The sequence below is a fragment of the Oryza sativa genome, chromosome 2 (assembly GCF_034140825.1).
Source record: "Oryza sativa Japonica Group chromosome 2, ASM3414082v1".
Lineage (NCBI taxonomy): Eukaryota > Viridiplantae > Streptophyta > Magnoliopsida > Poales > Poaceae > Oryza > Oryza sativa.
In genome coordinates, this window is record NC_089036.1 from 28,685,956 (window position 1) to 28,755,820 (window position 69,865).

The 69,865-nt window shown below is 45.9% G+C and overlaps 7 protein-coding genes, 1 non-coding gene and 1 pseudogene across 10 annotated transcripts in view; 6 read left to right on the forward strand and 3 right to left on the reverse strand.

Annotated features, from left to right (window-relative positions):
• The first annotated feature begins 14,790 nt into the window (after nucleotides 1–14,790).
• Nucleotides 14,791–19,819, forward strand: LOC4330362 (serine carboxypeptidase-like 17). 2 transcript variants are annotated; one of them, XM_015767889.3, is made up of 14 exons: nucleotides 14,791–15,109; nucleotides 15,225–15,370; nucleotides 15,491–15,570; nucleotides 15,833–15,955; nucleotides 16,032–16,134; nucleotides 17,414–17,451; nucleotides 17,544–17,645; nucleotides 17,745–17,825; nucleotides 18,037–18,183; nucleotides 18,306–18,377; nucleotides 18,682–18,800; nucleotides 18,921–19,034; nucleotides 19,289–19,334; nucleotides 19,464–19,819. In XM_015767889.3, the coding sequence occupies exons 1-14, from the start codon at nucleotides 14,922–14,924 to the stop codon at nucleotides 19,545–19,547; spliced, it is 1,443 nt and encodes a 480-aa protein (XP_015623375.1). In that variant the 5' UTR covers nucleotides 14,791–14,921; the 3' UTR covers nucleotides 19,548–19,819. The 2 variants fall into 2 exon arrangements, 1 of the variants encoding a protein (XP_015623375.1); XR_010739056.1 differs by lacking the exon at nucleotides 18,682–18,800.
• Nucleotides 19,820–27,700: 7,881 nt separating this feature from the next.
• On the forward strand, nucleotides 27,701–28,424 carry LOC9267347 (pectinesterase inhibitor 12). Its single transcript, XM_015769523.3, has one exon. The coding sequence runs from the start codon at nucleotides 27,768–27,770 to the stop codon at nucleotides 28,263–28,265; it is 498 nt and encodes a 165-aa protein (XP_015625009.1). The 5' UTR covers nucleotides 27,701–27,767; the 3' UTR covers nucleotides 28,266–28,424.
• A 7,966-nt stretch (nucleotides 28,425–36,390) lies between these two features.
• On the forward strand, nucleotides 36,391–40,030 carry LOC4330363 (dolichyl pyrophosphate Glc1Man9GlcNAc2 alpha-1,3-glucosyltransferase). The gene is made up of 4 exons (XM_015767469.3): nucleotides 36,391–37,192; nucleotides 37,466–37,672; nucleotides 37,768–38,005; nucleotides 39,148–40,030. The coding sequence occupies exons 1-4, from the start codon at nucleotides 36,449–36,451 to the stop codon at nucleotides 39,513–39,515; spliced, it is 1,557 nt and encodes a 518-aa protein (XP_015622955.1). The 5' UTR covers nucleotides 36,391–36,448; the 3' UTR covers nucleotides 39,516–40,030.
• A 739-nt stretch (nucleotides 40,031–40,769) lies between these two features.
• Nucleotides 40,770–40,841, reverse strand: TRNAM-CAU (transfer RNA methionine (anticodon CAU)). The gene has a single exon. It is a non-coding gene; the product is annotated as a tRNA-Met (tRNA).
• An 8,350-nt stretch (nucleotides 40,842–49,191) lies between these two features.
• LOC4330365 (E3 ubiquitin-protein ligase ATL4) lies at nucleotides 49,192–50,485 on the forward strand. Its single transcript, XM_015768290.3, has one exon. It carries the CDS (start codon nucleotides 49,223–49,225, stop codon nucleotides 50,342–50,344), a length of 1,122 nt encoding a protein of 373 aa, XP_015623776.2. The 5' UTR covers nucleotides 49,192–49,222; the 3' UTR covers nucleotides 50,345–50,485.
• A 4,792-nt stretch (nucleotides 50,486–55,277) lies between these two features.
• On the reverse strand, nucleotides 55,278–59,675 carry LOC4330366 (uncharacterized). The gene is made up of 14 exons (XM_015767517.3): nucleotides 59,470–59,675; nucleotides 59,320–59,367; nucleotides 58,880–58,940; nucleotides 58,701–58,733; nucleotides 58,318–58,442; nucleotides 57,713–57,847; nucleotides 57,427–57,503; nucleotides 57,078–57,325; nucleotides 56,693–56,749; nucleotides 56,455–56,623; nucleotides 56,261–56,318; nucleotides 56,068–56,153; nucleotides 55,939–55,995; nucleotides 55,278–55,738 (listed from the first exon to the last, which is right to left on the reverse strand). The coding sequence occupies exons 1-14, from the start codon at nucleotides 59,600–59,602 to the stop codon at nucleotides 55,664–55,666; spliced, it is 1,362 nt and encodes a 453-aa protein (XP_015623003.1). The 5' UTR covers nucleotides 59,603–59,675; the 3' UTR covers nucleotides 55,278–55,663.
• A 1,373-nt stretch (nucleotides 59,676–61,048) lies between these two features.
• Nucleotides 61,049–62,157, forward strand: LOC4330367 (putative invertase inhibitor). Its single transcript, XM_015771085.3, has one exon. It carries the CDS (start codon nucleotides 61,183–61,185, stop codon nucleotides 61,744–61,746), a length of 564 nt encoding a protein of 187 aa, XP_015626571.1. The 5' UTR covers nucleotides 61,049–61,182; the 3' UTR covers nucleotides 61,747–62,157.
• A 1,757-nt stretch (nucleotides 62,158–63,914) lies between these two features.
• LOC112937845 (protein ETHYLENE-INSENSITIVE 3-like 2) lies at nucleotides 63,915–65,351 on the reverse strand (annotated as a pseudogene).
• A 4,001-nt stretch (nucleotides 65,352–69,352) lies between these two features.
• LOC4330368 (probable purine permease 11) overlaps nucleotides 69,353–69,865 on the forward strand; it is a 3,033-nt gene continuing 2,520 nt past the window's right edge. The window contains exon 1 of one of the 2 annotated variants that reach the window (XM_066307916.1): nucleotides 69,353–69,679. Coding sequence is in view for 1 of the 2 variants with exons in the window: in XM_015771084.3 (XP_015626570.1) it covers nucleotides 69,615–69,675 (61 nt within the window). In the remaining variant the exon portion in view is untranslated. The remainder of the gene's footprint in view (nucleotides 69,680–69,865) is intronic. The other variant, XM_015771084.3, reaches the window with a different exon arrangement.

The following is a 69,865-nucleotide window of genomic DNA, read 5'->3' on the forward strand; positions in this document are numbered from 1 at the left end:
TCTGCCTCTGTCCTTTGGCAGCTTGCGCGCGGAGTGGCGGGGCCGAGACGATGACGACGGCGATGACGGCGGGGCGGTGTGGAGCGGAGCGGCGACACGGGCGACAGGCGCGGGCAGGCGCGGCAGAGGCTGACGGCGGCGGCGACCAGGCGGTCGGCCACCACGGCACGCGCGCGCGGAAAGCAACGGGCGGCGCTGCGGTTTGAGCGGCGCGGCTCGGGCACGCGCGCTGGCTTGCGGGGCCGAGCAGCTGCGCGGCTGCAGGTGCGGCAGGGCAGCGGGGCCGGGTGACGCGGACGGCGCAGGCGCGGCACGGGCGGCAACCACGCGGGCGCGCGCGCGAACAACGGCGCGCGGGGGCCGACTTCGCGGGCGGGGAGCTCGCCAGGGATGGAGACGGGGAGAGGGAGAGCGAGGGGGAGGCGCTCGGCGCGGCGCAGCTCACGCGCACGCGCGCGCGGCGCGCGGGCGGAGCGGAAGAGGGAGGGAGAGAGAGAGAGAGATAGCCGGGGAGGGAGGGGGAGATGGGCCGAGAGAGATTCGGCCCATCGAACCCGGGGGAGGCAAAATAGACTTTTGCGGAGGAATTGATTTGGGAAGGGTTTGGATTCGGGATTGAACTCGACGATAGATCGGGGATTTGAGATCTGAGATGGCACGGACACTAGACAACAAGCAAAGAAACAAATTTCGCAATTAGGGTTTTTAAGAGATAATTTTCCTGCTAGGCGCCACGACGGAACGGGCGCTACAGACCAACCCCCCTAACAAGAATCTCGACCCCGAGATTCAGCACCTAAGGGAGCAGCTCCGGGAACTCGGCGCGGAGAAGATCTTCTTGCTCCTAGGTTGCCTCATCTTCAGAATGGTTGCTCCATTGGACTTTGTAGAACTTGATGGTCTTCCTTCGAGTCTGACGTTCTGCCTCTTCAAGAACCTTGATCGGTCTTTCCTTGTAGGTCAGATTCTTTTCCAGCACGATATTACCCAGGGGAACTTGTTCTTCTGGAACACGGAGACATTTCTTTAACTGGGATACGTGGAACACGTTGTGCACATCTACGAGACCTTCAGGTAACTCAAGCTGATAAGCCACTTCGCCACGTCTGGCGGTTATGAGGTAGGGGCCGATGTAGCGGGGTGCTAACTTGCCGGACATTCCAAACCTCCTCATACCACGGAGGGGCGATACCCGCAGGTACACATGATCTCCTTTTTCGAACTCAAGGTCACGCCTCCGATTGTCAGCGTAATTCTTCTGACGGTTCTGCGCTGTCTTCAAACGTTCTCGGATCAGCTTAACTTGTTCTTCTGCTGCCTTGAGTATGTCAGGACCGAATACCAGTGCTTCGCCCACCTCATTCCAGCACAAGGGAGTGCGGCACTTTCTTCCGAACATTGCCTCATTCGGCGACATCTGAATGCTGGCCTGATAGCTGTTGTTGTATGAGAACTCCGCATACGGCAAACAACAATCCCAAGTGCCTTCGAAATCCAGGGCGCACGCACGCAACATGTCTTCTAGGATTTGGTTTACCCTTTCGGTCTGACCATCGGTCTGCGGATGGTAGGCCGTACTAAAATTTAGATCGGTTCCGAGGGCTTCATGCAACTGCTTCCAGAACCTTGAGGTGAACTGAGTGCCTCGGTCTGACACAATTTTCTTGGGACAGCCAAATCTACATACGACATGGGTCATGTAGAGTTCTGCTAGTTTCTTTCCATCAAAGGTGGTTTTCACTGGCACGAAATGAGCTGATTTCGTGAGTCGGTCCACGATTACCCAGATGGAGTCGTACCCGCTAGGTGTTCTTGGCAAACCGGTGATGAAATCCATTCCGATCTCTTCCCATTTCCACTCGGGAATCGGTAGGGGTTGCAGCAGACCAGCTGGCCTCTGATGCTCTGCCTTGACTCTTTGGCAAATGTCACACAGGGCTACGTATTCTACGACATCTCGCTTCATTCCGGCCCACTAGAAGTATGCCTTGATATCTTGGTACATCTTCGTACTTCCTGGATGAATGGAGTAGGCGGACTCATGAGCTTCCTTTAGGATGAGATCTCTTAACTCCTTCTTGGCCGGTACACAGATGCGTGGACCGCACCAAACTGTGCCTTGATCGTCTATGGAGAAATCGGTGTCTTTCTTCTCTTGTATTCTTTTTATTAATTCTTTTATCCCTTCGTCATCTTTCTGAGCCTCCCGGATTTGCGATTCTAGGGTTGGCTGCACCGTCAAGCTGGCAGGGACACCTGACTGTACCACGGTCAGCCTCAACTTCTCCAATTCTCTGCACAGGCGGTCTTGGTCAGGCCGTATTTGAGCTACATTACTGTAGGCCTTGCGACTTAGCGCATCACCGACCACATTAGCTTTACCGGGGTGGTCATGAATTCCAAGATCGTAATCCTTGATTAGTTCCAACCATCTTCTTTGCCTCATATTTAACTCGGTCTGAGTGAAGATGTACTTAAGACTTTTGTGATCGGTGTATACTTCACATCTGTTCCCGATTAAATAGTGCCTCTAGATCTTAAGAGCATGAACCACGGCTGCCAACTCGAGATCATGGGTGGGATAATTGACTTCATGAGGCCTGAGCTGCCTGGATGCATAGGCCACAACCTTTCGTTCTTGCATTAGGACACATCCTAAGCCTTGTCTTGATGCATCACAGAAGATCTCGAAATCTTTTCGGATATCTAGCAAGGTGAGAACTGGGGCAGTAGTCAACCTTTTCTTCATTTTTTGAAAGCTGTCTTCACAGGCTGCAGACCATTGAAATTTATTTTCCTTCTTTAACAGCTCGGTCATAGGTCTGGCTAGCTTAGAGAATCCTTCAATGAATCTTCGATAATATCCAGCTAAGTCAAGGAAGCTGCGAATCTCTGACACATTCTTGGGTGGGTTCCAAGCAAGTACAGCTTCAACCTTGCTGGGATCTACTTCGACACCGTTGGAGGAGATCACGTGTCCAAGAAATGCTACTCGGTCTAACCAGAATTCGCATTTCGAGAATTTAGCGAATAGTTGATGATCCCTGAGCTTTTCCATTATCAGCCTCAGGTGTTCAGCATGTTCTTCCTTATTCTTGGAGTATATCAGGATATCGTCGATGAACACCACGACAAACTGGTCCAGGTATTCCATGAAGATTTTGTTCATTAAGTTCATGAAGAATGCTGGAGCATTGGTGAGTCCGAAGGACATCACTGTGAACTCATATAGACCATAACGCGTTGAGAAAGCGGTCTTCGGGATATCTTCAGATCTGATTTTCAGTTGGTGGTAACCTGATCTCAAGTCAATTTTTGAGAAAACTCTTGCTCCTTTAAGTTGATCGAACAAATCGTCAATCTGTGGCAACGGGTACTTGTTCTTTATAGTTACTTCATTCAGGGCTCTATAGTCGATTACCATTCTCTCAGAGCCATCCTTTTTCTTAACCAGAAGCACTAGGGCTCCCCAAGGGGATGAGCTAGGTCGCACATAACTCTTACTCTCCAATTCTTCGATTTGTCTTTTAACTTCTGCTAACTCATTAGCTGCCATTCGGTAGGGTCTTTTTGCAATTGGTGCGGTGCCTGGTGCCAGTTCTATGGTGAACTCAATCTCTCGGTCTGGTGGCATACTCGTTAATTCTTCTGGAAATACGTCGGGATATTCATAGACTATGGGCACCGACTCCAAGGAGGTGACTTGTAAACAGGTTAGGATAGACCGACTTGCGGTAGGGGTGTTAGAGGTAAAGCGGACTTGCTTTCCTCCAGGTCCTTGCAAGGTGATGGACTTTTCGGCACAATCTATCTGTCCTTTGTGCTTAGCCAACCAATCCATCCCTAGGATGATGTCCAAGCTTTGCGAGTCTAGGACTATCGGTTTGGCTAGAAAGTCAACTTCCTCAATTCTAAGGTTAACTTCCGGGCATATTTGAGTGGCCCTTATATTCCTCCCAGGGGAATGTACTATCATTGGTACACGCAAATTTTGGGTTTTCCAACCATTTCTTTTCACAAAAGCTTGTGATATGAAAGAATGGAAAGCTCCTGAATCAAATAGAACTATTGCGGGTACGGAGTTGACAGAGAACATACCCATCACGACGTCTGGAGCATCCTGAGCGGTCTCAGCTTGAATGTGGTTCACCCGGCCTCGACCAAAGTTGTTGGAAGCACGTGAACCTTGTCCACTTGCCTGAGAGCTAGGACGAGGCTGAGCTGCCGCTGGAGTAGGAGTTCTGGCAGTGCTGCCATTAGCATGCCCTGAGTTGGTGTTGGTAGGATTCTGAGGGCACTGTCTGGCATAGTGACCCATCTGGTTGCACCGGAAACACTGAACTGCTGACGGTCCCTGCGGTGACTTGAAAGAGGTAACACTGTTTGGCGCAGTATTGCCACTAGGGGCACGCTGCTGTGGCTGAGGTGCCGGACGGTTCATCTGAGGACGAGGGGCGTAGCCTGGCTGGCGGTTAGCCTGAGTGACCGACTGGTGATATTGCATGGGTTGACCGTAGCGAGGGCGAGGTGCGCCTCGGGAAGAATTTCCCTGATGGTTAGACTTGCGTTTCTTGTATTCTTCGGTAGCCTCTTTTCTGGCATCTTCAAGTAGAAGTGCCATGTTGATCATATGTTGAAAAGTGGGGAAGTCATGAGCAAGCAACTGGAGTCTCATTCCAACAGCGATCCCTTTCAAGAATTTCCTGATCTTCTTCTTGTCTGTGTCCACTTCCTCAGGGGCGTACCGAGCCAACTTGTTGAACATACTTAGGTACTCATTGACACTGCTGTTGCCTTGCTTAAGTCTGTTGAATTCCTCTTTCTTCATGTCAATAGTGCTTTCAGGCACATGAGCTACACGGAAAGCCGTAGCAAACTCATCCCAAGCAATGTTAGTGGGTTCAGGGTGTGCATTGCAGTAATTCTCCCACCAATCTGCAGCAGGTCCTCTTAGCTGGTGAGAGGCGTAGAGCGTCTTCTCAACAGGAGTACACTGCACTAAGTTGAGTTTTCTATCAACATCTTTCAGCCAATCGTCAGCCTCGACGGGCTCGACGGTCTGAGAGAACTCTGGCGGACGAGACCTCAGAAAATCTGTCAGCTTGGATCTATTGTTGCTCATGTGAGGGTGGCCATTTCCATGCGCATTATGCTGAAAACCGGCTACGGCTGCGGCTAACCCTTGCAAGATTTGTGTCTAAACTGCCATTAAGTGCTGCATGTTGTTTTCCACATGAGGTGGGGAAGGGAGGCGTTCTTCTCCAGAATTGTGACTAGCAGTGCGGTGAGAGCGGTGAGACTGTTCCATTTCTGCATTACGGGAAGCTGTGTGATGCGAGCGGTTACTGCGACGGGGTTGCTCAACTTCTGCGTTGCGGGAAGCAGTACGGTGCGAACGGTTGCTGTGGTGAGACTGCTCATTAGCTGACTCATGATTTGCTTCTGGCTCAACTCTACCATCCTCAAAACCAAAGCGGGCTGGTGCACGAGCAGCACGGCGGGGGCGGCTAACCATCTAAACTCCCAGAAGAGGGCGGGGTAAGAGTCAGATAAGCACTTAGGAGGGCAAGGAGCAAAGTAAATAGCAACTCAGATAGCACACACTAGGCATAAACTGGATTTTTCATATCATAAAAACACCTAGTACAACGGGTGTAGACAAGTCACAGAGCTACGCCGAGCTTGACTGTGCGCACACCACCTAGGAGAACCAGACTACCAAACAATACCCACAACAAACACACGCACGCACTACCTCGCCACGACTCCAAAAGAGTTGGCGGCGGAACAAAAGGGCCTAACACACGGACGGCTGCTGAAGACTGCCTCCTCTACTCCTCGTCTGCCTGGCTGCTTCCTGTAGTCGGCTCCTCAGTCGAAGAAACGTCGATCGGCTGACGCGAAGGGACCGGCGGAACCTGTCGAGGGCCGGCAGCAGCACGGGCCGCTGGCGGTGGGGGAGCTGGGTAGTCGAAACGGAACACGGTGGAAGAACCAACAACACGCTTCCGCGCAGTGCGGATAAAGCGTGGGCCTCGGCGGGAGGAAGCAACTGGGGTGTGTCCGGGGGTGTAGGAAGGGCTAACTGGGTGTGGGTAGGGAGAGTACACTGGTGAGTATGGCGCACGCGAGCTGGGGGAGCGCGGGCCACTGGGAGTGCGGGCAGAGCCGCGGGAGCTGTGGGAGGACAGGTGGCTGGCGTGGCAGAGGCGGCCTGAGTCCTAGGAGACAGTGTCAACTGAGGTGACACCCTCCTCGGCCAGACGGGCCTCCAAAGCAGCGTAGCGGCGGGCAAGGGAGCGGTAAGCCTCAAGGAGTAGGTCGTGCTGAGTGGCCTGAGCCTCCGAAAGCTCAACCATGCGAGTCAGCACTGGCTGAGACTCGCTGTAAGGACAAGGGTACCTGGCGTCTGCGTGGCCAGAAGGAAGGCGTGGAAGCTGCCGGAAGGCAGAGCCCCCGAGACGGTGGCTGTAGTCGTGGGCCAAGCGACGAAGCGCAGTCCAGGAGAGGTCCTGGTACGCGATCTGGAGAGTGGGCCTGGCCACGGTGAAGTGGTGTGGGCGAAGGCCAGCTCCGTGTATACCTCCACGAGGGTAAAGGTACACAGAGAGCTCACAACGAGGGGGAACACGGTCCACGGAGTACCCCGTGTACTCCGGACACGAGAAGCCAACAAAGCGGGCGAGGTCACGAAGCTGAGCAACGTGGTGACCCTCACCAAAACCGTGGGAACTGAAGCTGGCGTTCACTGCCATCTACAATTTTGAAAGAGGGAGAAAGATCAGTAACCATTTTAGAAACAAACTATTGAAAATAAGGAAACCAAAAGAAGCCTTAGCTTTTCGCAAGTAGTTTTGAACTTAGTATCCTTAGGGTCGTCCTAAACGTCGGGTTTCGCCCTAGGGCCAAGCCTGTGCTCTGATACCATCTCTTGTCACGCCCCGAACTAGTACCGACCGGAACTAGCCCGCGACGCTCCAAATTAACCTGTTAGTTGATACCAGTCCCAAGAAACAGTGCTGGTATCACAGGAAGACAGATTATCACAGCAACAGAGGTCTCTTTATTATAGAGTAGAGGTACAGTCATGTTGGGCTGCGGACAGATCCCGAGCTCACAACTGCATTACAAAAGGGAAGCGGAAGCCAGGACTTGGACCAAACAACACAGGCGCGACTTGGGAACTAGGCCGAAACCCTAAAACTCATCGTAGCCGGCTTGCTCCTGGAAGAACTCCTCATCAGCAGGATCCACTTCATCTTCTTCAGCAACTGGGGGGGATTATTTATATAGAGCAAGGGTGAGTACAGGAGTACTCAGCAAGCCATGGGAAATAAGTGTTTAATGCAGGCTACAAAGAAAGGGCTGCTGTTTTTGCAATTGATTTTATTTGAACTCTTTTCTGAAAACAACTTAGTGAGTGCTTCTCAAACGACACGGATGAGACAGTGCGTCTCGTCCGGTCGGAGTATGTGCAATGTATCAGTCTTTAGAATTGGCCAAGATTGGCACCCGGCCAACATCTTTCAAACGGCCAACCGGGCCAACAACTTTCAAACGGCCACCCGGGCCTAGCTGATCCCATCAGCTGCAGATTTCTCAAACATCGATCCCCTTTTTCACAACGGCAATTTCACAAGGCAGTAGTCAAACAAAACTATGCTAGGAATCACCTCACATCCGCCCATGACCGTGGGCACGACTGTTCGAACAGTTTGTTAACCTCTGCAGAGGGGGTACACTTTACCCACACGACATTACTAACCCGGATCACCCAGCCCGTGGGGATCAGCCACGTCTGGAGACCTCCAAGCTTTCATGACAAGGCATTTCGAAAGCCGACACAGGTTTACCATATGCCGACGAGAGGGGTCCCAGACCAACAACAGGTTAGGTCCCAGACCATACTGTGCCAGGAAGCCCAGGGGTCCTCCCCGACACCACCCCGGCGAATCCACATGTCTCTCGGCATCAAGGCTCCCCTGATAAGCTAGTTACTCAGCCAGGGGTGTCCCATTCCACCCATGTGGTCGTACTTGTCTTATGTTCGGATGAAAATCCAAGGAAACGGTCCTTAAGTGCAAGAGCGGAAAACCGTACACCCGGTACGTTCCCCGGTCCGCGGTTTTGGAAATTCATTTAGTTCGCAAGCACCGACCCAGGTGTCGGGTTTTCCAAGTCTTTTGTAAAACCCAAGTTTTACCCAAGTTGTTTTTCAAATTTTAAGTTTGAAGGCGACCGTCGATACTCGCACAGAGTGCACGAATATCGAGGCGCAACTAGATGGTTACAAGGGAACATGGTATAACAATTAACAAAGGAAGGATCAAATGCAACAAACTAGGTAGGTCTGCCAATCTGCCTTGCAGACGGGACAAACAGATTAAGTGCGATCCTATCAATGCATAATATTTTTCAAGCAACATAATTAAGTTCAAAGGTGGCTTGCCTTGCTCGAGATCTTGGGCTTGATCCTCGAAATCCTCGCACTGCGGGTCTTCGGGCTCCGAAACTACACTCGAAACGGGACAACTCAACAAACGGCGAAAATAAAGCCCTATTAATGACCTCTAAGCGTGCCATTAGATAGATCTCGAGATTTGAGGAATTTTGGAAGTTGAACGGAGTCAAACGGATTTACGGTTGGGAAGATATTGAATTTCTAAGATTATTGGATTTTTGGTCTAAAGGAAAAGGATTTAATTAAATCCTTTTTGAAAAAGAAAAGAAGAGGGGGAGGGAAATTAGACTTTTCCTCGGGCGGCTAGGGCGTGGCCCGAGAGAAAAGGGGCGGCTCAGCCGAGCTAAATGGGCCGGCCGGCCCAAGGCGGCCCAAGCACGCGCGCGCGGGAGGGGAGGAGAGAGAGAGCCGGTGGACCGGGCTCACCTCGCGTGGTCCCGGGTGGGACCCGCTTGTCGGTGACACGGTTCACCGTGCGGAGCGAGCACGCGGCGCACGCGCGCGGGCGGGGGAGGGACGCGGTGCACGCGCGCGGTTCGCGGTGGAACGGATGCGGCGGGCCCACGCGCAGCCTCACGGCTTGCGGTGGAACGCGCGCACGGGGAGGGGCTGACCGGGGTCGACTTGACCCGGCCTTGGCCGAGCTGGCGCCGACGTGGCGCCTACGTGGCTGCCACGCGGGCCGGCAGGAGGTAGACGACGACGCCGGCCGGAACGGACGGCGGACGACAGCGGCGAGCGGCGGAGCGAACCACGACGATACAGGCGAAAGCGAGCACACCGGGTGGTTGCACGAGACGAGGGGAGACGAGCCAACGGCTCGGATTCACCGGAGGGAGCTTGACGGCGGCGAATCGCGGCGGCGGCAAACGGCGGCGGGAGAAGGGGAAAACGGCGACGAGGTCACGAGGGGCCGATTCCCGGCGGCGAGAGCACCTATGCGGCTACGGGAATCCGATGCTAGCGTTGGATTAGGAGGAAACGCATCGGGGGAGGCCGGCGACGAGAGGCGCTTCCGAGCTCGGGCGGCGACGGTGGCGAGCACATGGCGAGCGGCGACAACGGTCGGGGCGGCGCCGGCTAGCTACGGGGAGGCTACTCGTGCTACTACCCGAGTCTAAGGGGAGGAGATGGAGCGAGGAGGGAGAACGGGGAGATGCACTACCGTGCGGGCGAGGCGCAGTGACGAGAGGCCGACGGCGCGGGAGTAATCTCTCCGGCCTCGGGCCGAGGAAGAGGAAGGAGAGGGCGTGCCCGGAGTCCCCTTCCGCGTCCTTGCTCGTGCCGGCTCCTCCGACACGCGCAACGACGAACGGCGACGGCGAACAGAGCACGGGAGGCGGCGGCAATGGCGTGGAGGCGAATGGGAGAGGAAAGGAAAGGGGGAGGCTTGGGTTTATAGGATGGCAATGTCGGTTTGGGAACCAACTTAGGGCGGTCAAAGGAGAGGGCTAGCGCTCGGCGGTCGCGGCCAAAACGGCGATAGGGAGGAGGGAGGAGGATGACGCCGGCGGGAGGAAAAAGGGGAAAAGAGGGAGAGGAAAGAGGGCTTGTCCCTTGCCTCTTCGAGAAAAGGAGGAGGGAGCGGGGGCGACGCGGCAGAGGGAGGAGGAGCTCTGCCTCCGTCCTTTGGCAGCTTGCGCGCGGAGTGGCGGGGCCGAGGCGATGACGACGGCGATGACGGCGGGACGGTGTGGAGCGGAGCGGCGACACGGGCGACAGGCGCGGGCAGGCGCGGCAGAGGCTGACGGCGGCGGCGACCAGGCGGTCGGCCACCACGGCACGCGCGCGCGGGAAGCAACGGGCGGCGCGGCGGTTTGAGCGGCGTGGCTCGGGCACGCGCGCTGGCTTGCGGGGCCGAGCGGCTGCGCGGCTGCAGACGCGGCAGGGCAGCGGGGCCGGGTGACGCGGACGGCGCAGGCGCGGCACGGGCGGCAACCACGCGGGCGCGCGCGCGAACAACGGCGCGCGGGGGCCGACTTCGCGGGCGGGGAGCTCGCCAGGGATGGAGGCGGGGAGAGGGAGAGCGAGGGGGAGGCGCCCGGCGCGGCGCGGCTCACGCGCACGCGCGCGCGGCGCGCGGGCGGAGCGGAGGAGGGAGGGAGAGAGAGAGAGAGAGATAGCCGGGGAGGGAGGGGGAGATGGGCCGAGAGATATTCGGCCCATCGAACCCGGGGAGGCAAAATAGACTTTTGCGGAGGAATTGATTTGGGAAGGGTTTGGATTCGGGATTGAACTCGACGATAGATCGGGGATTTGAGATCTGAGATGGCACGGACACTAGACAACAAGCAAAGAAACAAATTTCGCAATTATGGTTTTTAAGAGATAATTTTCCCGCTAGGCGCCACGACGGAACGGGCGCTACACATACCCTCTACAATACTATCTATCCACCATACTCTTAGCCACCTACTTTCTGTCTACCAGAACCTACACATAAAATATAGAGTCTAGCCGATATGCTACCCAAAAATACTAAACCCTAGGTATGATCCTACCAAAACCTACCATCAGCCGATACTTGCTATATATCTGTTCAACTAGTTCAATCATCCAGTATACTTCCCATCCTCCTACTAATCAAACCCACACATGAAATATAAGCAAGAGTAGTTGCTTAATCCCCTCTAGCCTCCAACCCTCTAGAACCTCCGCATAAAATATCAACACAGTAATCCATATACCCTATAAAAGAGATAGACTATACCCTAAACCTTAGCCCACATAACCGTTTATCTCTTTCTTACTATTTTATGGATTTTATTGAAATTGGTTCTTCATCTTTCTTAGTAGAGTCTATTTTATTTTGGATGGTAACCTGTGGTATTTCGAGGATCGGATAATCAGGTTGCCTATCTCGGATTTATTTGCGTTGGAGCAAGGCAAGTTATTATTCCTTCCCTTTGAGCATAAATACCCTACATTCTATATTATATTCTATACACTAGCCATACATGATTTTGAATGCATAATCTGAACATATAGCGAACCAGTTATATGCTAGCTTTTGCTTAGCCATGCTTAGTTAGAATATGCATAAAATTTAATGAACTTAGATTGGGACAATACGTAAGATTTGGTTGATTTCTGGGTGGCTAGTACTGTCCCGGTCGATATAATTGCCACCAAATACTTATGTCAAACGAACGAGTACGACCGTAGCTTCTAGAATGGGGACAGACCTAGATATTATGTTAATTAACAATGTGGTACCTCTGTACAGTGGTTCCTTTTGTAAGTCCTCGCGCAGGAGGCAATCTTATGCCGAGCAGGGCATCTTATGATATTTACCGAGGCGCAGGTAAATATATTGATTTTCGCTCATGATCTGTGTGTGTGATTTTATGGAAACCTGGTTGAGATGACGTGGGGTCTCTCATCCAGTTCTCTCTAAAAACCCCGGGAACGCCAGAACTCCTCTCGCTGCTGATAACGTTACGTTCAGAGCGCATGGGGACTAGAGTTCATGGAACAGGTGCCACTATTGTTAATAACCTAATATTGTGCCATGACTAAGCTAATGAATATTGGCAAGTCGTGGACTATGGGTAAAGCGTACATCTACTGCAGTAGAATATTCATGAAACTATTCGAATAGCCGTGCTCATGGAATTGAGTACCGAGACTCATATGGTATTTGGTTAGAAACTTAATTCCAGATTTTATTAAATACTGTTGCATCAAACGCATTGCAGGATTTCTCCTCCTATATTCTCTGCTTTCTGCAAGTAATCATAGCCCTACTCAAATACTACTAATTCATACATTCATATTGAATATAATAGCTTGCTGAGTACGTTGTACTCACCCTTGCTTCAAGCCCCACCTTTTTCAGAGTCCATTTGGAGTTCTTATCGAAGCCGGGAGTTCAATCACAGAAGTTAGTTCCCTTTAAACCTAGTCTTGAAGTCTAGTATTGTTAGATGGTTTAATTCTATAGCAAAACGACAGAGTTGAGTCATCATATAGCTTCTGCTGTATTAGTTAGCCACAAGTTTGTAAATACTCATATATTTTGTAATAACATCTCCTCTGGAGTCTTGATCAAACGTATGCAATGAAGATCCAGATTGTTGAACCTGTATCAATCTACTGATTCAGGGCTTGATATAGTCTAAATATGTCGGTTACCGAATCATTAGTTTTGGGACCCGTCACACGTCGACAGCTATTAGTACCAACTAATAGTCGCTGCTCCAATAGTTTAACCACGTGATACGCGCGCGATGAACTTGCACATTGGAATACTTCAAACTAGCTAGGATTAACGCTTCCTCTGTGTTTGGCGCTGGCGTGGCCACCAGCGCGTGTCGACGCGTCAGTGAGGCGCTAGATGGCGGGTAGTTTTCGTGAGCTCTCCTGCGTCCGTGTACTCACTTGGCGATTTTGCAAAAACGTCCTTGATTTACCTGATAATTTGTTATAGGTCCTTAGTTCTAACTTTTGCGTGCTTACTTACAGGTCCTCTGTAGAAAACAATATTATATACGAAGAAGCGAAAAATTGGAAAATCGAACCGTGCTCTGAAAACTAGAAGATTAAGAGTGTTTTTGCAAAACAAAAACAACCCTAACCCCCTTCCTCGAACCCTAGCCGCCACCATTCATTTGCCTCCTCTCCTTCTCTCGCTCCGCTCTATCTCCTGCCCAAGCAATGGCCGCCACCGCGTGCCGCCTCCCTCATTCTCTTCTTCCCGCAAGTGATGACCTCCCCCGCGCACTCTCTGCTGCCGTGCCTGCCGCCGCCCAGCACGCGGGCCATTGCCGTCACCATCCTCTCGCTTCCGCCGCCGCATCCGCCAACGAGGAGGCCGGGACCGCCGGATCCGGTGACTTCGGCCTCTTCGCTGGCAGATCTGGCCACTCTAAGGCGAGGGGAAGCCGACAGCCGCCCTCTACGCCCGGTACCGCCCCTCTCTCCCTCTCCTCTCCATCCTCTTCATTTCCGGATCGGTGGACGCCGGCGATTAGGCGGCCTAGGGTTCATGGTCAACAACAGTGGTTGATCCAGTGGCTACTTTCCCGATCGCTCCCCTCTCTCCTGTGGCAGCGGCAGTCACGATTCGCGAGATTCCTCATCCCGCACCGTGCGCTGATGATCCCTCTTCGCCTCCTTTCACCAATCCGCGGCAATGGCACAATCGTTGTCATCTTCACGTGCTCTTCCTCCGTTGCAATTTGAGACAGAGAGGAATTGCAATCCCTGACCTGGAGCTTTTTTGGCCATAGATGTGAGGATGAAAGAAAGAGATGAAGGGGGATGAACAGAGCAATTGCAATCTTCTACCCTCTTGCTTTTCCCATGCCTCTTGCTGTTTGTGGCTGCAATGGTGAGTACTGAATCTGGTGTTGACAGTCCTTAAATCATAATATCTAACCGCCAATATCTGCATATAATGAAATAAAATATGGTATCTGTCGACGGGGGATATCTGTAGACCGGATAAATAGGGTATTGGAGTACGTTGGTACAAGGTTCTACACGATACGACATCATAACGTATAAAAGATAAGGATTATACTGGTTTAGCCCCCTCGTGAAGTAATAGCCCTAATCCAGTTTATATGGGATTGATATGGAAAACCATAGAATACAAAGAGAACAGATGGATCCGACAATACCGGCGAGATCCTTGTCGAGATGATTCAACGAGATCTCCCGACGGCTTTGGCTGGCGTCCTCTGGCTTCATAGACTATGGTGGGTGTGCTGGCGCTATGATTCGATGATCATGAACTCCTCAAGGGGTATGCCTTTTATACTGTGAATTGCCTTAGTCTTCAAGTAGAACCCGGAGACAACAAACCCTCCACGATATAGAATTATCCCTATCTTTTCCGAGTAGGATTCTGATAGTTACTAGCCTGTAAGGGTATTTTCCGTAATATTTTATATATTTCCTTATCGCATACGGAAACAAATCATAAGATATGGGGTATACCAATCCAGTATACTTGGTTAATCATAGGATAGGATGTATGTCTCATCCGTAACCCTGACAGTATCCAACTTAGTGGTAGAGATTATTACTAATCAATTTCACTAGTGTTAATGAAATATGTGTATGTGGGTATTTTAAGGAGAAAACACACCCATCATGTGAGGAAACACACCTCCGACCAATTAGGCGCGAGTACACGGATGGAAGGACCCATAAGTCAGGTGAAATCGTCATGAAATGAGTTATAACTGTCTTAACCGTAATCAGGACCCACTATATCAGGAGTTCAGGACCCACTATATTATAGAACTTGCTCCAATGCAAAGACCTCGGGCTCCACAGGCACGGACCATATGAAGGGGAGAAAAACATGACAACCCAACTAACGATACGGATGGACGATCCTCGGTTCCTCACCACACATCCTACCTAACAAACTCGAGGGAAAGAAAAAGTAGTACAGTACTAGTGCATATTTATTTTAGAACAGACTGAATCATCAACGGACCAGGGAAGCATGGCCTTGAAGCTTCTCTGGCTGCATGCCGACGGACACTGCCAGTGCCACCTCTCTCTGCTGCTGCGCCTCGTCGCTTGCCTCGCCCTTGTGCTGCTGCTGCCGCCGCCGCCGCCTGCCCAAGCGGCGACGGTGGTCACCCACCTGCCGGGATTCGATGGTCCTCTACCCTTCTACCTGGAGACCGGGTAAGTGAACTGAACACCCTCACACACCAAAGAATGCTCATTGCTCTGCTTCTTTGCAGAGGCGTACTCTGAGCCTGAATCTCTGATCGATTCAAGAGATCACATGAAACTGCAGGTACGTGGGCGTGGAGGAGGAGACCGGGACGGAGCTCTTCTACTACTTCGTGGAGTCGGAGCGGAGCCCTCGCAGCGACGTCGTGCTGCTGTGGCTGTCGGGAGGGCCGCGGTGCTCGGTCTTCAGCGGCTTCGTGTACGAAATAGGTTCGTAGCCCGTGCATTCGCAACTCGGACATCATCGATGTATTCGCAGGTTGCAATTGGGAGAGGCGACTGGGATAATGGGGTTCATGATGAGCAGTGCCATGTTTTTTTTTTTCTCAGGCCCTGTAATGTTTGTCGCGGAACGTTACAGCGGCGGCACGGTTCCGCGGTTGGAGTATAATCCGTATTCCTGGACGAAGGTGAGAGCAAAATATTTGTATATCAGCACTGATATAGAAGCGAATTAGTCTATAAGTAGGTCTGTGTATATCAATACATTTTATTTTACCCAATTAAGTCTATAGATGGGTTCATATATTAACCCACTTACACTCAGTCATCAATTTTTCTGCTGAATATATATGTGGGAGAGCTACATATACATAATTATGTTTATGAGAAATTTATTTAACTGTCTTTGATGCTGCTCCATTTGGTTTGTGGTTGATTGGACATTTCTAGTTGGCAAGCATTCTCTTCGTGGACTCGCCCGTTGGTTCCGGTTTTTCATATGCGCACGATCCCAAAGGTTATGATGTTGGAGACATATCATCTTCTATGCAAATTGTGAAATTTCTACGAAAGGTTGAGACAAAGCAAGCTAGCGTCTACTATAAACTTCCATTAATAAAAAATGTTGAGATTTTGTCTCTTTATGCAGTGGCTGGATGATCATCCAAAGTACCTTTCCAATCCGTTCTATATTGGAGGGGATTCATACGCCGGAAAGGTGGTTCCTCTTATCACGCAGTATCTCTCTGAAGGTAAATCCATGTGTTTTCTCTTCGTGATGCTAGCAAGCGACATATTTTAAAATTAGTATCTCCATTCTCAAATATATATGATGCCAGAATGCACATAGACAAACATCAAAATCTTAAATCATTCATAAATGCAAAAAGGATTTATACGTCTTCAACTTCTGACCTTCCGTGAGACAGCGCCGCAGATCCGTGTCTCACCACATGGCCCCCTTTGCTAGGAGTACACATGAGATGACATGGGATGAAGAGTCGAAGATGTAGTGGATCAGGGCCATGCTGTTTACAGGGAAACCTCTCATTGGGGTGGGCTAGTCGGTGTTGGGGAATAATCCTATTATTAGGTTGTTATCTTAACTAATGTAATTTAGATGACTAAAATACCCTTGAGGAAATGTCACTTACATATAACGAACCAAGGGCAATAACGTAACTTGTCGTTGCTCTCTCCCCCGTTCCATGCATTTTCTCACTACCATCTATCCTCTCCTCAACTCCTCTTCTACCCGGTATTCAAGCTTGGGCTCCTTCCAATGGAGGCGGGAGCCCTTGCCCTGCATATTGGATTTTATAGTCCAACAGTCGGGAACCTACATGTACATAGATAGGGATGCAATAGAGACCCCCTGGATCTTTCACAGCTAACACTAAGTAGGGTTTACTATTTTGGTTCGTAAATTTCTATCGGGGGGATCAGGAATTTCGGAATGGAATGATTCAACATTTGATCAAATTCCAAATTTGAATAAATTTGCTAAGTTCACAAAAATAAATAAATTTTAATGTTTTTTGAACTTTTTCTATCCGGTGGAAATAGTTTCATGCCATGGCCCATGGGTTGCCCTAGAAACCGTGTTGGAGGCCATGCAGAGGATGTCCACATAGACTGGTCGGGGAGGGTTTACAAGTTTAGGATGGAGGCGGTTAATTAAGGAGGCTAACGGTTAGAATGAGAAGATGAGAGTGCCTGTCACCGAAGTAAGTGTGGATAAGTGACTTTCTGAAGGTGAGTGGCTAGGAGCACGATTGACTAGACTATCAGATGAAATTAGAGAAAATACATATATCAATAGAGAATGAGTAATTTTGACCATTTACGTGGTTTAAAAAAACCATTTGTAGTGAGTTACGTTGACAAATTGATATGTAAGTTAAAAGATAGTTGCAGGGCTTACAATCACGGCTTAATTATTATTTTATAAGAGCATAAAGATTTATGTTCTTGAGCTCTTAATTATAGTTTTGTATGTGATTCATTAATGACAATTGTATTGTGCTTCAGGAATTGAAGAAATGCGTCATCCAATCATTAATTTAAAGGTTGTATTTTCTAGTGTGCAGATAATCACTTAGATGACAAAATAGAAATTATATATGTATCTAGCTTGTTAACTCTTGTTGCTTTTATTCAGGGTTATCTAGTCGGCAATCCTAGTGCAGGAGATAAGATTGATGTGAACTCTAGGGTTCCATACTCTCATTCATTTGGAGTGATATCTGACCAATTGTATGAGGTAATCTTATATTTTTTTACTGAAGTGTAGCCCACTAAAATCCTAACGATGTAATGTCAGTGAAGATACTTATTCTTTTCCCCTTCTATTTATCAAAAGGCTGCCCTGGCAAATTGTAAAGGGGATTATGAAAACCCAACGAACAAACCATGCACTGACGTAATGCAGACCATTAACAATGTAAGCTTTGACATCTATATATATCTATATATATATATATATATATATATATATATATATATATATATATATATATATATATATATATATATATATATATATATATATATATATATATATATATATATATATATATATATATATATTGCCCTTATTGTCTGAACTTACCGTCTAGCTAGCTTTGTCATCTATATATATACCTTCTCCACAGCTCATGTCAGAAGTATTGGAACCAGCATGTCCCTTTGACTGGCCATGGCCAATGCCAGGAAGAGATGCTTCCAATAGGAAGTCTCTAACCGAGGAGCACTATTGGTTAGGTGACCCACCTGTTGAACCTCCTTTCAGTTGTTTTGCTGTAAGTCACTATTTATTGTGTTTTGGATTTTTAATTTCTTGCAAATGTAATTCGAATGAGGAGAAAGCACCTACATTTCCATTGAGTTTTCTTTACAAACGATTGCCAAATTTTGCTTTTAGGCATACCGATACTACCTGTCTTACTTCTGGGCAAACGACAATGCCACCAGAGCTGCTCTCGGGATAAAGGAGGTAAACTTCCTTATCTCTTGGTCGTGAGCCTTTTACTATTCTCTCTTTGTCAAAAATTACTAACTTTGACTAGCAATTTTTAAAAATTTATATAGTTTAACAACATAATACTATGTTTCCAGATTCACCATGAGAAATGTTTTCAGAATATATAGTTCATATGTTGCTAAACTATTATTGATTTTTTATAAATTGATAGTCAAAATTAGAAATGTTTAACTTAGAACAAAATTAAAGCGATAAATAATTTAAAACGGAGGGGCTAATTAATCTACAAGTCAATAATAAATCACCTTCCAAATAGGGAACGGTGACGGAATGGATAAGGTGCCCTACGGGTCTTCCTTACACACGTGATCTTCCAAGCAGCATAGAATGCCATTTCAACGTCACCACCAGGGGTTACCGTGCTCTTGTGTACAGGTTCAATTAGCATAATCAATATTTTCAGCAGGCTCATTTCTTATTTACATATTGTTTTGAATCTTCCTGATCGCTTACGCTTAATGCTCTGTAAAAAAAAAAAAACTTATGTGGGTGCAGCGGAGACCACGACCCTATTGTGCCATTCTCAGGCACGCAGGCATGGATAAGATCATTAAACTTTTCCATTGTTGATGATTGGAGAGCATGGCACCTTGATGGCCAGGCTGCAGGGTTAAGTGATTTTCCTATCGTCTTGCATCCCCATCTGGTCTTATCTCTGAAAACAATCGATTGCATCATCATTTATTAGTCACTTTCATTTTTAATATGAACGAAATTAGACATAAAATTGACACTATGTTTAACAAAATATGAAGATGAAAAAAGAGAATGGGAAAAAAATAGTACTTCTTACAATTGGTAGCTTAGTTTGCTAAAATTTCTTCTTGACCTGATTAGAGGTGAATGTTGTTTTCTTACACCAGATTCACAATCAAGTATGCTAACAACCTGACCTTTGCGACAATAAAGGTTTGTCTCGTTCTCTACCCCTTCGTTGGGTCCATTCACCATTTTTGTTCATACATTAAATGGAGAATTAGATGTCACTGGTATTCATGCCTAACACAAGACTATTTGGTTGTTTTCCTATGGATGTAGGGTGGTTGCCATATTCCTCCCGAAAATCGGCCCAAGGAATCCTTCATTATGGCAAAACGGTGGCTGGCTGGTGGACCCCTCTAATGTGCCGTCGCGCACAATACGGCATCTCTGAATTCAGATTCCGATCATCATCAACATATGTAATGTGCTCATTATATTGAGTAAATCAATATAACTAGCTGGATGGCCCGTGCAATTGCGCGGCTAGCACCCAAACAAAATTATATATTTTTTATATGATTTTACTTAAAATTTATTAGATAGCTATCTTATTATCTTAAGACTTTGAAAGACCAACCCTTATCATCTCGTGTTTCTAATTATATAGTTTTTAAAAGTCACACCAGTTGCTACCCCTTATGTCATCTCCTTCTTTATTTGCTTGCTTGATCTACCACTATTTCTTTTTATTCTTCTTGAAACCTTTAAAAATTGGATTTTATAGTTTTTAGAGTTTAGTGTCATGTTGGGTTTCATTTTTATAATTTCTAGATGTCTTGTCAAACGTTGTCATTATACTCCTCTACGGCCCGTCTAATGTCTCTTCTCTTTATTGTCATTGAGATTTTAAAAATCGAACATAATTATTGTCTGGGTTCAATTTTACTTTCAAGAAGTCTCGCCAAAATGTCTATGGCTTTGCCATTGTACTCCTCTATAGCTCGCCCGCAGCATTCCTTCTTTATTGTCATTGAGATTTTAAAATCGAACATGATTATTAGTGTTTTTTTTTTACTTTTTAGAAGTTTCGAACCTTTAAAAATTGGACTTGTAGTTCCATTTTTTATATTTTTTAGAAGTCCCATCAAACGATGCCACTATGCCCCTCTATAGCCCGTCCGCCGTCTATTCTTTATTGTCATTATGATTCTAAAAATCGAACATAAATATCGTTGGAATTCATTTTTTATTTTCTAGAAGTCCCGTCAGCCGTCGGCGGCTCTGCAAGTATACTCTTATGCACCCCGCCCGCTGCTTCTCCTTTTTATTGTCATTGAGATTTAAAAATCGAATATGATTATCAATGGGGTTTGTTTTTTTTTTCTTTCTAGACGTCCCGGCAACCGCCTTACTCGTTTGCTTCACGGCCTGCTTGACGTCCCTCCTTTTAATCGTCATTAGGATTCTATTTGGTGTTTTATTAACAATTTTTATATGTCGTATCAACCGCCACCACTCTACTCTTTTATAGGCATGTTATTTAATTTATCTCGTTATGTGTTTTAGATGGTTTTTTATTTCAATAATCTTTATTTTTATCAAAAAATTTAGTTATTTATAAATTGTATTACTAATTGAAATCTTTTTTTTCTTTTTCTAATTTCAGATTTTTTTAAAAAAAATAGTTATTACCGTATTGTGTTCTTTTAATGTTTTTATTTTTTATTTTCAATTTCAGTTGTTTCAAAATTGTATTCCTACTTGAACTCTCTTTTAAATTTTCTAATTTTGGATATTATTTTATTTTTTATTCTAAATTTTAATTAATCTCGTATTGGGTTTTTATATGGATTCTTCTTTCAATATTGCTTATTTTTAATTTCGAATTTCAGCTAATTTTAAATTGTATTTCTACTTGAACTCTTCTTTTATTTTCTTTTGCTAATTTCGGATTTATTTATTTTTATTCCAAATTTTTATTAATCTCATATTGAGCTCTTATATGCACTCTTCTTTTAATATTCCTTATTAATCTCATATTTTTTATTAATCTCATACTGTGTCTATATGAATTATTCTTCTAATATTTCTTATTTTTTTATTCCTAATTTCAGTTGTTCGTAAAATGTATTTTTACTTGAACTCTTATATTTGATTTTTCTAGTTTCTAAATCTATTTTATTTTTTATTACGGATTTCAATTAATCTTTAATTGTGTTCTACATGAACTCTTCTTTCATTTTTTATTGTGTTATTATTTCAAAATCAAATAAAAATCCGTGCACATGCCATCATGCTTTTCTGGTTGCTGACGTGTGCATCACCCAAATACGGCTCACTGTGCAGCCGCACGGCTTGACCCGCTGCTTCGGATTTCCGTCGCTCGCCGCTAGCATCTATCTTCATATCAACAAAAACGCATCCAAATTACGGTTCTACAGTGGTTCGTTGCCCGCTGCTTTATTTATATATGTGTATTATAGCCTAATTCATCTCTAACTCTAGTTAATTGGTTTAGGAAATCGGACAAAACTCTTTTGAGTCTGTTTGCATGTAAAGGCCCTAGCTAGAGATTGATTCTAATTCTACACGCGTACGGTACTCCGTATCTCTTAATTAACATGCCAAGTTTGTCTTAAATCTTACTTTATATGTAAATTTGCTTGGATCTTGCGAGGCACGGGCTGCAGCAAGCATACAAAGAATTGTACTTTAATCATACAAAGAAGAAACAACTCCCACGGTTAGTTTAGCATAGGATGAGCTAGATGTTAATAGATAAGAAAGAAAGTTTTATGAACCAAAGTGCCACGTAGTAAAATTAACAAGTCAAAAGTGAAAAGTCAGGATAAAGGGTGGTCCAAAACTGATAAAAGGTCACATGTTGCACTAGGGAAAAATTAGGCCTAAACTGTAATTTACTCAATAATCATTAATCGAGGTGGCACAATAACGATGTCACGTGTTTATTCTTCGCTAGATTAGAGATTGAGTTATAGGTAAAACAAAATGCATCTTAAATCAAAATCACAATAACGATATCACGTGTTTATTCTTCGCTAGATATATTAGAGAATGAGTTCTAGGTAAAACAAAATGCATCTTAAATCAAATTCACTATTAGTCGGTCAAATGTTAACACCATAATCACATTTGTCCCTTGCAGAAAGGATGATTTTTTTTGTTAGTGCTATCCACCTATTAAAAAGCTCCATTAGGAGTTAGCTAGACAATAATTTGCAACTTATCGTGTTGACAACTTGACATGCATACCTTTCATGTACTGGCCTCTTTAGCACAAGATACAACAACCTAACCGAACCAGCATCTAGCGACTAGCGTCGGGGAAAGAAGGATCAGATCAGTTGTTTCAGCTTAATTTAGACGCTAAGAAGAGAAACCTAACACATTTGATGGCGGTTAGTTGCATGCAGGCACATGGCTTCATTCATGGGTCATAAATGTAATCAAGCATTCAAGCCTATATATAGTTGTGTGGCAAGAATATATGGGCTGCCGCGGTTGAAGGAATAGAAGGCCGAAGAGTTGGATCTGCAATCTGCAGGCCGCATGAAAGTGGGAAGGGAAAAAGTACACCAAAGGTTCCTCAACTTTGTCATCGAGTTACAAAATCATCCTCTAACCGCAAAATCGGATATCCGGCGTCCCTTAACTAATCAAAACCAGTCACAATAGCTCCTTCGATGGTTTTGACCCCGGTTTTATTCTACGTGGCGGCTGAGTCAGCGTGGACCCACGTGGTCATCTCTTTTTTTCCCTTTTCTTCTCTTTTCTCTTTTATTTTCTTCACTTCTCTTGTCTTCTTCAGCGCGTAAGCGACGGGGCCAAGACGGGCGCGCGGGCGAAGCAGGCAGAGATGCGCGGCCGAAGCGGAGCAAGGGGCGGGCGCCGCTGGAGTTGGGCGGCGACGGGGCGCCAGCAGCAGCCGCCGCCACGCTCACCTGCCGCCACCGCGCTCGCCCGCCACCACCGCGCTCGCCCGCCGCCCCTGCCTGCTTCGCCCGCCGCACGCTCGCTCGACAGGGCGGCGATGGCTTTATGGAGACGTGACGGCAGCAGGACGGAATGTGAGGGAGGCCCCGAGCGAGACGGTGTTCACGGACTCCGTCGACGGGAGCAGCTCCAGCTCTGACGCCGCATCCACCGACGAGTGGCCGGTGACGATGTCGCCGCCCAGGCGCCCATGAAGACGGTAGGCAGCGCCGCTGCGGGTTCATCAGCCACTGCGTCCTTCTGCAACTGGCGTCCCTAGAAACGACGCTGGCGAGGCTCGACCGACAATCGATCCAAGCGAGAATATCTTGAGCTGAAGGAATGGCCACCCGAACCGTCCACGTGGGAATGGCTCCGGAACGGTGGGGACGTAGAGCGTGAGCTCCTCGGTGAGGTTGGACAGGCTAGTCATCTCGTTGACGGCGTCGCCGGATTTCCTCGGGTAGCTCAGCAGCGAATTGGCAATGACAGTGCCGTAGTTGAACCGCTTCGCTGGAGGAACTCGCCGACCAGCTAGACCTTGGTGTAGCGGACGCCAAGCTCAGCTGCTCACCGCCGGAGACGCCGAACCAGCTCCACAACTCGATGGGGTGCACCGTCCATTGGAATGTCAGCGGCGGAAAGCGGCGCTGCCGCCATCGCCGTGGGGTGATCTGGCCCATCATGATGCTGCCGTGGTGCCGGAGAAGGTGGTATGTGTTAAATAAATGAACTTATGTCAGTTGGGATTTGATCTTGCCTTGATCTTATACTCTTATTTACTTTCTGTTAGTTTGTTAGCTATTTTCCCTCCTCCCATGGTTTTCTGCTCGCTCTGTTTTGAGTCAGCGTGACCGCGATTTGTTCGGTCAAGTAGTGGAGCTTGACGAGCGGGAGAGTATCGAGCTGAGAAAATGAACAGCACCATGAACTAGCGTCGGTGAGCACCACCTCCCTTCTGCTCGAGCTCGGTTGAGGGCTGGGAGCTTGACCTTCGTGCCCACCGCCCACCGCCGGCCGCCGTCGCGCCGCCGTCCTCCTCCTCTCCCGCCTCGCCCTGTCGATGCCCGCGTCGTTCGCGCCTTCCAGCCGCCCGCGACGCCTGCACACGCCTGCGCCTCCCTGTCGACGCCCGCGCAAGGTCGCTGCACGCCCGCGTCGTGGAGCTCCGCCGGGCTGCCGTCGGGCATCCCCACTGTGGCCGCCGCCGGCGGCCGCCATCGCGGCGCCGCGCTCCTCCTTTTCCCCCTCGCTCCGCCAACCGACCTACAGGTGCAGAGAGAGAGGAGGAACCGAGGAAGAGAAGAAGGGGAAGATAGATGACTCAGCCTGACATGGCTGAATCAGCCGCCACGTAGGATAAAACCGGTGTCAAAACCACCAAAGGACCTATTGTGGCCGGTTTTTATTAGTTAAGGGACGCTAGATATCTGGTTTTATGGTTGGAGGACGATTTTGTAACTCCATGACAAGTTGGGGGACCTTCGGTGTACTTTTTCCAAGTGGGAAGTGGCTCTGGGCTTTTGGATTTGTCTATGTATGCAGCCATTGGGCTCTACTATGCTTATACGAGTGCGATGAGGCCTGATGTGCTTACTCTAAGAATAAGTTCACTTTGACTACCTTAACTAGTCACTGTGTCGACCCCAACTATTAAAATCGATGTTATTTGACTCCCTCGATGATTTTGAAAGGCCGTTTCGCTATCGTGGCAACTACGTGGTGGTGTAGACATTGTCTTTGTCCTACGTGGCGTTGACGTGGTGCTTATGTGGTATTAGAATGAAAAAAATATATGGGACCCATTTATCGCTCACAACAAGGAATATTGCGGGAGCCGGGAGACACTAACATGTGAGACCCACACATCATCCTCCCTTTCTCCTTACCTTCTTCCTCTCTCTCTCTCTCTCTCATCGTCTCCTCTATGAGGTTGTTGCTTGGATAGGCGGCAGCAGCATCGGCATCGCCATAGAGGTGGTGTCTCTTCGGCGCTGGCTCGTGCCCACCTGCCGCCACCGCACAAGAACGCACGGTTCCCGGACCCCGTCGCTGGTAGAGTCGACCACAGAAGGGGGAACACCACCATGGCGCACAGACGGTGCAGTGCAGGAGGCAGCAACCAGGAAGGGAGTAAGAGCATGCCACTTGTCGTCGTCGCCACGGGCGTCGCGCTGTCCGACGCGGTGTTGGTGCTCCTTCGTTGTCCTCATGGTGTTCCTGGCGTGCGGGAGGTTCCAGAGGAGGGCCATGCCGGGTGCTTACCAAAGCGGCACAACACAAGGTTAGCTTCGATCCTGGCCCGGACCTGTTCTACCTGGACGTCGTTAAGCCGTACGTCGAGGCCGACCATGGCGACGACGAGCGGTGTTGTAAAGACGTTGCCAGAGTTGGTCGGGCTGAGGAAAGAGCCCAGGTGGGAGGATAAGACAACGGAGTTGCTATGTCCGACAATGGCACCAAGCCGTCGACTTTGTTCCATTCCTCGTGCTACTTCCACTCGTCGCACTTCTCATACCCCGAGCTCCGGGACATGAAGGCAGCGGGGAGCAATGGCATGTCACCATCGCCATCCGGTCGGTCAAGATGTCGGAGCTTCGCCGCTGCTCCAGCTCTCCCTGCAAAAGGCGAAAGGGGAGAGAAATAGAAAGAGAGAGAAGGGAGAGAGAGAGGGAGGAGGAAGAAGGGAAGGAGAAAGAGAGGATGACGTGTGGGTCCCACAATATTTCTTTTGTGAATGACAAATGGGTCTCACATATTTTTTTTAATTCTAATACTCCATTCGTTCAAAAATATAACAATTTTTAGCATTCAAAGTTTGTCCAAAAGTATATAACTTTTTCACCTACATTCATTCTCAACCAATCATAACCTTTCACCATTCAAATTCTTCACATACTTTCTCTTCTCAACTAATCACAACCCTCTTCCATTTAATCAAACCTACTTTTTTAATGCTCGTGCCCAAGCCTAAAACTTCTTATATTTTAGGACGGAGGTAGTATCACATAAGCGTCACGTCAACGTCACGTAAGATGAAGACCAAGTCAATGCCGCTACGTAGTCACCACGTCAAGGAAACCACCCTCCAACCGCCGACAGAGTCAAATTGCACCGGTTTTAATAGTTAGGACTTAGGAGGGTCAACATATCTGATATTGTGGTTTAAGGATACGAATCAGATTATGCCACTAGGTAAGGGAATCAAAGTGAACTTATTTCCTTACTCTACTATGCATGTGGGCCGTCAGGTAGCCACGGTTCAAGCGAGAATGTTGTTCGGCGATCGATCGCCCTGGGGATGGGGCAGCGATCGATCCCCTCCCCCCTCCCTCCCTCCACCCCTCCACCTGGTTTCCTTTTTTGGCACCGCATTACTTTTCTATTTTAGTAAATTTATACACCTAAAGTTTATACACCTCAAGTTTACACATATAAAGTTTAGAGACCAAAAGTTTATAAGTCAAAAGTTTATATATCCGATTCAAATTTGAATTTGAATTCAAATATTTTTTTATATATAGTATTTCTATACATCTAAAGTTTATACACCTAAAGTTTATAGACCTAAAGTTTATAAGTCAAAAGTTTATATACCCGTTCAAATTTGAATTTGAATTATATCTGATTCAAATTTAAATTTGAATTCAAATATTTTCTATATATAGTATTTCTATACATCTAAAGTTTATACACCTAAAGTTTATAGATCCAAAATTTATAAGTCAAAAGTTTACATACCCGATTCAAATTTGAATTTGAATTATATCCGATTCAAATTTGAATTTGAATTCAAATATTTTCTATATATAGTATTTCTATACATCTAAAGTTTATACACCTAAAGTTTATAGACCCAAAGTTTATAAGTTAAAAGTTTACATACCCGATTCAAATTTGAATTTGAATTCAAATTTTTTTATATAGTATTTCTATATATAAATTTTTCTAACTTTTGTTTTTTTAAAAAAATTGTGTGGTGCACTGCAGTGGAAAGAGAAGAAGGGGAGGAGGAAGGGAACAAGAGGGAGGAGTATAGGGGGAGGGGGGAAACCGATCACTGGGCAATCGCCCTGGCGATCGATCGCCCATTAGCCTCCCCCGGTTCAAGTGGCCTCCATGAGTTTTTTTTTATGAAATCTGCTTCACAAGGAAATTAGTAAAATACTATACTCCTGCGTTAAATATGATTCAAATCTATAATTTCATGTTTGCTGTAAATGAGTACTAAGTCTGATTTTCCAATAATGCTATATGGGTTTTCTCCCCCTGAACTTATAAATGTCACTCTTGCACGATGCGTGGGGAGCAGGCAGGAGAGCACGTAGGCACGTACTAGAGCGAAGGGTCGCACGAGGGGATGTTCTGTTTCACGTGCGGACGTTTGCACGCGGCACAAACACATTTGTGATTATTCACAATGTACACCCATTTAAAGGAGGTGGCAATTTATTGAGGAAAGAATTGGAATATAGCCGGAAGTACATTAAAGAGTCGATTTTCATGATCAATCGCATTGAATTTAGAATTTATTACATTGATCAGTTTCCTTTTGAAGGTCCTTTCTCTTCTATAAATCTCAGTGTACCTGGAGGAGCCAAACCACAAAAAAGCATCATTAGCTTCTCCCCGGCCTGAGAATTCCCGATGCATCCCATCATCGCTACACTCCTCCTCGCCGCCGCAATAGCCCCCGGTCTCACGGTGGGTTCCCCATCTCTCATCAACGAGACATGCACCGCAACTTCCAACTATGGCTACTGCTTGGGCGTGCTCTCGGCTGATCCGGCAGGCGCCTCCGCCACGGACAAGCGTGGCCTCGCCATCGCCGCGGCCAACATCACGATGCGCAACGTGACGTCCACGGTACGCGTCCTCACCGAGCTGGTAGAGGAGCTCAAGCTCTGCATCAAGTACTACCAGGACATGGACGATCTCGTGGCCAGCGCCATCGACGACCTGCGTGTCGGGCGCCCCGCCGTTACCTCGTTCTACAAACTGCACCGGGCCTCGGACGAGCCCGGCAACTGTGATATAATGTTGTTTGAGGGAAGCGCCCACAAGAACCCGGTGAGCTCGGAGAACATGTACAACGAGGCCATTTCAAAGTTAACCAGCGACATCGTGTACCAGTTGGTACATTAATACAATTAGCCTAAGTTGCATGGATAGGTCCACCTCCCCCTCCTCCTCCTTAATCTTACTCTACCCATGTATTGTATTGGGAGGCTGTGGGTAGCATCATGCCATTTCCAGGCATCAGCTAATACAGTTTGCTGGCAAGGCTGCGTCTGATTGTTTCTATGAATTCTGTTGCTATTGTTGTGCTTAACAAAATGTTAAATGCCCATAGTCCATATTTGGGGGTGGGTGGGTTCTGATGCGCGACTGTTCGGAGCCCCAAAAAGATACTGCTGAGAATTTGAGAGACCTCGGCCACTCCAGCTTTTGCGAATCTCCGCTACAGTCGCCTCGTTCATTCTCCGACCCCTCTTCCTCCTCTCCGGTGGATCACCACCAACGATGGATGAAAGGGGGGTCGGATGTCTCTTCTCATCTAGTAGTGTAAGTAGTAGTCTTGCTTTCTCGTTTGGTCAGGTCATCGTGTTAGTTCGAGTTCTTCTCGTTATCATCCATCTTTTACTGCTCAAGGTGTCCGTCGGCTTCGACGCTCCTCGTCTTGGTGGTGTGGTGAGCATCACCGGTTTTTTAGCCAGTGATTGGTCACCTCTTTGCCGGGTTTCTTCTCCCAGCCGTTGGATGAGATACTTTTAGATCTGGGAAAAAAAGGTTGCGCCAACCTTTCTCGATTTCTCCGACGAGTTCTATACAAAGGAGGTGGTCTTCTTCTTGACCTCCAGTGAAGATCAATTACACGGCTGAAGGTTTCAAGTTTTGCTGAGATGGTCTCAACCTCCCATGCGTGGAGGCCCTAATCGGGGATGCCCCTCAGTTTCTTTTGCAGTTAGTGGTGTTACTCTTGCTATCCTTGCCGGTGGTATGGATGGGGCTGGCTTCTTTGGATTATCTGCTTTGGCGTCGACCCCTATCAAAACTTCTGGTGGGTTTCTTATTCGGCGTAGCTTTTTAGATAATGGAATATAATATCTCGGCCTTTGCTCAAAAAGAGCTACAGCCAATTATTACAAAATTCCACTCCAGAAGAGAGTGTAGTTCAAGACAAGTTGAACACACCAAACAGGAAAAGAGAGGACACAAACTAAGAAAAGCAAAACAAAAAGTGGAGCTAGAAGGCCTCGTCAAAGCCTAGGACTGAAGTTCGAAGCCAATGCATAGACCATTGACAATCCTTGCACGAAGAGGTTTCTCCAAAGCGGTGCCCCCAAGGAGGACGCGACGTGGATCGCCGCCACCGCTCGTTCGGAAGGAAGCAAGGTTTTCACCCGGAGAATATGGTTAGAAAAGGAGAGGGGTAATCTAAAATGACGCCTCCAAGGAGGGGAACGATGCCAAACGGCGTCGCCGTCGTCAGCCGGCCAAACGGCTCGGCAAGGCTTTCGCCCGCGATTCCCTGTCCAAACCCACACCACTAATCCGCACAAGAAGGATCTTCATCGATCAACAACATTGTCCCTTTAGAAATTCGGCCAAGGCCACCGCCCACAGTTCTTGACAGCGCGCCCGCACCCGGACTCCTCCTTCCCCGTCTCCACATGCCGCTGCCGACGATGACGCACCGTCAGCCTCGGATGATGGCCTTGCACCACCGTCGACAGCCGCCACTGCCAGCGCCACAGCCACCACCGTCGCCAGCCGCCATCGCCAGCCACCATCGCCACCGCCACCACCACCGCCACCGCCACCCCCGTCCAGCCGCCACCATCAGCCACCACCGTCCAGTCGCCACCGTCAGCCTCCACCATCGCCAGCCGCCAACCGTCCAGACCGGCCTGGGTGGCGCGGACCTGAAGGTGCAGCGCACAGTGCGGGTCGCCGGCGCCATGGAGGAAGGCGTCACGGGCACGGCGTACAATTGACGGGCGCCGCGCCTCCCTCATGGCGGCAAGGTTCTTGACGAGGGCCGGCGTCGCGGCACGCGCCGTAGTCCGCCGCCTTCGTCGCCAACTTCGTCGCCGCTACATCCGCCACCATCGCCGCCGCCAGCCACCCCCCTGCCAGGTCCGTGGAGCGGCGCCGGCATCGACCGAGCCCGTCGCCGGTCGCCTCGGCCAAGCGGGGCGACCGGATCTGGCGCCTGCCCGTCGCCGGAGCCGCGGACCTCTACCCCACCACCTTCGCATGGGCGTCTCCCGCGGCGCTGCCGCGGCCGCCGCCTCCGTGCACTCTGCCGCCTCCGCGTGGCCCACGCGCCACACCGCCGCCGACCCGCGCGTCCCAACCCAGATCTGGCCAAGGGGCCGGATCCAAACCGAACGGCGCCGGATTTGGCTGTCGTTGCCAGGACCACGCTCTCGCTCTTTGGTGTCGTCGGCGCCCCAACCGGCTGACCGGGAGTGAGGGAGAAGGGAGCCCCGCCGCCGCCATCTTCGCAGTCGCCCGGCTTTGCCGGCGGCTGCTCAGGCGGCGGCAAGGTGGGGGAGAGGAGGAGAGTGAGGAGGCGACGGCGAGGTTTCGCCGCCCGCGTCGCCCTTCGGCGTAGCTGAAGTTGTTATTTGTTTGCCATCTCCTCAACCTCCATCTATCATCTATGAGAGGCCCCGTTAAGGATTGTGCGGTGGCGTCATCTTGTGGAGCTCACTTGGAGCTCACTTGGATCCAACCTCCGCCGATGTTAGGATTCAAAGTTTCGTCGTCGACGTTGAAGACAGAGGCAGTTCGAGCAGGACTCAATTGTTTTTTTTTTCTTTTCTTCTTAAGTCCTTTACTACAAAATGTTGAGCTAAAGTGTAATCTGCCCATTGTTAAGGGGCTCCTTTGCAAAACTGGATGGGACGGAAGGAGTATATTGTTCTTCTGAACTTCTTTAAATAAATAAATACATTGTTTTTCAAAGAGAAAGAAAGAAAGATGCACGACTGTTCAGCAGCTGTGGACGAGACAAGGAAATCCAAAGCTGGGCTGCCCCTTGAAATTCTGGCCCACGTGTAAATGAGGAAGGGACCGAACGGAAAACCAATTCTCTCCTCAAGGCCCGGAAGGCCCAACCTGCACCGTCAATTTTTGAAGAAGTGCTAGCAAAGGGCGCGCGCTCGGGAGGAAGAAGTGCACCATGGATTGATCCGTGGTCTTTCAGATTGGAATCGGACTCCCATTGCCGTCTACTACTAACAAACACTTTGTTCTGAAAACACGGCAGGAGAGATGAGGTTATGGGTGGTATGGATCACACCAACGTGATGACAAAGAGTGTACGTTGTAGTGAACCAAGACAACACGTGCCATGGGCGCGCACGAGCCCTTGTGATGCGATTATGGATTATGTGGGATTGCCACTCGCCCACTCGCCTTCTCCTGTTATGCTTCTTCGTGCTGATTTAGTAAGACGAGATGCAGGACGGCTGATGGACATGATCAAGCAAGTTCCACGTATAGGTTATATTTTAGTATACGCCACCGGCTTCTCCTACTTCTTCAGTTAATTTAGTAAGATTTGACGCCACAGGCTGAAGATATGCATCATCAAGTAATTGGGAAGAAGATGCAGACCTGAACATGCTATATATATATATGGTCATGGGCGGTGAACAATTTTTATTTTCGAGGGAATTGGCCGGTGAACAACCTAATGTGATCTTACTTCTTAAGTATATGCAATACTATCTTACTTTCACGGCTTGATTTCTCATATCGGGCTACGGGATCGAACAAAAATGAAGCAATGGCTGTTTAGCATGCCTGCAAGTTAACGTTGTTTTTTTTTTCATCCAATATTTCACTTATAAAAACCTCCCACGCATAACACCAACAACACCATCTGTTCTCTGTTGACACGTAAAATTGATTCACGCAACAACAATGAAAACCGTTGTGCTTTCGTGACGACGAACGACTAGTTTTCAAGCAAACTAGCAAAGATCTTCACTTTCGTGGAAGAACCCGACTGATTTTCAGCGCAAACCAGTAAAGATCATCTGCACCCTAGATAACTAGGATTTGGCCAAAGAAACAAGAGTAAAAGTACGATGAAAACAGTAGAAGAAAATAATATAGGATGATAATTGTTCCAGAGCCCTACCAAGTGCAAAATCCATAGTATATAGTAAAGGAATACACTGTACTGCATATATAGAAAACTCTAGGTAAATCCGTGATTAATTCTATCTAATCAAAACCGTCATTTTTAAACGACAGCTTCCATGCAGACGTATACACGCCTCAGCCGAAAGTCGCCTCTATCCTGCAACGCTGCTCCAGCCCAAGTTTCAGAATTTGTCTCCCCTTACTCTGGCAACAATGTGATCCTGTGTGGCTAGACTTCAACAGGCATATCATCAAACATAGCCATGCATCCAACCCCAGCCACATAAAATCAACCACTGAAGCCTCACATCCATTGAATCGGCAAAAGCTCCATCGCTGCATGCTAGCTGCTTGAACTGACAAAATCTGAGAATTGCAGCCTCCCAAGTCCTAACCTTCTTCTCTAGTTTCTGCAGCTCCCCAGCAACTCGTACACCTCCCGATGCATCACAAATTCCTGCCCTTGTCAAGCTAACCAATTCTTAAGCAAACCACTAAAACAATTACACCAACTATTCTATATAATTTGGCCTGTCTAAAATGACCTAACCAAAAGCCAAATTATGCTACTAACATTCTCCAAGAAAAAAGACACCAAGACCATACCACATGTTCTCTATGGCGTGTAACACACTTTCTGTCTCTACTTCATGTTAGTGATATGCCCTAGAGGCAATCATAGAGATGATTGTATCACATATTATGTTTACATATTTATCCGACATTGTTCCTTGAAATAGATAACTCCTTATTGGTTAATGAATATGTGATTCTTTCATGAGACTTTTTATGTTGTTTGTTACTATTTCTAAAGGATCCCTGATCAAATATCATATGTGGAACAAATATGTTTATATGATCAGCACATGTATTAATTGATGATTATGTCTCATGGATCATGGTATAGAGATACCAAATTAATAATGTGGACATATGTTGGTGAACATGTTGTTAGGTAGACCCAACATGAGACACTGCAAGAGCCATATGTGTTGTGTCATCAGTGATCTCATTGAGTGTTGATGTTGAATCCTTAGACCTGAGATTATCATGGTTCTCAACATGTGTAGTAGCTTACTTAGGGACTGCTAAACGCTACTCCGTAATTGGGTAGTTATAAAAGTAGTTTTCGAGTATGCTATGAAACATGTATAGTGGGATATGAATAATCAAGATGGGATTTGCCCCTCCTATGGAGAGATATCTCTGGACCCCTCGATGTTGCAGATTATGGAAGTGCATGGCCATACCAAAGGTGATTGAGGAGTCAATCACAAGTTATATAATCTATCAACAGGTTCGAGTGAATGATTGAGCTATTAGAGGATGGCACATATCTAGCCTTGAGCTTAATCGATATCGTGAGGCAAAGGGGTTCATACAACTATACACTAGAGGTTCAGCCGATATGATCTTTATGTATGCCCGGTGGGTATACACTAGAGGTTCAGCCGATATGATCTTTATGTATGCCCGGTGGGTTAATAAGTTCTGCTGGAGTGTGTTGCATAGTAGTTATAGTTGCTATACTCTGCTTACCTGTTTTCACTGATTCTTCGGTTAGGAATAACCCATGTGCTAATTTCCAGCCTCCTAGTGATGCAGCTGCTTTATCTATTTATTGCGTTGATTCCAATGGATGCTGCAACTTCAGCTGTGTGCAATCAGCCGTCGATGCGATTCCCGAAAATAGATTGACAAGAAGTGTCGTTTGAATCAACTCCGGCACATACATGTAAGTGTTTTGCATTAATTTATTGGACTGCTAATTCTGCTGGATACATTCATGCATTGTTTAAGGGATGTACACTTTCTTTTGCACAGTGAAAAGGTGACAGTGAACTTTTCAAAGCCTAATGTAACATTCCAAGGACAAGGTTTTGAGTCGACGATCATCGTTTGGAACAATAGCGCAAAAAATACAGGCACATTTTACAGCGCCACCGTTGATGTTTTTGCTACAGGATTTGTAACGAACAACATCAGTTTTAAGGTATGTTCTTGTGCTCACAAAACTTAATTTGCTTAATTATGTATACGGCAGAAGGGTTTAGTTTATCTACTGATTCATTCTGTGTAGAATGCATCCCCAGCTCCAAAGCCGGGTGATCGTGACGGACAGGCTGTAGCAATTAGAGTTTCAGGTGATCAAGCAGCGTTTTGGGTTGCGGCATGTATAGCTACCAAGATACATTATTTGATGATTTAGGCCGTCATTACTTTAGTGATTGTTTTATTGAAGGTTCGATTGATTTTATCTTTGGCAACGGCAGATCATTTTATGAGGTACGTACCACACAAATCTTCGATGGTTCTAGTTACGTTTTATTTTCATTGAGTGAGTAACAAACTTGCCATGCATCTAACCAAGTTTCTGTGCGTTTTTCAGAAGTGTATTTTGAACTCGGTAGCTACAAGCGATGGGATCAACGGTGCAATATGTGCACAAGGCCGTGAATACGCGGCCGATGACACGGGCTTTGCCTTTGTCAATTGTCGCATCACCGGCAGTGGGCTGATTTTATTGGGCCGTGCATGGAGGCCCTACTCCCGCGTGGTCTTCGCGCACACGGACATGCCCGGTATCATTGTGCCGAGGGTTGGAGCGACTGGGACGACCCGCAACGAGATGCGTACGTATTCTTTCTACTACTACTTCCGTTTCATTTTATATTAGCTGTATGTTTCTAAACATGTATACTACGGTTTTATTTGTTTTAACAGCACGATGTTCTACGGTGAATACATGTGTACGGGTGTGGGCGCCAACATGACCGGTAGAGTACCATATGCCAAACCGCTGACGGAGCAGCAGGCGCAGATATACCTGGACGCTTCCTACGTGGACGCGGATGGCTGGTTAAAACCGTTCAACGATTCTCTTATAGTTAATTGAGTACAATACCATGTAAATAATGGCGGGGGTGCAATTCTTTGTACTTAACACGGTTGTTTAGTACTACTAAGGGACCACCTATATATTCGTCGATAAATTTTCTCCAAAAAATTTGACAGATGTAATTATAGTACAATCGTAATGTAATTACACTGTAACTTATATGTAATTACACTGTAACTTGCATGTAACTACAGTGTAACTTGTAAATAAGTTTCATTTAATTTTGAATCTTTAAATCTATTACAAGATTTGTTTTGGTAAGGAAGAAAAATAAAATCACAGCACACATATATGTGTAAGGATTTGTTTCCACAATCTCTATTTTACCGAAATAACATATTACAGAGACATTTTTGAAAGTTACATACAAGTTACACTATAGTTACAGTGTAATTACATGCAAGTTACAGTGTAATTATATTACGATTGTACTGTAATTACATCTGTCAAATTTTTAGGAGAAAATTTGTCGACAAATATATAGCAAAATCGTACTACTAATATGTATATATCTGGTATCCGGAGTACTCCCTCTGTTTCAAAATGTTTGACACCGTTGACTTTTTAGCACATGTTTGACCGTTCATCTTATTAAAAAAAATTTGTGAAATATATAAAACTATATGTGTACATGAAAGTATATTTAACAATGAATCAAATGATATGAAAAGAATAAATAATTACTTAAATTTTTTAAATAAGATGAATGGTTAAACACGTACTTAAAAAATTAACGGTGTCAAACATTTTGAAACGGAGGGAGTACTTATTTACTCACAATTTGGCGATAAATGAAAATGAGTAACCAGTAACGATCCTGTGTACTACCACAAAGGGGGTGTTTAGATGGGGCTAAAACTTTTTAGACCATGTCACATCGGATGTTTGGACGCTAATTTAGAGTATTAAACATGGACTAATAAAAAAACTAATTTCATAAATAAGAGATGATCCACGAGACGAATTTTTTAAGCCTAATTAATCTATAATTATCAAAAGTTTACTGTAGCATCATATTATCAAAATCATGGCGTAATTAGACTTAAAAGATTCGTCTCGCGAGTTAGTCCAAGCTCATGAAATGAATTTTGTAATTAGTGTATATTTAATACTCTAAATTAATGTTCAAATATCCGATATGACAGGGATTTAAAATAAGTCTCCGGAAACCAAACAGCCCTAAAGTTACGAATTTTCTGAAGTCTCATCACCGCAACCACCCGAAACGCAACCCCTCTCTGGAGATCACCAGATCTACTCGTCCCCAATGGCGGCCGCCGCCGCCACCTCCCCGGCGCGGGCGGCGGCCTGGACCTTCGCCGCCGCCACATGCGTCAAGCTCCTGCTCGTCCCCACCTACCGCTCCACCGACTTCGACGTGCACCGCTACTGGCTCGCCCTCACCCACGCCCTCCCCGCGCGGCGGTGGTACACCGACGCCTCGTCGCAGTGGACGCTCGACTACCCGCCCTTCTTCGCCTACTTCTCCCGCCTCCTCGCCCTCCCGGCGCCCCTCGTCGACGCCTCCCTCGTCTCCCTCCCCGTCCCCGACGCGCCGCCCTCCTTCGCCTACCTCCTCTACCTCCGCCTCACCGTCGCCTTCTCCGACCTCCTCCTCCTCCTCTCCTCCGTCCTCCTGCTGGCCACGGACGCGCTCACGCGGCGGCGGCGGCGGCCGTTCCTCTCCCTCGCGCTCGTCCTCTGGTCGCCGGCGCTGCTCGCCGTGGACCACGTACACTTCCAGTACAACGGGTTCCTGATGGGGCTGCTGCTGCTGTCGCTGCACTTCCTTGAGCAGGGGAGGGATCTCGCCGGCGGAGTCGTTTTTGCTGCTCTGCTGTGCTCGAAGCACCTGTTCCTAGTGGCGGCGCCGGTCTACTTCGTGTATCTTTTCCGGCATTATTGCTGTGGCCGGGGTGTGGTGAGGGGATTGGGAAGGTTGGTGCTGATGGGGGCTGGTGTGGCTGCTGTGTTTGCTGCTGCATTTGTGCCCTTCCTGTACTATGGGCAGGTGAGTTTTGCTCGGTTAATTTACCTTTGGAATGGACGAATTGGTATGTTTTTTTTTTGTTTAGATACTGTAATCCATCTGTAATCATCAGTTCACTTAAAAGTAGGAAATTATTTCTTGAGAGGATTTCAGGATTTTTCCTGTAGTTCATCAAGTGTTCAGAATTAGAAGATCGGTGAAGTTTATAATTAAGTAGTTCCCTATCAGTTTGTGCACGTAGGTTGCATAATTGGCACAATATTGTCTTACTCATTGCAACAAATAATCTTGCAGATGCAACAGCTCTTTAACCGGTTGTTTCCCTTTGGTCGAGGCCTGTGCCATGCTTATTGGGCGCCAAATTTTTGGGTATTCTACATTTTACTTGACAAGATCTTCGCGTTTCTTCTTAGAAGACTAGGCTTCAACATCCAGATACCTGAAGCTTCATTTACCGGGGGGCTTGTTGGTAATTCGTCTCCTTTTGCTGTTCTTCCCAAGGTTCTCTCTACCACTATGAATTCTTATATATTTCCAAGGGAGAATGGCTATCTCAATGGTTTAATAATTTGTTTTAATGAACTTACGGATTGCAGGTCACTCCAATAACTACATTTTTATTGGTCATACTTGCTATGTCTCCTTGCCTCATGAAAGCATTCTCTAAACCCCAGCCAAGGCACATTATTAGATGGGTGTCATATGCAACTACATGTGGGTTTATGTTTGGATGGCATGTACATGAGAAGGCATCACTCCATTTCACTATTCCGCTTGCCCTAATTGCCATGGATAGCTTGGAGGACGCGAAGCATTATTTTGTGTTGTCAATAGGTATGTTTGAGACTTTGAGTCAGTTGAGTCACCGTTAACTCTTGCTTAAACTCCTACTTGCTTTTACTGTAATACCTACTGTTTCACAATTTTCTTAGAAAAACATCTCTTTCTGATTGATACACTCCTTTCACCATAATACATACTCCCTCTGTTTCAGGCTGTAAGATGTTTTGGTTTTGTCGTAAGTCAAACTTCTTCAAGTTTGACCAAGTTTTTTTTATAAAAAAAAGCGTAGCAACATTTTTAAACACCAAACAAATATATTATTAAAAATATATTCAATGGAGGATTTAATGAAATTAATTTAGTGTTCTAAATATTATTACATTTTTCTATAAACTTGGAAAAGTTTGACTTAGGACAAAACCAAATATCTTACATTCTGAAATGGAGGGAGTACTATATTCACAAAAAAAGAGTTAGAAAGCATTGGGGTACTGGTTACCATGTGAATAACTCATATCAGGTGATGGTTCAAGACCTAAGCCAATAGAAAATACCTAATTAAACTATTCGGAACAGACACCATCTTTTGCACACTGACCAAGAAAATGGGGAAAAAGGGAAAAGCCAACCATGTGATACAACATTGTTTTGTACTCCCTCCGTCCCAACATGTAAGCATTTTTAGCTATGAATCTAGACAATTGTGTGTCCAGATTCATAGCCAAAAATTACTATATTTTGGGACGGAGGTAGTATTTATAGTGGTATAGTCCACTGCTGCAAACCATAGTACTTCTAGCTTTAATAATGAAAATGGCGTGCAGTTTTTCTTATTTTTATAACTGAAATTGTATTTTGATGAACCAGTGGCGTTCATCTGTTCTGCACTTTCACTTACGTAAAATCTGTTCACTATGGAGACACATAGTCACATACTGCTTAACATGTATAATGAGCTATTGCTGTAATATCCTGCCATTTCTTAGTTTGCTAACTTGTTGGACAGTTGGAGTTGAACACCATTTCATAACTATATTTTAATAACTCATTGTGTCATTCTATGGTAGCAACTGGAGCAAAATTTCGTGTAATTTTGCCTCAAGACAACCTGAACTACCAGTTTAACAATGACTTATGAAGTGCTGATTATATATTGTTTGTTTTGCTTTGACATACATTTTTTTGTTTTGCAGTTTCATGTTATTCATTGTTCCCATTGTTGTTTGAGAACCAAGAATATCCTATAAAGGTTATGCTTCTGTTGACCTATGCTACCCTCATGTGGGTAGGATTTTCTTCCCATTTTGCTGCAAAATCTCCTCAAGAAGGGAAGAAAGTAAATGAATCAGGCAGCGTGGTCAGGAAAAATAGCTTCATTGGGTGGATCAGTTTTAGCTATCTTTTAGGAATTGTTGCTATAGAATTATGGTCTCAAGTATTCCACCACTATGTATTTGGCAGCAGATTTCCTTTCCTACCTCTCATAATGGTGTCACTCTACTGTGGTGTCGGAATGATGTACTCATGGATGTGGCAACTCGCATGGATTGTCAGGCACTAATATGGTCTCTGGTTAGCAACACGAGCATGCTGCTTTGCCTTGCTGGGAACCCAGCCTCGCACTAATTTGTGATAACTCACCCCTCTTGACCATTGCATTAGGCCATCTTTCCCACCCCAAGTTGCTACTGGGGTGGGAACATGTTGACACATTCAGTTGTACAGCGTGATGGCAATTTTCGGAGATGTAAACCTCTTGTGATAACTCACCCCTCTTGACCATTGCATTATGCCATCGTTCTCTCCCCAAATTACTACTGGGAACATCATTCATATGTTGACACATTCAGTTCTACAGTGTGTTGGCAATTTTTGGAGTAACCTTTTCGTGATGTAATGTATTCTTTTGTATGGAGCTGCTTGTACCAATCCATTCTTCATGGGTTGGTCTTTTTCTTCTTCTGATAATTCTGGAACGTGCTCTGCTGATTGTACGATGACCATGGAGATGCTTACTGTCTTTCTTTTCCATTTTTCTGGAATGCAATAAGGTATCCATTGGCCTCCCTGATTTTACTACTGGTGTTGCATCATACTTGAACATCACTTGTTGAAAACACATTCCAATCACGATGTATCACCGAAATTTGTTGCTTGCTGTTTGATGGACCCTGTGGTCGGAGTTATCTACCATACCACAAGTGCATTCGGTGTGATAAAAGAAGTTATTCTTTTGTTCTCTTAAGAGGCTACAGCCCGAGTTGCAGAGTCCCGTTGCAATTGAACCGGACACGTAAGCAACTGGATTAAAAGAGAGAGAGAGAGAGAGAGCACTGGATTAGATGCAAAATAAAAACCGAGAAAGTTTAAAACAGTAGATGCAAATAAAAACCAAAAAGTAGAAAGTTTAAAACAGTAGATGCAAAGTAAAAACCGAGAAAGCTTAAAATAGTAGATGCAAGATTAAAACAGTAGATGCAAGATAAAAACCAAAAAGCAGAAAGTTTAAAATTGTAGATGCAAAATAAAAACCAAATAGATGCAAAAATAAAAACCGAAAAAGTCTAAATAAAAACGGAAGCAAAACCAAAAAGGATAAAGTTTAAAACAGTAGATGCAAAATAAAAACCAAATAGATGCAAAAATAAAAACCGAAAAAGTTTAAACAAAAACGGAAGCAAAACCAAAAAGGATAAAGTTTAAAACAGTAGATGCAAAACAAAAACCGAGAAAGATTAAAACAGTAGATGCAAGATAAAAACCAAAAAGCAGAAAGAAAACCGAGAAAGTTTAAAGAAAAACAGCTCAACTAAATTATCAGAGCCAGGTTTCGATCCTGGGACCTGTGGGTTATGGGCCCACCACGCTTCCGCTGCGCCACTCTGATGTTGTTGGTATGATTCTTTCACAAACTTATTAGATGTCGAAAATATTAATGGGCCTTGACCAGGACGGCCCAAAAACTAAGAAACTACTCATACAGCCACGCAGGTAGAATAACAACGACAAATAATTCTCAGTATTCAGTAAGACTTAACACGATACACTCTGACAGTCTACAAGTTAATCTCTTGGTTGCAGCATCAAACAGCATTCTCGTACAAGCCTCGATCAAGCTTGGTGTCCACGGCACAAAAGAAAAAACGAGAAGGAAAAGGCAAAGCGAAACGAAACGTCGGCTCCTTTTGGCCCCAAACCTTGCGTAACGTCGATCACCTGTGTCACTTGCTGCTAATATTTTTTACTTTCCAGTTGTCAGAACTCAGAAGAAAAAAAACTTATAAAGAACTCAAATTTCCTCTTTCTGCTTTCGATCGGATTACGATATACTATGCATGTTCTTGGTGAACAGCAAGTTGCAGACAAGTTTGACTCCTTTTTTGCCTTTAGTTAGCGATGGTTTTCACAAAATTTAGTCCCTCTCACAAAATTATAAGTCCCTCCAACTTATAATTTTGTGAGAGGGACTAAAGTTTAGCTCAACTTTAGTCCCTCCAACCAAACACCACCTAACTTGCATGGACCAGCCACATGTAACAACGCAAGGTATAGTCAACCATGGTCCCTTAATTTTCCATGTCGATCCAAACGTATGAAAGCTCTTGTATGAGCTAGCTGTGATGTCATGGAATGGAAGGGAGGTAGGTCACATGAGACATCACCCGGATTTGTATCTACCCTTCTACGGAACCTGTACTAGCTCAATTCAGATGGAGATTTCTGATTACGACTGTATTTATTTTCAATTTGAGAAAGGTAATATCACGTGTGATTATGTGTTTGCTAATGAGTGTAATTTTGGTTATGTACTTATGTGTCAGGTTATTGCCTAAGCCGCGTTGGCCGGGTGCACCTCAGCAAATTAATCACCATCCATGAAGCTGTTACCATGTCAGCTTAGGATAAAATTCTGTGCTTATGGGTCAAGAATCGGATAATCTAATGGAAAGACTTCTGGGTTTACACTGAACCTAACCCGGATTTGATTATCGGAATGCCATGTAAACACGTTCTGACGTTCCTGTCTGTCAACGTTTCAGGTTGATTGAGTTAGAATAACCACGACGAAGCAGGGTGGATCATTCTGCAGAATGAAAGACTACTACTATTGGATTCGGTTTCAGACACTTTTATAGTCTTCTTCCCTCATTGGATAGGAGAAAGGAGAAAGGCGATAACCAGAGCAGTGATCTTTTTGTTCGAGTATCATATGGATCGTTGATTCTTCTTGTCAATTCTCATCATGACATCATAGTCTTGATGAGATAGAGGAATCAAAAGGCGACAGAGCAAAGAAGGCGGCAAGGCAGCTTGCTCCTCACGCTCATCATGGCAATATGGCATCAGGGATGAGCAAATGAGAAGAGGGACAAGGCGATCTCATGAGTCATGACTAGGCATGGTAGGTGCAGCCGAACAAGAAGAGCTCATCAGTTTCAGCACCAAATCACTGCCTGCTTGCCTGAATCTGAATGCCTGCACAAGAACTGCAGCCTTAAGATTGGGCATGCACCAGGAATCCACATGGCATATGTTGCAACTTGCATGCAGGGATTGTGCTTTACTTGCATTGGCTCCATATCAAAGTGGTAAACAGTTCCATCTTCTTGCAGTTTTGCTATCCAAGTGTAAAGGGTAGAACTGAACTGTTGAATGACAGTGGTTCAGCCAGGTCCCGTGTAAATATTGGAAAAGAACACTTTTGCAGTGGGGTAATCAGGTGATGCTACTTGCTAACACCTTCCCTAGTCCCACCTCAGATGGTTGCACATAAGAAATCACACAAGAGAACAAACTTTAAACTGAAGTACTTGGTCCAGAACTAACAAAAAATTTACCCCCTGAATAACAGGCAGCCAACTGATAATCAAATCAAATGACACTTCAGGAGTTTCTGGATTAGGCTAGAAAATACAATATAGTATAGCTAGTAATCAAGTGACATGTTCAGTTCCAAATTTGTGTTTTTTCCATTGATATTTTAGGCCAACAGGCAGCCAGGGTGCATGATCTCTGCTTGCTTTTTTCAAAGCCTGTCTCCATGGAGTATATCTCATTATCTCTGACTATTTATTACTACTACCAGCGAGCGGCTAGTTTTGCTGCCATCGATAGCAACAATTTTTTACCGTTAATAGCTCCTATAAAACAATTGGCTACTCTCGATCATGCAACAAATGAAGGTGTTTCGTATCACCTCTATCCTCAATCCCTAGGACACTTTGCAAGCAACATGAGAAGAAATTAAAGAAACACCAAGTCTCCTAGCCCATGTATATATTTTTAAGTACCTATATAGGAGAAGAACCTGCAGCTACAATATTCCTGAACTCCTCCCGGTTCCATTGCCCCATGGCATTGATGGATTAAACTAGACCAAGTCACAATTAATCTATTCTTGTTTGTTCTTGTGCTTGAGACAAATAGCTGTGATTTGATGGCTGCTACTAGTCATTGCTTACTTTGGACGGCCGGTCTCCACGGGATTGGTAGGAGAAAGAACAAGGCTGTAGTGTGTCTCAAGGCATCTCAGCTTCTCAAGAACCGTAACTTATGTAATTAACCTGCATATAGATCCACCCTAAACCCCAGGGATCTGAGACAAAGTAGACTTGATTTTTCTGCACAAATGGCAAGGTTGGTGGTACAAAAGTGATAGAGACGAAACACGGTCCCTGGGACACACATCACATGCGTATAAATTTACTTTCAGTAGACCTAAGCTGACCCAACGTACTACTCTAAAAACCAAATAATAATGTGCGTGTAACATCAGAGAGAGCTAGTTACATGTGTAGTGTTTCTTTAATTATGTTGCATCATTAGGTCACAGTACGTCCTTCAAAAACACATATTTAGACCGCGGAACAAGCGGGTTGGTAGTGCCGCCACGACTCGTGCAAGCAACGATGAAACAGCGGGCCGGAGATATGGAAGCAGCCATGCATGCATAAGCATCAGCATGGACCAGACCGATGCAAACTGGGAAAGCGGCTGGTGGTGTGGGGTGAGAGTTCTGGTGCATGACTCTACCTAGAATTTAAATCATGTTGAGTAATTATGAATAATTATGCATATTACAGTTTAATAAAATTTTGGTGAGATCATCGCATGCATGTCTTTAAGTGTATATATATTAGGAGAGACACTACCCTTAAAAAAAGTCTTAGTTAAGAGCATCGCAAACAATATGGCTATCTCATTCCCAAGCTAAAATTTAACAATTATGAAAAAAAAAATGAACTCTAACAGCCTTGTCAACCGAATGGCTTGGCCAAACTTACACCACTTCTCTCCTCCAGCCGAGCTAAAGGCCCAGCTAGGCACACGTCCCAACCGAGCCGAGCCGGCCTAGCCAACCCATGGCCAAGCCGCCTCATTCCTCCTTCTTGTGGGCGGCTAGCCAAAACTGATTTACCAATCGTGGACCCCATGCCCGCCAATTTTGTTTCAATTCCCTCCTTCTCTCTTTGTCCCCACACACTCTCCGTCACTGCACCCAGATTGAGTACATGTTGCGATCATCATTGTCGTCGTTAGGGTCACCATTCGCTCTGGCCACACCATCGTCGCCTTCATCGTCTAGAGTTCCGCCATTCACTGCGGACGTCTCCGTTGTCGTCTCGAGTCCCTCCGCTGTGACCGCCATCCATTGTTGCACGCCATCGCCGTTGTCTGGAGGGTCGTCTCCTGTTCTCGACGCCGATTTCCACCACCAGTGCTACCCAAAAAGGGGGAGAGAAAGAGGAGATGCATGATCTCGTCAGTGGCACTGTAGGGGAGCACACAACGTTGGGGTTGATGGGAGGAGTCAGGGAAGTTTGGGAGGCGGAGCGTGGTTGCCCACATTGAGGTGTGTCACCAGCCCTTTCCACCGGCCACTAGCAGTAGTGCACTTGGCCCGATCTATTGTCTGCTTGCCCGCCCCTTATTGATTCCCGCCACCCACAACACCACGGCGCTTCATCTCGCCTCGGCCACCTCGTTGCCGTCGGCCACGCCGCATGCTGTTATGTCGAGGGGAGTGGAAAGATGAGGGAGAAAGAAGTAAACAGAGAGTGACATGTAGGACCCAATATCATATTGGAGAGTGTAATAGGCATATTGTTGGAGTGAAAGATAGATTTGGCTCTCTAATTTTTTGACAAGCTGGCCAAATAGTGTAATCTTTAATGTGGATAGAAGACTAGCTATTGCCTCTGATGCAGATCAAGCAAGAAATATCGGTGATAAAGGGGTAAATATGTGGTGGAAACTCAATTTAGGTGAAAATTTGTGTAAACACTAATAAAAAAGTAGTCTAAATCCATTCAAAATAATCACATAAATGGATGAGATGATGTAACACAATTATGTAAAATTCGTGTCCGAACTTAACTTTGTGTCTGAGATATATTACTACTTTTATATCTCACAAATGAAGTCAAGTTTGGACAAAATTATTTACGTCATTGTAACATCACCTTATTATCTATATGTGTGATTTTTCTAAAAAAAATTAAACGTCCTTTCACTTGGGGTTACATAAGTTTTTATCTAGGTTGTGATTTGCACCATATATTTAAAGACAGTTGTTATGTAAAAGAGGCGGGTTAAGACCTATTATATTGTATTCCTCCTTATATTTGTGGATGTGCAGTGTGCTCCACCCCACCACTTACCACGCATCGCACGAGTGTTTCAGTACGTGCAAGCAGCCTGCCTCCTCCATACCGCTACCACCACACCACACCACACTACTCTCCTGATGACTCCTCGTGACCTCCTCGGCCCTGAATGCGATGGTCGTCTCGCTTGTACTTACTCCGTCCCAAAATAAATACAGCCATAGATATTCATGTTTAGCGTTTTGACCATCCGTCTCATTCAAAAAAAATTTTAAAAAATAATCACACATAAAATACTATTCATGTTTTATCATATAATAATAATAAAAATATTAATCATATTATTTTTTTAAATAAGATAAACGGTTAAACATTAGATGTGAACAGTGCTAAAACTGCACTTATTTTAGGACGGAGAGAGTAGCTAGCTCTGCGCGCGCGTCCGGTGCTCCTTGATTCGCACAACGCCATGAGGACCCAACCCGATCGGATTTGCCGTTCTTGACATTGTGGCGTAATATTGTGCTTCGTTTTGCTGTAAAAGCTAGCTGTCGGGAGATTGGGTCGAATGACGTCCGTGCAGGCGGCGAGCCGGTTAATGCCAGGGCGCCGTTAAATCCTCGTGGCCCCGTGCGTGCAGTGTGACCGTGCCAGTACATGCAGCCGTTGCACCAACTTCCACTGTTACTACTAGCTAAGGAGTAGTAGAGAGTACTGTAGTAAAGGTTTTCTGCGAGAATTCGTTGACAAATTAAATTCCATCATCAACTTCTACATGAAGCACGCACTGTACATAGCGGTGGAACTAGTGGAGTGCATGTACGAGAGACATCATGGGCAACTAATCTCGCGCGCTAAAACATTTTGTATAGATCGGTTGGTTGTTAATGCGAGTGACACATGTGATTGCTCAACCAGACATGCAAATTAAATCCACTGTTCCAATCACAAATCATCAATACAGAACACAGTGAAATCCGCCGACACGCTCCGCTCGATCCGAGCTCGATATGGTCGATCAACAACACATCTGCGTTGCATTCATCCATGTTTGCATCGTCTTCTTCTTTTTTGTTTTTTGAAAGATTATTCATGCATCCATGCTTGCTCGTTCCCGGAATCATGGCATCGTCGTGCATGTGAGCCAGTTAATCAACCTGCTGGTGTGACGAAGCTCGAATCCACATTTGCTCCTGAAGGGCAAAGTATAGTGATAGACGTACGTGAGGCTTGCTTGCTCGTATATGCTATAATAAATTTATTATTAATGGTCAGCGTGGTACCTGTAATTATTGTCAGCTGCACGATACTCCTACCCCCAACGCCAACGACCTCTCTATGCATGTGCAAGGGGAATTTGCGAGTGAGTTTACTAATCCAAAGTCAAAATTCCTCATGTCTCCAAATCATCATTCCTTAATTAACAACGCAATCCGATCATTTCGTGTATAATGAGACGAAAAAAAAAATTCCCGTATTAGATTAAGGCCTTATCTAGTTGGGGAAAAATTTTAGATTTGGTTGTCACATCGGATATACGGACACACATTTAAAGTATTAAACGTAATCTAATAACAAAACAAATTACAGATTCCGCCAGAAAACCGCGAGACGAATTTATTAAGCCTAATTAATCCATCATTAGCAAATGTTTACTGTAGCACCACATTGTCAAATCATGGCACAATTATGTTTAAAAGATTCATTTTGCAATTTATACACAAACTATTTAGTTGATTTTTTTCCACATTTAATACTCCATGCGTGTGTCAAACATTCGATGTGATGGGTAAAAAGTTTATGTTATGGGAACTAAACAAGACCTAAATTCCCCCGAAATTCTTGTGTTACGAAAGGAGGCTCTGAACTCCGATTCATGCACCATCCAAAGCTGTGGCTAATCAACCGTTCAACAAATTAAATCCAACAGTTCTTAAAAAAAATCCGACATGAGACATTTTAAGTGGAGTGTAGTTTTGGAGTTTTTTTTTCTCCCATTGGATACACCATAAAGTGTAGTGGATCAAGGGGCCGACATGGTTGATGCGTGTCTGATGAAGTTCATAAATTCTCGGAGATGAGATATTGAAGGCGCGTACAGCATGCGTACAGGAAGCCCATTACGCTGGCCACGGTACCTTTGCTCTCTCTGACAACGATCCACGCCGTTTTATCTAGTTGGTAAGAATACCCAATGCATGGATTAAAATGAAAGCAACTTTCAATGATCTGTATAAATTTCCATGGACACTATGGCCTTGGCATGCATGCGTGTAGAAACAGAGGTACATACACGTACATGTATATATGTACCAATGATTTTTAATGTGTGTCCATGTATTCATGTCTAGCTGAATTGAATGGGCTCTCAACGAATTCTCTGTCGGTGCGGTTACTGTACAGTTCGATCATTCGATATGTTTTCAGAAAGCTCTGCAGTAAATTAAATCAACCTCGTGATTTTTTTTTTTGTTGATGTGACGCTCATGTTAGCTTGAGCTTCATCCGGAAGAACTATGAGGCTGGCTCTCTTTTAGAGTTGAAAGCTACTACTTGAGCAAGCCCCACAGATTGTTCGACCAACAAACATTCTAGATATATACAGGCAACAAAGCGTCAAAGCAAACGGCTTTTGATCTATGTACTCGGGCCTCGTTTCAGAAATGCAGGAAGCCATAGCTAGCTGAAACCATTTCTTTCTCTCTTCTGTTTTTTATCCTTGTTCTCGTTGTGACAGATGGTAACCTGACGGCTACATTGCACGGTGACACCCGCCAGCGCCAATATTTAGTTTTGTCGTTCGTGCAGCACGTAGGCTGATAAACCTGTAACCGGGATTACTCTGGGCTAAAATATATAGTGATATGATCAAAGGACATGAAGTAGAGCATTAGCTGATCTTTTGGAGTACCACTTTAATCTGAAGTAAATTTGTGCCCATTTCACGGTAGTACATCATCTTTCTCAAAGTTACTTGTACTACAATGATGTGCTTTGTCTACGAGGCAAAAATAAGATAAACTACCAACGATTAAAATGTAATGAAGGGAACAATATGGTGCCGTTTGAGTTTGATGAAGATAAAGATTAAGTAAAAATATGCTAAACAAAAAAATCATCAGCACCTAATTAATAAAGTTTTATTTATTATAAACAATAAAAATATATTTAAATTAATATTTTAGAACGGCCATTATATAAAATATTTTTGAAAAGAGTATCGTTTAGCAGTTAAAAAAAGTGTTAATAAAAATTGAGATGTACTCCAATTTGTATGTTATTAATCAGAGAAGAACGAGACGGATACAACTCATGTCCTACACCTCCAAAAACCACATCTCGACACAGAGAAATGACACTGAGAACAATCAAGGTCAGAAAAAGCAACCAAAGTCAGAGACACAAATCACAGATGAACAAGGAAAGTAGAGAGAAAAAACTGGACATGTTCACTCACCGGAAAGTAATCTCCGACCTGGTCTCTAGTGATGTGTGTGCTTGTGTGTGCTCTACTTCTACTCGTCTCACGGCTAATCACCTGGTATTTGCGCTCCGATTTCGCTCGCTCTCCGTGCCAACGCCGCGCACCCCAAAACCCATAAATAAAGGCGCGAGACCACACGCAGGGCCGAGCCTTAAACACACCGTCTCCTTCCCCCCCATGGCCTCCCTGCCGCCGCCCGCGCCGCCGGCCATCGGCGGCGACCCGCTCGCCGCCACCATTCCGCCCTCATTGCCGTCGCCGGCGCCGTCGTCGTCTTCGCTCAACCTCTCCCCGTCGCTTCTCATCATCACCGCGCTCCTCGCCTTCGTCTTCTTCGCCTCCGTGTCGATCCACTTCCTCCTCCGCTGCCTCGCGCGGCCGTCGCACCCGGCTCCGAGCCCGCTGCCCAGGGCGTCGGCGGCGGCCCAACGCGCGACGACGGCGTCCGCCGTCGAGGCTGGGGAGGCTACCGCCGCGTCGGCGGTGGGGAGGAGCCATGAGGGGGAGGCGGCGGCGGGGGGTGGGGAGGAGGTCGACGACGAGAAGGAGCGGCTGATCGCGTCGCTGCCGCTGTTCACCATGGCGTCGGCGCTGGCGGCGCTGCCCAAGAGCTCCCCCGACTGCGCCGTCTGCCTCTCGCCGTTCGCGCCCGAGGCCGAGCTGCGGCTGCTCCCGGCGTGCCGCCACGCGTTCCACGCCTCCTGCGTCGACGCCTGGCTCCGCACCACCCCGTCCTGCCCGCTCTGCCGCGCCACCGTCTCGCTCCCGCACCCGCCACTCCCCACCGCCGCCGCCGCCGCCGCCTCCAACGCGGCGCAACAGGATCCCCTCGACTCGCGGAGCAGCAACAACTCGAGGAGCTTCCGCGTCGAGATCGGCAGCATCAGCAACCGCCGCTCCTCCGCCGCGGCCGACGACCGGCGCACCTACTCGCTCGGCTCCTTCGACTACCGCGTGGACGAGGAGGTGGAGGCCGTCGTGTCCCGCATCGCGCGCCCCGCGGCGGCCAAGTCAACGACCGGTTCCGTGACGCCGGCCCCCGGCGAGGCGCTGGCGGAGGCGGCGGGGTCGCGGGGATGGCTGCGCGAGTACGTGGACCGCCTCGCCTCCTCCGCCTCGTCCCTCTCCGGCCGGTGGAGCGGGCGGTGGAGCGCGCGGTGGAGCCAGAGCCACCACAGCAACCGGCAGGAGGACTCGTGGCGGTGGGACCCGGAGGCGGCGGTGATGTCGGCGCCGCGCGGGGTGGACGACGACGAGCCGGGCTTCGTCACGCTGTACCGTTGGATCGTAGGCGTATAGAACTAGCCCCCTGTAATTACAGGACCTCACGAGGTTTTTTTTGTCAATTTCCTTCCACATTTTTTTTACTAGGACTATTTTGTAAAGAGAAAAAAAATTCCAGCCCCAGATGAGCTTAACGTCTCTGAACTCTGAACCTTCCATCGATTTGGACAACATCGTCGCCATTCTCTCTTCCCATTCTCCTCCTGTCCTCGCATCAATCCTCGCAAATTTTGGCGGTATTCAAGCTCAGATTGTAACCACTGGAGACTGGTCATTCGTTCGTTTTCTGGAGAGGCAATTTTCTGGAGGGGGAAACCGGGCGAATCGCACACGGCAGGATGCCACGCCGTGCTGTTTGCTCCTTTTTCCTTGTGGTTTATAGCTGATCTGGTCGCGGCTACTCTGAAGCCTGGTGGTGCGCCTGCAGCCTGTGCAGATGTGTGGATTCTGAATCACTTGTGTTGGGTGGAATGGATCCATGGCCGTGGCTTAGTGCCCTAGTGCGTCGTAGGCTTGCAGTCAAAAACGTGTCCAATCCCCTGCGAACTGAGGACACACCACTTCAGGTTTGTTCGTTGTGGTGATCCTTTCTTGTGCCCAGTTGAAGAGTGTAACAAAAAAAAAGTTTAGGACATTACTGAGAGAATGGATTAGTGATCCTAGTTGGATCTAGTATGTAGACAGTTTTAGTTTTTTTTTCCCTTTGTTTGTTGCTACCGTAGCATGCTCCTGGCTTGTCTCTGTCATGGAGTCGAGGATCTTGCTAAGTTGGGTAGCCTGCCCGGTGGTCCTTGTTATCATTGGATATGGTTGGTGGGCTGGAGGCTTGGTGCAATGGTGCCAAATTGCCAATCCCTCCTAGTAGCATATACTGAATTCAGATTTTTTTCTTTCCCGGGGAATATGAATTCAGGTTTTATCATGTATACTCCCTCACTTCCTAAATACAACTATTTTTTGGTACGCGGATTTCAGTGCACGGGAATCAAAACATTTTCAACCAAACAAGTGACGAGAATCAAGCGATTTAAAATTCGAAATTCGATCAACAAAATGACTGAAAAGAAATCTTCCCTCCTATCTTTAATCTCTGCTATACAGTGTAAAAAGTGCTTATACTTAGGAATTAAGGGAGTATGTGAGTCTCTGAGATCTCCGATCTCGTTAGCGTTGGTGGCTCCTCGGATGTGGACCTGGTGACCAATCATCGGATTAAGTACTTGCATCGCGATACCTGAACAAATGCCAAAACCAATTCGATCGTCTCGCCATGCTCTCGGCTTCTTCTCGCACAGCCAGACTGATCGTGTTAGCTCGTCGCCACCAGCCCACTACCATCATTTTCTAGCCTGCTACTACTAACGCTAAATCTGCTACTACCACTGCTAATCTGCTGCTACTGCTGCTGCTACCACCAAACACAACCGACTGGTGGTGACTGCCACCCAAGGAAGAGGCACCGTCGCGTAGCATTGAATTGGATTGACGGGTTTGAGCAGTGATCGCAGCGTTGCTGTGCCGTCGTCGGTTTTAACCACGCAGGCAGGGGCGGCGACCAGCTGCACCCAACCGCGCACTTCACCTTGAATGCTCTCATTTACTCCGCCTTCCTACCGAAATCGTCCGCTCGCCGCTCGTCTCGTGCCCTTCGGTTCGTAGGGAAGAGTCGCCTCCCCTCGCGTGGTGCCGTGCCGTGCAGTGAAAAAAAAAACTCTCTCATCTTTTCGCTTATACTTATATCTATTATATTATTAAAGGAATAGAAAAAGGAGCCTCCACGTTCGCTCTCATGGCCTAGAAATTCTCACATTAATCGGAGAAAAAGAAAAGGCAGAGTCCATATAGAAATACAATTTAGAAATAGCTAAAATTCGAAATTAAAAAATAAGGAATATTAGAAGAGGAGAGTAGAGTCCATATAGAAATACAATTTAGAAATAGTTGAAATTCGGAATTAAAAAATAAGGTATATTAGAAGAGGAGATTAGAGTCCATATAGAAATACAATTAGGAAATAATTAAAATTAGGAATTAAATGTAAGGAATATTAGAAGTAGAGTATAAAGTCTATATAGAAATACAATTAAGAAATAACTGAAATTCGGAATTAAAAATAAGGAATATTAGAAGTAGAGTATAGAGTCCATATAGAAATACAATTAGGAAATAACTGAAATTCGGAATTAAAAATAAGGAATATTAGAAGTAGAGTATAGAGTCCATATAGAAATACAATTAAGAATAAAATAGAAATTCGGAATTAAAAAATAAGGAATATTAGAAGTAGAGTGTAGAGTCCATATAGGAATTTAAAACTAACTAAAATTTGGAATAAACATAATAAAATTAAAAGTAGAGTTTAGAGTCCGTATAAAAATACAATTTACAAATAACAAAAATTCGAAATTAAGAAAAACATGGGAAGAAGAGTTTAAAGTCAATATAGGAATACAATTTAGAAGTAACTGAAATTCAAAATTAAAAATTAAAGAATATTGAAAGATGAGTTTAGAGTACACATAGAAATACAATTAGAAATAATAAAAAATTATAAATAAAAAGTAAATAATATTATAAGAAGAGCATAGAGTCTATATAGATATACAATTTACAGAAAATTCGGAATTAAAAAAAATAAATATTAAAAGACGAGTCTAGAGTCCATATAGGAATATATATGATTTACAAATAACTAAAATTTGATATTAAAAATAATTAATAACTAACACGTATATAAAATACAATATGAATATTACATATTAGTAGTTTTGTAAAGTTGTTGCAAAATTTAAAACTATGTTGTCATTTTAATATATTTGAATAACATAATGAGAGAACATATATGTTATTATATGAGAGAAAATATAATGATGCTAGCCGCGCAATCTGCGCGGGCCACCGTGCTAGTTTATATTTATATCAACTAAAATTTAAATTTTTGATCTTAAATTTAAAGTTAATTTTAAAATTTTTTTCATCATAGTTTATTTTTCAACTTACTTTTACAAATGTATAAAAGTTTTAGTCATGAATTATTTTTTATTTATAGATATATCGTTTCTTTTTTTTTCTCAAATCAGCCAAAACGATGGGCCTGGCGGATCGATCGGCAGATGGTGCGTGCCGCGTGCGTACCAATGTGTCGTCTCTCGTTGCCATGTCGAGTTGTGGTAGCGCCTGCGTATCGGTGGCGCCGAGTATTTATGGCACGTTGAAGTGAGCCGGTTTGACCGTACGCCCATCACCGGTGTGTGTACGCTTGCACGCTGGACACTTTTGCATTGCACGGGAAGCAGGGCTTTCTCTCCACGTCCACGGACCGCCTGCCTCCCTGCAGCCACTGAGACACGTAGTTGCAGCAACAGCAGCGAGGTCGGACTCGGACGCTACGGCTGAGCGGGACCAAGCGTGCAGAGGCATTGAATCATCCATGACCAGCTTGGAAGGAAAACCAAGGCCCCGTTCGATCCAAATTTGTGAAAGCTTCACCCTGTCCCTGTGCATCAGCTGTAGCGATTATGAGGAAACGCGTGGGGTTGTAGGGGAATCTGATTGGCGCTGCTTCTCGTTTTGGGGGGGGGGGGGCGAGAAAAACTGCTTGAATGGGATCGTTTTGTCCAGCGCATGATTGTTCCTCTCCCGGAACTTACGAAGGGACTGGGATTCTGAATCAAGCTACTGTGACTAGGGATGAAAACGGAGCGGATAGTTTCCGTCGGCTCCGGACAAAAACGGATACGGATACCTTTCGGATCGGATAATTCTTGGATAGTTCGGATACGAATACGAATGTTTTCTCCCGGATATGAATACGAATATGGTACCAGGTTTCCGTCGGATACGGATAATAATTCGGATATCCGCAGGACCCATGAGACATACCCCATATCTTTCTAACTCTATAACCTTCAATATACCTTTATAAAATATACCTTTATAGATTTTAATAGTAGTTTATCTCTTAACACTAGTCCATACTATTAATATTATTTAAATTTTAAAAAATATTTATAAATTATACCTTATTTTATATAAAATGAGCTAATTATATATGTTGATATTTGTTTCTATTAGAAGTTGAGTTGGTTTTCGTGTTCCGAGAAAAAATTGTTTCCGTATTTGTGTCCGATCATATTCGATTCTTATTCGTATTCGAGATAATCTGTATTTGTTTCCGTATTCGAGCTATCCGTATTCGTTTTCGTATCCGGTAAAAAATATGAAAACGAATATGGTATGAGCATTATCCGTCCGTATCCACTCCGTTTTCATCCCTAACTGTGACAAAACAGTTGCTAACTTGGTATTAAAGTCGATAAACGCCGAAACGACGACGAAGACGATGACCATATGCACCAGTCTTCTTCCACTTGCAGATGAAAGTGGATCACTGGAAGCGGAAGCGTGAGTGACACTGACACCATGGACGACGGCCATTAGCAGCCGAGTTAGTTTGGCCACCAACTTCTCTCGTCTCGCTAGAGCAATCTTTTACACTTTAATAAGCGTCCTAGCATCTCAAACGGACGTAAGTAAAATACGAGCCGTGTAACAACGCAAGGACTGACATAACACAAGCATGGCTTTTCGCAACTAACAGAAACTGCTTGGAGAGGATGGCACTTGGGCAGCCAACAAGCTTGCTAGCAGCTAGCCCAATTCCGTATATAAGTGAAGCGTTGGTGGTTAGCGATATCGCTTATGCTGACTAAAACAGTACCTGCAGCAACTACACAGATTTTGTTGGTGTGACCATGAATGAAGCTCAGTACACTTATTATTAGCACGGTAGTGGTATCGATGGACCTGGGACCCCCGAGGCCCCAATAATGAATATATCTCTGTAAAGGAATTAAAGGGTAAAAAGCCCTGCAGAGCAGACAAATGTTAGTAATAAATATATAAACTGCAACATCTGAATAACTGAGACCTTGGATTTACCAGGATGGGAAAAAAGAACGAACCAAAGTACTTGTACTATTTCATTTAGCAACCGAAAACAAAGGTACCAGTCCATGCCATGTTAATTTGTCTTGACCTGACAAACTGATGGTACAAATGTAATGTACCAATCACCAATCTCACCACGCCAGATCAAAAGGGCACAGTTCGAGGGGGAAACCTGGTGTCTTTCTAGTAGTCTACTGGGTTACATGATTTGTGGTCCATATTTTACAAACACGGGCGGTACAAATAACAATCGTAACAATACATATACTACAAAAATAATAAACTACATATACTCCAAACTCTGCCCAAAAAAACACGCTTGTATCCGGGAGAACAAGCAAAAACACTAAAGCGTCAGAGTTGTTGAACTTAGAGAGAATGAAATCAAGCTGTAACAAGTAATCTTAGCTTCCTGTCATGCTTTATCATTGAACTTACACTCTCTACAACCAACACGGTCTGCAAAAAAGTGGCAAAAACAATTTAGATTCAAGTTTAGAAAGGAAAATGCATAGTAGGACTTAGGATAAACGTTTTATCATCTTACGATAACATTCAGCACTAATCATTCTAGAGAAGTTGTAAAACGCAAGAGTGCTTAGCTAAGTACTGGCCATGGCAAGCATAGCACAACAAATAATGCGGAACATATTGGTTACCTGAAGGCAAGTGTAAGCCAAACCAGTGGCAAAGTAGAAATTTGCATTGCCAGTCCCCTGAAATTATTGTCATGTTAGTATCAGTGGCACACAATACTAAGAGAGGGGAAGGATGGGAGAGGGAGATACCCTCCAGATCCACAGGTTGTGCATGACAGGGCTAAGGAGAGAGACTCCGATATATCCAAAAAACAAGAAGAAAGTGAATTGCATCTCTACAAAATGTAAAGAGAAACCATTAGTGTTGTAGTGTAAAACTAAACCATTAGTTTTCTAGAGGACTAGGAGTCATTCAAAATATGTTAAAAGAAATGTTAAGCACCTGCTAATTCATTAGCAAATAGGCCCAAAAGACCAAGATAAAGAGCTGAATCTCCGACCTTCAAGATAAATCATAATATGGTATCAATGAACTTGTGGGAAAAAAATCAGGACAACACAACAAAAACAGTTTGATGAAATTTTACACAACCGAGGGACTAAATTTATAGGTATTATCATGTAATGTGTACTTACCGATGGATACGATTTCAATATTGCGACAATTGCTGTGTAAATGAAGGCAAGGAAGCATGGACGATGCTTCAGACGGATTGCCAATGGTAATACCATAAAAACAATGTTCATATTGAAGACTATAAGGAAGAAGCTTCTGAAAAAGTCAAAGACTTCAGCAAAGAAGTACCTGCACAACCCCTTTAATGAGACAAATGGAATATCATTGAGTTAGTTACATAATTTGATCAAAACTCACCATAATACACCAATATTTGGCGATAGGTCCTTAACGGTAAGGATAAAACCATATGTCCTGCAGAAACACAGCACAAGTCAATAGGTAATGGCAAATAAAACCAATTGATTTCAAATGAAAAGAACTAAGTATGAACTAAGGCACAACAAAGTTGACATGTTGGAGTGGATAGAGCAACATGGTGTTACTAGCATAAGATCAAACATGCTAATACCAGAAACAGTACTCCTTAAGAAAATCTGTCCTCGTTCCTCCTTTCAAAACTTATCTTTAGTGAGGGAAAGTAACATAAACTAGCACAGTCCCCCCATCTCACTCAAACACAAATTTTCATGAGTACCAAAGAAGCATATATATTCTACTAACAAAGAGTTGAGTATCTTACTTTTCAAACATCTCCTGAAGACCACCCACTTTATTTAGAACTATGCTGCTCAATAGCAACACATAAAATGTCCAGAAAAGCATCCACAATATGAAGTGGAAAACTGGTTTCCACAAGAATTGTTGAACATCTCTTGAGCTAGAACTTTTATCATTGTCTGATACGTCAGTTTTACTGGCACTTGAGCTTTTTATACGAAATACTTTTGTTGGAGGAGCATCTGGACCATATCCCAATAAAAGAATGATCTGGAAAAAGAACTTTGTTCTCAATAGCTGACTATACAGGTAATGGAAGGCATTATCAAATAGATGAATATAAGAGTACAAACAAAGCTTGTGACACAAACCGGTACAATGAGAATTGCAGGATAAAGAGAGAGATGTGTAGCCATAACATATCCAAAGGCAGCAAGAGGAGCAAGACCTAAAAATTAGAGACATTCCAAGTTTTAAACAGCATGAGAACTTGTTAGACTTCTATGTCACTCAAAAGATAGATACTGTCTTCATGAAATTGTTGCTACTGATGCTTTGCCAAATGAAGGCCCTTTTTACATAACAAAAATGATTCTACTGAAAATTTAAAAATAGCAGAACATGTTGAAGAGAAACACGAATTTGAGTTGCACTTACGTGAACAGGCTCCATATATCATTATCACAACCATTAAATTCTCGATAGGTGAAGTACATGAACCCACACAAGTAACTATTGCCCAGGGGTTCCACAAATATATGAGGGAAGCAATATCTCCTGCACTTACGTTAACTGCAGGAACAGTATCAATAAGAACAATAAGTAGCTGCATAACAAACATTAAGTAATCACAAGATGAAAGCATCAGACTATCATTAGTAAATGAAGAATCACTAATTTTGATTCAAGTATAACGTTTCAATTTTACACCTTATAAGTTGCTAGAATCACAGTCATCTTTAAAAAAAAATCATTCCGAAATGATGTATTAATCTGAAAATAAGTTGTTTCATAGCAATTCCGTGCATCTCTATTATGAAAGACTAGATTGGCTCTACAATAAAGAATGACAATTCAATGAGTCAATGAAATATTTGAAGCTTTGATAATATAATTCTGCAAGAAGCTCTGTATGCTACTCCATTGGTAAAAACAAGTAGATAACTAGTGTCAACAAACTAAGAACAACTAGGTCAGTATCCAATAAAGCATATTCTGCAAGGAGGGACACAAAACTGTAGGTCCTCAACTATAGTGCTCACCTGAATTACTCACTGCCTCTGTGAGCTCAAGTGACTTCAAGTTTCTGTTGCGTGCTATTTGGAGTCTACGACCAGTTGCTCGGATAAGCATGGCAGCTATAAAATCTACGGCCACAAAAATCAAACTGTCTTGCATTCATGAGTGTAATATAAATTACAAGATCTCCAACATAGTTCAAAAAGATAATGGAGTACATTGGAGGCTTCATTTTTTTTATTTGGTCTGAATCATTACATGGTAACATAAAAATAATAAGAACATAATTTAAAAAATCATCATAGAAAATCCTTTTCATCCATGGAAATCAAGTGGCTAATACTGTTAGAGAATAGAGACACAGATCCTAGGTGTAATGGAAAAAATTACATAACAACTTATTTACCTGCAATATATATGATCATGATGTCCAACAGACCTGTAATACCATGAAATACAAGGATGTGAGTATTTCAAACATTGATCTGATATTGTGATAAAATAAACCAATCCTGTCAAAGCATATAGCTGCAGTAGTGCAACCAATTGCGATCAGAGAAGCATCATAGACAAGGAATTGATCACCTTTTGTTAGTCAATGGACCAAGAACCAATAGAAGCAAAGGGGAACCATGATACATTGAACCTGAAAGACAAAACATTCACCGTGCTGAATAATCACTTCCAGTTCATGCTACAAGAAAAACACATTGCAAAGAGACCCTACTAAAACATCATGGATAAACCTATAACAATGACAAATACCTGCACAATTATTTGCTAAGTAAAAGGTATGGCAATTTTGCGCTTATTTTTTTTAACACACCCCATTAGTGCGGGCTTGCAGCAGTTCATGCTTAATGGAGCTTACTAGAAGAAGTAGCACCCAATCAATTTACTTTACTTTTAAAAGTGCTCTCATGTAGCTAGTAATTCCATCCCTATACTGAGCTCAACAATTCACGACTTCAGTTGTCCCCCCCAAAAAAAAGTAATCAAGCAAGATTAAGATGTGTGGAACGAACCGGAGTAGGGCGACATGGAAGCCTGCTTCAGCCAGTACCCTTCCGCCACTGCAAAACACACAGGAAAACAAGCTATTAGTCCAATTACGGCGACAACACAGCACAGCTCAAGTCTGGGACGAGGAGGCAGGGGAGCAAGGGAGCGCTTACGGCGGCGGATGGAGGTGAGGGGGGTGGAGACCTCGGGGCGGGAGGCGAGGTGGAGGTCCCCGCCGAAGAGCACGAGAACGAGCCGGAACCCGACGGCCGCCGCGGCCATCGACCAGAAGTTCCGGATCGCCATCGCCGCCGCCGCTGCCGCAACTCCGATCTGCGCACAGCCACCGCTTCGTCGTCACGGCTGTAACCGGAGCCGCGGCCTGGCGATTGGGCCTTCTACGCCAAGTCGTCATGGATGTCGCCTTTGCGTAATTGAGTTGGGCTTCAGCAGCCAGCACCGGTTGGATGGCCCAAATCATCTGCAATTCGGGAGTACCTATACATCTTTCGAAAGATTTTTATAATCGTATCATACAGATTTTTAATCTTTGTATTAAAATCTGATAGATATAATAAAAAGCAAAAAACAATTAAGAAACACCATAATGAACATTAAATTACCATATCCTCAAGAAAAAGACCAAATCAAATATAAAATTTAAAATTTACATGTGAAGATTCAAAAATTACAGTGTAACTTACAAAAGTTACAGTGTAAGTTTCATAAATTACACTGTAACTTACAAGAAAATGCACTGTAAATTTGAGTGAGAAAATCGAGTGAGAGATAAGAAAAAATCTTTCGAGTGAGATATAGCAAAATCGATTCTTTAGTGTTAAGGCCCACATTAGAAAACTTTGGAAGCCCGACCTGGAAAAATACCAGCACAATGTTTTAGAGTGGTTTTCACCAACAGGCACAAAGGTTGAAACGGGAAAATATGTGGTGCAAACCATATATAGTGGAAACTTAGAAACTACCGTTGGATCGAGAAACGACGTCAGAGTTTCGTCCACGTCACCATGAGTTAAAATTTAACTCGCAGATTCACTCATGAGTTAAAATTTCACTGGGAGTTAAAATTTAACTCATGGTGACGTGGACGAATCTCGAACATCCATTTCTCGATCCAACGATAGTTTTCAAGTTTCCACTATATATATGGTTTGCACTACATATTTTCCCAGGTTGAAACTGTGATCCCAAGTTCCAACTTCCAAGCAAAGTACACGTGTAGTTCCATATTGTATTACTACATTCTCATAAAATATATACTAGTAATCTAAAATCGGATTAGATATAACATAATACTATAATCTGAACATGTAGAATATGGATAGGAAGCACATATCCTAATTGGCTAGTAGTATGGATTTAGACAGACAACACATATTATATATTATAGTAGACTAGTATTACGGGTCTAGACATAAGTTTATTATCTATATCCATAGTACGTTTAATCCGGTTTGCTAAAATCTTCTACTTCAATAATAACCCATATATGTAAACAGATACTTTTTTTTTAAGATAACATTTGTGTCCCAAAAAAAGGAAGCACAGATCATAAAAAGGTAGACAAGATCGAATCAAACTTCTCAAAATACCATAATGTCTTGACGATGACAAGTAGGGTCTGGTACAACATTATTTTATTTTAGCAAACTTATAAATTATTAAGACAACTATTATGGTATTATCAAATCTTGCCCGCGTATTAAAATGCCCAGGTCTCGCACGCTAGCTTCTGATCGAAACCGTCTACACGCAGTCGACGTCTACGCGACAAGCCGCGAGAACGTACGCCGCCGCCACAACACAATCCCAAGCTCCCAACCTACGCAAGCTCACCATCGCCGGCCGTCGACCCAATCCCAGCGACCATGAGGCGTCTGCTCGTCCCGGTGCTCCTCCTCATGCTCGGATTGTCTACCTGCGAGTCCTCCGTGTTGCAGGACACATGCAAGTCCGTCGCCGCCGGCCACAAGTACGTCACCTACAACGACTGCATCAAGGCCTTCCAGGCCGACAGCGCCAGCGCCACCGCGGCCGACGCGCGCGGCCTCGCCGCCATCGCGGCCAGGATCGCGGAGAAGGCCGCCAACGCCACGTCCGCGCGCATCGCCGCGCTGAGAGCCGCGGAGAAGGACGCGAGGAGGAAGGACCGCCTCGGCGTGTGCGCGGAGGTGTACTCGGACGCCGTGGACCAGCTCGGGGAGACCGCCGAGGACATCGCCAGGGGCGGGGACGAGGCCACCCAGGACGCGGTGACGCAGCTCAGCGCGGCGCTGGACGCGCCAGGGACGTGCGAGGACGCGTTCGGCGAGGCCGACGACGCGTCGCCGCTGGCCCCGGAGGACGCCGAGTTCGCGAAGCTGGCGACCATCGCCCTCGCCGTCGCTGCGTCCCTCTCGCCGCCGCCATCGACACCGGCAACCATGGATTGATACTGTCTATTAATCATCGTGATTCGCGCATAATTAGAAATTTAGCATCGTGGACTACATTCAGCTATAATAAAAGATTTTTCGATGATATGTTAAATTTTTTATGCTTTACTTGGAAGGATTTTGTCCAGTGCCTTGCATGTTACGCATGCAACGTGGTTTAGTGGGCGAGTAGCCAGCTTGGAATCTCATCTCGCGCTTTTTTTATACTCCGTACGTGGTATGTCTTTGAACGTGGGTGCTAGCTGTTTTCTGGAAGTGGGAGCGTTGAGTGGAAGCAAGGCGTGCTGCCTTCTGAACAGCACTTTTGCCTTTCGCCTTCGCTCCCTTCTTTTCTATGTGGCTTGTTGGCATATATTGCTACAAAATTGTACTGGTAAATATACAGATATATATTGATCTGCTGCGAAATTATGATTTGTGTATCGTTCTGGATTATTTGGAGTTTTAAGTAGTACCACGTAAAGGCCATTCGGTAATTGAGCAGAGCAGCGCTAGATGTTGATCTCAAGAAAGATATATGCATCAGAAGCCAATGAGAGTAATAGTGCCATTGATCATGGATTCATGTCTTGACGTTCACCGGTAGCCAGAAACTGAAAGATCTAAGCCAGCTTTCTTACCGCATCTTGCACGATTCATGCTCTTGATGGCATCGTCTATCGTCTTATTGTTTGGGTGCGTCGAACGTAACTGAGGTGGCAGCACTATATAATACCCAGATTAGAGCCTAGCTCATTGGTTAGATTTGGGGCAGGGGGAGATAATCAGAGAAAAACCCTCACGCGTCGCTCTCCCAGGGGCGGCTCAGGAGGCAACGACCCGGCCGCCCCTCTCCCCCACCCCCACCCCCTTCTCCGCCTCGCCGTCGCCCGAGCGGCCGCCGGCGAAGCCGCGCAGCCACAAGGACGGCGGCGGCGGGGCGCTCCTCGTCTCCTCGCGCTCGGGCGGCCTGGGGAGCCGCCCGGAGTGGCGACGGCGGTGTCCGCCAGATCCGCGCCGTTCCGGCCGGATCTGACGGGATGGGCTGGCGGCGGGGACGGGCGACGGTGGCGGTCGAGGTGAGTTGCGCGGGGTGGTGTTGTGGGTGATGGCGGCGGGGATGGTGACGGCGTTGGGGTGGCAATGGTGGAGGCCGCGGATCCGGCGGTGGCGCACCCGGATCCGGCGGCGGCCGGTGGTGGCCAGAGCACGCAGGCACCCCGCGGCTGCCACTGGCGTCCTCCGGCGCCCCTCTAGGCGTCGGCCGGCGTTGGTGGAGAGGAAGACAGCCGGATCTGGCTCCTTGCCCAGATCCGGCGCGTCCTCGGGTGGGAACGGGGTGGTTGGAGTCCGGTCGTCGTGCAGGTGGTGTGAATATCGCAGGTATCCTCGGTGTGCAGGTGACATTTGGTGGCTCCTGTCGTGGATGCTATGGTTGATGGGTGCTCCAAGGCGAAAGTCTTGCTCCGCTCTCGGTGCTAGCAACGGCGACACCCTTGGACGCCGTTCACCTTCTTGAAGGCGTTGCTACTGGAGCCCTCGTTCAACTCCACTTCAAGAGTTTTCTCCGGGTGAAAACCTAGATTCGTTAGGATCGGACGATGTCGTCGTTGTCGGCGTAACCTTCTTAAAGGCTTCGTTTTAGGAGTTTATCTCTTGTTGGACGGCTGTACTTAGGTTCGGTTTGTCAATGTCGGGGTTTTTGCTGGTTTTCCTTTAATTAACCGTGTTGTTGTAAGGTTTTTGGGTCCGGTTTCCCTTATAAACTGGATCAACTCTCTTCTTCTATAGTGAATTGCAGGAGCTCCCTGTCTGTCCCCTCGAAAAAAAAAGATTTGGGACAGGGGACCATAAGCTTAGAGGGGGCTCAGAGAAGGTGAGGGATCGACAGGCTTGCAGCATTGCAGAGTGCAAAGAGAGCCCGTAATTAGCAGTTTTATGAAAACGCAAACCCCCAAATGAAAGGCAATTCCAACTAATCTGAAAATTCTGATGAACCTGAGGATACTCGTCTCAGTGTGTCTGTGTGCGCTCTAATCTTTTCTCCTTTTTATTTTCAAAAAAAATCTTTTCCTACATCTGGGCCGGCCCGTCCTCAGGACGTACACGTTCTGCCGTTTGCGATCGGTGTCTGCCGTTTGCACGAATGAAGCAGGCCTAACATTCTTCTTCCGAGAGACGTGGAATTATGAAGGAATAAGTTCATCTGAAGTCTCTTAACTTGTCAACGAATCCGATTTTCGTCCTCCAACCGAAAAATCAGATACAACAAGTCCCTCAACTGTCAAAACCAGTGCAGATAAGGTTCCTCAGCGGTTTTAGCTGACGTGACGCCTACGTGGCTAATCTGACTCGGTCTCCATTTGATGTGACACTGACGTGGCGTTTACGTGGCAATTTGATCTAAGAAAAACAATAAACCTCGTGGGACCCACATGTCAGTTTCACACATAAATTAATAAAAATGGTGGGGCCCATGTGGGCCCCAGGTGTCATTCTCACCCATCCTCTTCTTCCTCCTCTTTCCCTATCTCCCCTCTCTTCCTGTCTCTCCTCTCTCTCTCTCAGGCGTGACGGAGAGGGAGCGGCGCGCGCCGGCGCCGACGGGAGAGGATGCCGTCGCCGCCCATGGCGAGGATGCCGTCGAGGTCGGAGGGCGGCGTGGAGGACGGTGGAAACGGGGGCGGGGGCCGCGATGGTGAGGGCACGACGGATTCGGGCCACCACGCCTGTCCCCTCCGGCCACCACGGCGGCGGCACGCCCTTCTCAAGCAGAAAGCGGCGCTGCGGCGGGTCGCAGTGCTGCATGAGCGCCGAGAGCAACGAACCCAGCGTGGTGTCCTGCAGCTCGTGCAGGAAGTGCGGCCCTGCCGGCGCGGCGCCGCCGACGTTGCCGTCGCACCCCGGCACGGCATTGTCGCCAACAAATTGTCAGCCTGGTACTTGACGATGGCGGCCGGGCCGTTGCGGTCGAAGCGGACCTTCTCCTTCCACCAGGAGCGGAGGTTGTCGGAGGCGCTGCTCACCGGCTTGCCCTTCTCCGGGATGATGCCGTACACGAACCCCTGCGCGTTGCACACCTCCATCATCTTGAGCATGTACTTGAGGATCCCGTCTTGCTCCTACGACTGCTGCTGCTGCTCATGCAAGCTCCGCCGGCGGGAGGTGAAGAGAGGGGAGATGGGGAGAGGAGAGGGGAGAGAGATGAAGAGAGGGGAGAGGGGAGGAGGAAGAAGAGGAGGGATGAGCACCACGGCGATGTTGAGCACCACGAGTCCACGACGAGGACCCCCATGAAGAAGCCGAAGCTGAGCACGGCGGACCTCGACACGCGGAGTATCTGCTTGACTGCTTGCCGGAGGCATCTAGTAGCCCTGCAAATTAATTAATCAGCAGACGAAGATAATTAATACTCCTAGCTAGGTACGTACGTTGTCGACGAAGACCGTTCCGAAGTTGCCGACGATGTTGATGATGCCGAAGACGAGTCCCCCCGAGCTGAGCATGGCGAGGTAGGAGCCCTTGAAGTTGCCGGCGACGGGGCCACACGCCTGGCCGTTGCGCGAGAGGTCGGCGGAGCAGTCGCGAGCGGCGCTAGCTGGCGACGGCCATGAGGCGGTCATACACCACACGCGGGCTGGCGAGTGTGTAGACGACGACGCCGAGCGGGATGAGGAAGCTGGCGGCTTAGATGTCTACTCCGGTGAGGCCGTTGACGACGGCGGAGCCGCCGAGGAGGAGCATGGCGGCGTGGCGCAGAGGAGAGGGGGAGAGAGGAGGGGTAAGAATGACATCCCGCGTGGGCCCCACATTTATTAAACTAATGTGTGTTAAACTGACAGGTGGGTCCCACGAGGTTTATTGCCCCGTAAGCGCCACGTCAATGCCACATCAGATGGAGACCGAGTCAAATTAGCCACGTAGGCACCACGTCAGCCAAAACCGCCATCCAAACCGTCGAGGGATCTCATCTGCACTGGTTTTTGATAGTTGAGGGATGGATTGTATGTTGTTTTACGGTTGAAGGACGAAAATCAGATTCATTGACAAGTTAAGGGATCTCAGATGAACTTATTCTAATTATGAACACAAGTCCAAATGGGCTTATATTACTGGATTGTTTTGTTCAGGGAGAGAAAAGCCCAAATCGAGAGTGCGTAGCGCAGCGAGGAACGTGTTACGTGGTCGGGACACCGGAGAACCCAATGCAGCCAGCCAGGCAGATCGACGAAAATCTCGACCATGGACGGGCGTCGTTTCCGGCGGATCGGTGTCCGGTTCTCAGCATCCCATTCCATTCGATGTGTGTCCTAACTCGATCGTGATCTCTTTGCTACAGCAACACAATCCAAAAAAGGCCCTAGGATGACGCTGATGCTTCGTACGCGATGGAACTACACTAGAGTAGTCCACTCGTGTCGGAGCACTTCCCGGGTGGATAGCATACGATCGATGTTCCATTACGTACTATTGTGCGGCACAGCTAATGATTGTACATGTATGAAGTACTTTCTTAGCAAAATTTGTTCATAGATACTTTCAAAAATTTTGGTGTTGGCTAGGGGACACCGTTAAAGCAAAAAAAAACTTGGCTCTTTCTTTTTACTATATAATTCCTCCGTCTTTAAATATAAGGGATTTTTTCTTCCAGATTCGTTATATTATGATATGTCACATCCAACCAAAAGTCCAAAATCCCTTATATTTAGAGACGAAGGGAGTAGTTCAAAACTTATCCATGTTCGCTACGTCTATCACTTCATCTAAGCCACATAGTTCAACACGTCATCTGTCACCCCATGTGAACAAATCATCGAGCAGCTGCCGTCCTCGCACCACGGCTCGACTAACTGCCACCGCCACCGCCCAAGGCAGAATCTTGCAAGCTCGACAACGCCATCGCCCATGTCTTCTCCCACTCCACTCGGTGCCACTGCTGCTTCACTTGGGCCGCACTGCCTTTGCTCCGCTCAGTGTCTCAACTTCATCCGCCAGTGGGGAAAGGTAGAGAGAAGAGAGAGGGGAGATGAAAAGTGAGAGGAGAACTACACTGTGGAGCATGTATCCTTTCAGGGGCTTAGGACTAACCAACAACCAATACTCGGCAAGTGCGGTATCTACACTGCTATCATCCTAACAGGGTAAATTCGAGGTGGCGACCGGTGAGCCTCACCAATAAAAGCTTATGCGTGGGCAGCCCGAGTATTTTTGTCATGCATTACCATTAGCACGTGTCAATGGGAGCAAATTAAATTGGGAGTAAGGTGAGAAAATTATTAGAAAGATGTGAGAAGTAAAAAGGATCATACATTCTAAGGGTTTTCACAAATAGCTTAAGTTGATTTTTTTTTCAAACTATTTTCAAATCGTCAAGCCAAGCTTTAGCTTACAATTAGCATTGCTATGATACCAACTGCTGTGGGCACCACACGTAATATATTGTCCAGTGCTTATCGTGACTAACACATGTATTTGGATCTACGTGTGTTGGTCATGTTGGACACACTGGACGATATATTACTTGGGATGCCCACATTACGTCTTTGCTGCGATCCCCTCTTAAGGTTGTGTTCTTTAGGGCCTGTTTGGTACAACTCCAACTCCTAAATTTAACTCTAGGAGTTAGGTCTGGAGTGGAGTTGTGGAGCTGTCTAAACCCAGCTCTACAACTTTCATTTTGTGAGAGAGCTCCACCCAGCTCCACTCCTAGTTTTGATGGAGCTGAAACTGTTTGGCTGAGCTCTAGCTCCAGAAGGGGTGGAGCTGGAGCTATGACAAACAGGCCCTTAGTTACCCCTGCTGCAGCGCCGGTGCAAGCTATTGGATTCATCCGCTATGCTGACTCAAGCGGGCTAGCATCCCCTTGCAGCCCGTGCTGCCCAGCGTTGTTTTGTATCCCATCATCATCGTAAGCTCAGTCAGGGACTCAGGCCCTGTTTCTTTCAGCTTAAGATTATTATAATCTATATTATTGAGTCATATTACTATAAGCTAGATTGTTATAATCTGTAGTAGAATAAGCGGTTAGTTGTTTCTTTTCTAAATTATTAGAGCCTAGATTATTGGGTTTGCAAGTCTAAAAAGGGAGTGGGGTGGCATGGTGGGTAATTTTTCACCCAATAATCTGGAAAAAGCTCACCTAAATGAGCTTATCGGATTATAATAAGCTGGACTCCAGATTATAATAAGCTACTTCAATAAGTTGTTTGTTTCTTTCAGCTTACTCCTAATAATCTGGATTATAATAATTCTAAGCTGAAAGAAACAGGGCCTCAGGGTCATGACGCCATCCATACTCTGAGCTATAGATGAACCGAGTGGTACTGAGGTCATTTGATAATGTTTCTGTGTCCAAAATAGCAGGAAATAATATAACAACGTGTGCCATAATCGATGGCAAATAATCAGAATTTTGGAGCGTTTACGAACAAAATAAGTTTTGCGAAATTCTCAAATATCGTTTAGCTTTTTTTTCCCTTTTTTTGCGTGCTTTCTGTGGTCAAATTTGGAGTGCCAACTATACATCAGTTGGGCTGATCCTCACTCTACCTGAAAATCATTGGTCCACCCAGAACGAATCTTGGCTGCAAAGTTGGAAAAAAGACGTTTGAGGCTCGTTAGCTACTCGAGCTTGGTCGTTACATGCTTTGATTCGCTCGAGCCTGCTCTGAAGCTTGCGAGCTCTGACCAGCCAAGCTCGAGCTGTTCGCCAATAGCCCCTCTCATCTAGGCTCTTTTATTGTCCGTTGGCTTTGATTCTTCATGTTAGGTTTAGTCCCATATCAATAATTGATAATGATAAAATATAACTTAAAAGATGAAAATAATTGTCACCTATCAAATTAGTATTTTAGCCTGTCTAAAGTTATGAATCCGGTTAATTCTACAATAAAAAATATCCAATATGTTCTGAGTGGTCCATGGTACACTCCACTTTCCTCATGTTCACATGTTGTTGGATGGTCTGATAGCTAGGACTAGCTCCTCCAACCCACTCGGTGCACCATTTCTTGTTATTTTTGTAAAAAGAAAAAAAAACACTAGTTACACTAGTTGTTAACAAAATAGACCTTCGGTAGCATATTTATGGCTTATTCGTATGGCCACTTCATCCGGCTCAAAGCGGTTCGAATAAATGTATGGTCTTTGAAGAAAATCGATTAGGGTATATTTTAAAATTTCATTCTACTTTTGAGCTTTGGTGCTTCACGCTTCACGGTGCTGATCGATTAGGGTAAATCCAATTCATGCCCGAAAAGGAAAAGAAATGTCTAGGCTCGGCTCGATGCTGTGTCAAGCTCGAGCTCAGGCATGTGGTCTTAGGGCTGGACAAAAAACTCGTTACTCGTTACCTCGCTCGCTCGGTTTGGCTCGACTATGCTCGTTGTATTTTTTAAAAGAGCCAAGCCACGTATAACGAGCTAGCTCGATCGAGCTTGCGAGCTGCTCATGAGCTTAATGAGCTAGATAGGAGAGACATTAACAAAACATGGCCCATAAGTATAACTCAACTTGCTGGCCCAGAAAGAGAAAAATCAGTCCATCCCGTGCTAGGCCCAAAGAAAATGTGCAATAGGAATGTCCAAAACCCTAGTAGACTTGGTCAATCAGTCCCCTTCCCCTCATTCTCGATAGATCCAGATTCGGCATCGGCAACAGCCGCCCGTGCGCCGCCTGAGCCGTCTGCGCCGCCTCCGCACATCCCACGCCGCTCCCTCCATCCTGAGCCGCCTGCGCACTCCCTCCATCCTGCTTCGCCGTCGCCCGTCCAGCGTCCAGTGGCCGACGCTCGCTGCTTGCCGGTTCATGCCCAGGAACCAGATGGCCGGTCCCCAACTGCGGAGCTACCCACGCCGTGATGCTCACTGGTCGCTGTCGGCCTCTCGATGAGCAACCCATGCCGAGTGTCCCTGTGCATCACGGAGGAGGAAGACGAGGTGCAGCCGTGTAGGTGTAACGTACTAACATCCTCCTGTGATTTGTTCAACTGATGATTCATTTGTTGAACACTTGACTCTGTGATTCGTTGCCTCATTACTTTGATACTTAGATACAGTTGCATACTTGGATTTGAACGCTGGTTTGATAATCTGAATTTTTATTGCAAACTTTTTGGTTTTGTTGTATTGGCTCGCGA

Bases quoted from the DNA above. Each gene is read 5' to 3' on its own strand.
- LOC4330362 (XM_015767889.3), top strand. From the start codon at position 14,922: ATGGCCTTGAAGCTTCTCTGGCTGCATGCCGACGGACACTGCCAGTGC. The intron at 16,135-17,413 runs GTAAATCCATGT...ATTGTGCTTCAG, and splicing joins CACGCAGTATCTCTCTGAAG to GAATTGAAGAAATGCGTCAT. The intron at 19,335-19,463 runs GTTTGTCTCGTT...CTATGGATGTAG, and splicing joins TGACCTTTGCGACAATAAAG to GGTGGTTGCCATATTCCTCC.
- LOC9267347 (XM_015769523.3), top strand. From the start codon at position 27,768: ATGCATCCCATCATCGCTACACTCCTCCTCGCCGCCGCAATAGCCCCC.
- LOC4330363 (XM_015767469.3), top strand. From the start codon at position 36,449: ATGGCGGCCGCCGCCGCCACCTCCCCGGCGCGGGCGGCGGCCTGGACC. The intron at 37,193-37,465 runs GTGAGTTTTGCT...ATAATCTTGCAG, and splicing joins CCTTCCTGTACTATGGGCAG to ATGCAACAGCTCTTTAACCG. The intron at 37,673-37,767 runs GTTCTCTCTACC...TACGGATTGCAG, and splicing joins CTTTTGCTGTTCTTCCCAAG to GTCACTCCAATAACTACATT.
- LOC4330365 (XM_015768290.3), top strand. From the start codon at position 49,223: ATGGCCTCCCTGCCGCCGCCCGCGCCGCCGGCCATCGGCGGCGACCCG.
- LOC4330366 (XM_015767517.3), bottom strand. From the start codon at position 59,602: ATGGCGATCCGGAACTTCTGGTCGATGGCCGCGGCGGCCGTCGGGTTC. The intron at 57,326-57,426 runs GTTTGTGTCACA...TTCTTTTTCCAG, and splicing joins CTGCAATTCTCATTGTACCG to ATCATTCTTTTATTGGGATA. The intron at 55,996-56,067 runs GTATCTCCCTCT...CAATAATTTCAG, and splicing joins ACAACCTGTGGATCTGGAGG to GGGACTGGCAATGCAAATTT.
- LOC4330367 (XM_015771085.3), top strand. From the start codon at position 61,183: ATGAGGCGTCTGCTCGTCCCGGTGCTCCTCCTCATGCTCGGATTGTCT.